Consider the following 70,145-nt stretch of genomic DNA (forward strand, 5'->3'; position numbering starts at 1 on the left):
GGGAAGATTGGCACGTCAGAGTGATGATGCCAGGGGGTCTGCCTTAAACAGCCAATAACATTTTGATGATGGTGATGCAATAATCATTTGATCATTTAATAAGTCACAAGACAAGACTGGTGGGGGCAGCATATTGCATAAGAATGATATGGTCCATCAGAGTCTGGGAAGAAACACAATAACCAAGAAAAGATGGGAAGACGGTGAGTATTAATAGGTGGGGAGAATGTATTAGGTGGGAGGGAGGAGGGTAAGAAAATACCCCTCCACTGACCCCTGAAACATTTTCCACAGTCCAACTTAGCCTTGACTAAGTGCTGGGTCTAACATTTGACAAATCCCTGTCCTGAAAGCGCCCCATGGTCCAAGATGTCTTAAAACACTAAATTGTTGTGCAAATGGGCCATAATTTACTATTTTTTGTATTTTGTCCTAAAGTCCATTTAAGTCACTGTAAATTATTAACCTGCATTTGTTGGTAACACTTTACCCAAAGCCTACAGGTATAATGCATGATGATGTGGTTGTAATGCATTTGTAAGACTTGTCATAAGCAAATATGATGCCCCTATAATGTCTTAAAGGTATAGTTTCTTTAATGTTTTTAAGTTTAGCTCATTTTCGACCTAGGGTGTTGTTGTTTCTGGATGTTACTAAATAACCAGCGAGCTCATTTAAAAACGGTTTGGTGGAAACAACAACACCCTAGGGAAGTTGAAAATATGCCAAACTTTCTAAAAACTATCCCTTTAATGTATTCATTTTTTTGTTCTGTCCAGCTTTCTGGTGCCTGACACTCTCATTCAAATCAGAATAATGGGTTTTATAAGAGGAACATCAAAACAACTAATATTTTTGCCACACGTAGGGACTATTTATTGGGGACAAAGTTGTTAAAGTTTAGTGGCATTTAGCTGAACGTGCATTCTGGTTGCTGAAGCTATTATTATAGTAACCCAATAGTTTGGGTAGTGGGAGTTAGCCCACAAGGATCAAATCCTGCACTGGGAATAGATTTAAACACTAAATAGATGTACTGTCACAGCTTACCTTGCAGTCCACCACTGCTTCAGCTATTGGGTACACTTTGTGATCCTTATGGTCAACTGACCAATGATAATCACAGATAGGCTGCAGGTCCGTGACACAGAAGATCTTCAGTTTGTCCCTGTGTTCCTCACACGTTCTCTGAGGACCTCTAGGGTAGTCGATGATGCACAAAGGACATATTTCAGAACCCTGCTGCTCCCAGAACTCATCCAGACAGGGATTGCAGAAGCTACAGCCACAGGTATGGCAGCTGAGAACCACAGGAACAGAGAAGACCTCTCTACATACAGCACAGGAGAGATCATCATCCTCCAGGATAGAGGAAGCTTTGGCCTCCATTCTCCCACAGAGCTAGAGCTGGACTCCTGTATGCATCTATAACAGGCCGCAGTGGCTCAGATATGGTTACGCTGGCCTGTGAGCCTTCGCCCCTCTGACATTTATTTTACTCCAAGCTTTGTAAATCAAGAGTGAACTTTATAGTGACATTGAATAGCGGCACAAGTCAATATCTAATTTGTGCCAAATGAGAACCTGAACGGGAAAATTATTATCATTTGTGATTATAATTAACTACCTTTTGAGAAGAATATGATCACCTCACAGAAGAATTAGAAATCAACTGAGAATAATTTCCCTGACCGACCCTTCTGAAGAGCAACATGAAGTATGTACAAAGATCGACTCCAGCTACTATGCAAATGTACACCAGCGCTGACACCGACCAGGACGCTTCTGATTCCGAGGTACTACTGACACACACACACACACACAGCCATCCAATGACAGAGACATTCAACTGAGCCCACATATGGTGGTTCACCCCACCCTACAATATAGCTGACTGAAGAGACTGACATGAGTGACCGACTTCACACTGACCCAAGGAGGAATGGGGGCAGGGGTTAAAAAGAATATGTTAAAAACGGGGTGTTATTGCCCAACCTTTTAAGGTACTCAAAATGTAGGATAAATCATGCATGAGACATAAATAGCCTTATCTTTATTACCAAGAGGTTCAGTAGTTTACAACTTAATGTTAGATGGTTCCTAACCCTGAAAGTAGTCTATTAGCCAGGAGAAACTTTAGTCCATGGTTCGGATGTCATTAAACAGGCACTACAAACGTCAGCTAAGATTAGCCACCACTAACTAAAATTCAATGGGAGTACAATGTTCAACGTTTTTGGCCAAATCACCTTAAAGTAGCATCAAATTAAGTCATGGAGTAATGAATATGAATTTGGAGGACATAAATTATTAAATATTAAAGCATTAGACCTATCACTAAAAGCTTCAGTCATACAAAAGTTATACTTAAATCCAAACTGGTTCTCTAGCAAATTAGTAAGATTGTCTCACCCCATCTTCAAGAATGGCCTTTTTCCCTTTATTCAGATTACAACCTCTCAATTTCAGTTATTTGAAAAGGAAATAATCTCCCAAATATCACTATTTCTAAAACAAGCCATAGAAAGTTGGTTGCAATTTCAATGTAATCCTCCAGAAACGACAGAACAAATAATGCAACAAAAATTGTGGTTAAACTCAAATATACTGATTGATAAAACGGTATAATCTTCTTAAATGATATCATAGGTAGGACTGGATGAGTTATGTCGCACATGCAGCTAACAAAAACATATGGAAATGTCTGCTCAAAATTACAACCAAATAATTGCAGCATTACCGCAAAAATGGAAGAGGAAAGTGGAAGGGGGAAAAAATAAGGAACTTGTCTGTCGGCCCTGCATTAAAGAACATAATTGGTTAAAGAAAATTGTGATAAATAAAAAAGTATACCAGTTTCATTTAAGGACCAAAGGATTGACAGCCGTCCCATATACAGTTGAAGTCGGAAGTTTACATACACCTTAGCCAAATACATTTAAACTCAGTTTTTCACAATTCCTGACATTTAATCCTAGTAAAAATTCCCTGTCTTAGGTCAGTTAAGATCCACACTTTATTTTAAGAATGTGAAATGTCAGAATAATAGTAGAGAGAATGATTTATTTCAGCTTTTATTTCTATCATCACATTCCCAGTGGGTCAGAAGTTTACATACACTCAATTAGTATTTGGTAGCATTGCCTTTAAATTGTTTAACTTGGGTCAAACGTTTCGGGTAGCCTTCCACAAGCTTCCCACAATAAGTTGGGTGAATTTTGGCCCATTCCTCCTGACAGAGCTGGTGTAACTGAGTCAGGTTTGTAGGCCTCCTTGCTCGCACACGCTTTTTCAGTTCTGCCCACACATTTTCTATAGGATTGAGGTCAGGGCTTTGTGATGGCCACTCCAATACCTTGACTTTGTTGTCCTTAAGCTATTTTGCCACAACTTTGGAAGTATGCTTGGGATCATTGTCCTTTTGGAAGACCCTGCTGCTCCCAGAACTCCTCCAGACAGGGTTTGCAGAAACTACAGCCACTGTTATTGCAGCTGTATATAACTGGCACACCGAAGACCCCTCTACATACAGGACAGGTGGAATTGTTCTCCAGGAGAGTTTTGGCCTCCATTCTACCTCAGGGCTGGAGCTGTATGTGGAGCTGTATCCTGTATACTGTATATGTATCTATAACAGGCTGCAATGGCTCAGATATGGTTACAGTGATCCTCTAAATGGCGTATGAGTCTTGGCCCCTATGACATTTATTTTACTGCAAGCTTTGTAAATCAAGTGTGAACTTTATAGTGACATTGATCAACCGAGATGCTGCTGTGCAAATGAACACTTATTTTACACACACTGCGCCATTCTCTCAGGCACACACACACATACACACACATGCGTGCGTGCACACGCACAGAGTCATACAGAGACAGTAATCTGACCACACTTACAATTCTCCCCACCCAACAATATACAGATGTAGGATCTTAATTTGTGCCAGTTTGCTACAGCAGGAAAATAATCCTGCAGCAACAGGAAATGTGAATTATTATGTGGATTATAATACATTGAAATGTTTTGTAGGGGTTGATATATTTTTCATTAGGGCAAATCAAGTCTGACATATTAAAGTGGAAATTACAAAATTTAGAAGCCTTTTTAAACCTTGAATACACTACAAGTTTGCGTTTCCGACATTGCAGGAAAATTCTCAGCAACAAAAGAGTGATCAAATTAAGATCCTACATCTGTATCTGACTCACTGCAGAGACAAACTTTAAAGCCACTGTACCTAATATGTGCATATCATCAAATACTGGGCCACCAACAAAAAAAATAGAAAAAGTAAAAGCAAACCTGTGACATTTTAACATGCAAATAGCACTTTACAATGTAGTAAAACAGCCTACGTTTTTTGGTTATGAAGTTAGACAGTTAAACTTATAGTGAGTCACATGACACTTGGCAGTGAATCATGTTGATGATAGTTACATTTCCCTTCCACTAGAGGGGAGTAACATCTAGCTGCTGACTGGATGTAAGATCTGAGCACGATCAATTTCCATAGAGATGTACTAGATAGCTCATCTCCTATCTTTGCAATGGCCGCTTCGTTGACAGCATGGGCAGCGTCATTGAGGGCTATCGCCATTTAAAAGTAGTCAATTTCTACTTCTATGAGAGTATTGGCAGTTTGTAAATAAACTAAAAAGGTGCTAAACACCACCTACTGTGCTGGAGTCTGAACAGATATGAAGCCAAGGTTGGTGATTTACTGCCACCTGCAGTTATAGAATGTTTGCTCAGGGGTATAATTATTTGGCTTACCCCTCCTGCTGACCTGGATGGAATTCTGTGATCATTCCTTAACGGCTTAACCCATAGCAAGTCCCACCTAGTTTACTACTTAAAAATTGTGAAAGCCCTCAATGGCGCTGGCCATGTTAAAACAGGCTTTGGTCCTAGTGTGCCTTCTAGCCGACTCTATGCGAGTGACTGACTTCATACTGACCCAGGGAGGAATGGTGGCAGGGGCTCTTTTTTAGTGTGAGAGTATGATAAAGTGTATGTTCTGGCCCAACCTTTTAAGTAACTCAACATTGAGTATAAATCATGCATGAGATACAAACAACCCATAACTTAAAGTGATGCTAGAGAGGTTTTGTATAATTTCAGCCACTAGTTTAGAAATTAACGCTAATGAGCCGAAATGGGTCCCCTGACAATTGTGCACAATTGTGTACAACGCCATCCATTTCGTATGATGTTAAGTCCTGCATTTAAAAACATTTGATTCTTATATGTTACGAATTCCAATCCGTACAATATGTTACAAAGTTGTAAGTGCTTAAGATCCCGTTCAATCTCTTTAAGGTCGGCCATATAAAATAAAATAAATATAAAATACCTTGCAGTCCTCCAGAGCCTCGATAATAGGGTACACCCTGTGGTCGACATGCTAACCTGTGAGACGACACTCAGTACATATAGGCTGCAGGTCCGTGACACAGAAGAGGGAGAATTTGTTACCATGTTCCTCACATGTTCTCTGAGCAGGTCCAGGATCGTTTAGGATGCACACAGGACAAGTTTGAGAACCCTGCTGCTCCCAGAACTCCCCCAGACATTGTTTGCAGAAGCTACATCCACAGGCATGGCAGCTGAGAACCACAGGGAAAGTGAATATCTCTCCACACACAGTGCAGGACTCGGACTCTGTCTCCTCCATTCTCTCTGGGACACAAACAGCACAGGACTCGGTCTCCTCTATTCTCTCTGGGACACAAACAGCACAGGACTCGGTCTCCTCTATTCTCTCTTGGAGCTGCTGCAGCTAAACTCCTATATCTATAACTGGCATTTGTTCTACATGCACACTACCGGTCAAAACTTTTAGAACACCTACTCATTCAAGGGTTTTCTTTATTTTTACTATTTTGTACATTGTAGAATAATAGTGAAGACATCAAAACTATGAAATAACACATGTGGAATAATGTAGTAACCAAAAAAGTAATAAACAAATAAAAATATATTTTATATTTGAGATTCTTCAAATAGCTACACTTTGCCTTGATGACAGCTTTACACACTCATGGCATTCTCTCAACCAGCTTCACCTGGAATGCTTTTCCAACAGTCTTGAAGGAGTTCCCACATATGCTGAGCACTTGTTGGCTGCTTTTCCTTCACTCTGCGGTCCAACTCATCCCAATCCATCTCAATTTGGTTGAGGTCGGGGGATTGTGGAGGCCAGGTCATCTGATGCAGCACTCCATCACTCTCCTTCATGGTAAAATAGCCCTTACACAGCCTGGAGATGTGTTGGGTCATTGTCCTGTTGAAAAACAAATGACAGTCCCACTAAGCCCAAACCAGATGGGATGGCGTATCGCTGCAGAATGCAGTGGTAGCCATGCTGGTTAAGTGTGCCTTGAATTCTAAATAAATCACAGACAGTGTCACCAGCAAAGCACCCCCACACATAACACCTCCTCCTCCATGCTTTACGGTGGGAAATACAAATGCGGAGATCATCCGTTCACCCACACTGCGTCTCACAAAGACATGGCGGTTGGAACCAAAAATCTCAAATTTGGACTCCAGACCAAAGGACAAATTTCCACCGTTCTAATGTCCATTTCTCGTGTTTCTTAGCCCAAGCAAGTCTCTTATTATTATTGGTGTCCTTTAGTAGTGGTTTCTTTGCAGCAATTCGACCATGAAGAACTGATTCACACAGTCTCCTCTGAACAGTTGATGTTGAGATGTGTCTGTTACTTGAACTCCATGAAGCATTTATTTGGGCTGCAATTTCTGAGGCTGGTAACTCTAATGAACTTATCCTCTGCAACAGAGGTAACTCTGGGTCTTCCATTCCTGTGGCGGTCCTCATTACATTTACATTTACGTCATTTAGCAGACGCTCTTATCCAGAGCGACTTACAAATTGGTGCATTCACCCTATAGCCAGTGGGATAACCACTTTACAATTTTTTTTTTTTTTTTTTTTTTTTTGGGGGGGTGGTAGAAGGACTACTTTATCCTATCCCAGGTATTCCTTAAAGAGGTGGGGTTTCAAATGTCTCCGGAAGGTGGTGAGTGACTCCGCTGTCCTGGCGTCGTGAGGGAGCTTGTTCCACCATTGGGGTGCCAGAGCAGCGAACAGTTTTGACTGGGCTGAGCGGGAACTATGCTTCCGCAGAGGAAGGGGAGCCAGCAGGCCAGAGGTGGATGAACGCAATGCCTTCGTTTGGGTGTAGGGACTGATCAGAGCCTGAAGGTACGGAGGTGCCGTTCCCCTCACAGCTCCATAGGCAAGCACCATGGTCTTGTAACAGATGCGAGCTTCAACTGGAAGCCAGTGGAGTGTGCGGAGGAGCGGGGTGACGTGAGAGAACTTGGGAAGGTTGAACACCAGACGGGCTGCGGCATTCTGGATAAGTTGTAGGGGTTTAATGGCACAGGCAGGGAGTCCAGCCAACAGCGAGTTGCAGTAATCCAGACGGGAGATGACAAGTGCCTGGATTAGGACCTGTGCCGCTTCCTGTGTAAGGCAGGGTCGTACTCTCCGAATGTTGTAGAGCATGAACCTGCAGGATCGGGTCACCGCCTTGATGTTAGCGGAGAACGACAGGGTGTTGTCCAGGGTCACGCCAAGGCTCTTCGCACTCTGGGAGGAGGACACAACGGAGTTGTCAACCGTGATGGCGAGATCATGGAACAGGCAGTCCTTCCCCGGGAGGAAGAGCAGCTCCGTCTTGCCAGGGTTCAGCTTGAGGTGGTGGTCCGTCATCCATACTGATATGTCTGCCAGACATGCAGAGATGCGATTCGCCACCTGGTTATCAGAAGGGGGAAAGAGAGCCAGTTTCATCATAGTGCTTCAGGGTTTTTGCGACTGCACTTGAAGAAACGTTCAAAGTTCTTGACATTTTCCGTATTGACTGACCTTCATGTCTTAAAGTAATGATGGACTGTCATTTCTCTTTGCTTATTTGAGCTGTTCTTGCCATAATATGGACTTGGTCTTTTACCAAATAGGGCCATCTTCTGTATACCCCCTCTGCCTTGTCACAACACAACTGATTGGCTCAAATGCATTAAGAAGGAAAGAAATTCCACAAATGAACTTTTAAGAAGTCACACCTGTTAATTGAAATGCATTCCAGGTGACTACCTCATGAAGCTGGTTGATAGAATGCCAAAGCTGTCATCAAGGCAAAGGGTGGCTATTTGAAGATTCTCAAATATAACATATATTTTGATTTGTTTAACACTTTTTTGGTTACTACATGATTCCATATGTGTTATTTCATAGTTTTGATGTCTTCACTGTTATTCTACAATGTAGAAAATAGTAAAAATAAAGAAAAACCCTTGAATGAGTAGGTGTTTTAAACTTTTGACCGGTAGTGTATATACAGTATGTACATGGCTCGCAGGCCAGATATAGTTACAGGAATGGGAATTCCATACCAAAGCTTAGCCTAATTGCCTCTTGTTGAACCACACTGCAGTATATATTGAAGGTTGTGATAAGTCAAGAACAAAAACTAGTTTAGGGGGCAAATAAATGTTATGAGAAGAACTACAGTCCTTCCATTATCCACGGTATAGAGAGGATTAACTTTGTCATCAATTGATCTACTTCAACGTTCATGGAAAAGAGCCTAAAATATAGACACTCAGGAACAACTCCACTATCTTTGCTTTCATTTGGGAGAGACTAAAGGCACTTTGGTTGCATCTCAAGTCAACAGCGACTTCCTCTCATCTCCTTCATCTGCTCTGAGGTAAAGGAACTGGACAGGTGAAAGCAAATGCCTGGTGGAGGGCAGCCGCAATGTTGTCACCTGTTCAGTGTTTTCAGAACTAGACAAGGGGAGGAAGCCACAGTAGACTATTGAGATGCAGCCTTGGTTGACCAACTTACAATAGTGCTTCGAAAAAAAGATACCTGGGAGCTGTGGAGATGCAGACTATTTCTGGTGTCACAACATAAAGCTAATAACAACAGTGAATGCCAATTCTTCTTCAATTAGTGGCCAGATTATAACTACAGGCCTTGGGTTTATTACTGCTACCTAACGCAAAGGTGTGCACACTGCACATGTACAGTGAGGGAAAAAAGTATTTGATCCCCTGCTGATTTTGTACGTTTGCCCATTGACAAAGACATGATCAGTCTATAATTTTAGTGGTAGGTTTATTTGAACAGTGAGAGACAGAATAACAACAACAAAAAACAACAGAAAAACGCATGTCAAAAATGTTATAAATTGATTTGCATTTTAATGAGTGAAATAAGTATTTGACCCCTCTGCAAAACATGACTTAGTACTTGGTGGCAAAACCCTTGTTGGCAATCACAGAGGTCAGACGTTTCTTGTAGTTGGCCACCAGGTTTGCACACATCTCAGGAGGGATTTTGTCTCACTCCTCTTTGCAGATCTTCTCCAAGTCATTAAGGTTTCGAGCCTGACGTTTGGCAACTCGAACCTTCAACTCCCTCCACAGATTTTCTATGGGATTATGGTCTGGAGACTGGCTAGGCCACTCCAGGACCTTAATGTGCTTCTTCTTGAGCCACTCCTTTGTTGCCTTGGCCGTGTGTTTTGGGTCATTGTCATGCTGGAATACCCATCCACGACCCATTTTCAATGCCCTGGCTGAGGGAAGGAGGTTCTCACCCAAGATTTGACGGTGCATGGCCCCGTCCATCGTCCCTTTGATGCGGTGAAGTTGTCCTGTCCCCTTCGCAGAAAAACACCCCCAAAGCATAATGTTTCCACCTCCATGTTTGACGGTGGGGATGGTGTTCTTGGGGTCATAGGCAGCATTCCTCCTCCTCCAAACACGTCGAGTTGAGTTGAGTTGATGCCAAAGAGCTCGATTTTGGTCTCATCTGACCACAACACTTTCACCCAGTTCTCCTCTGAATCATTCAGATGTTCATTAGCAAACTTCAGACGGGCCTGTATATGTGCTTTCTTGAGCAGGGGGACCTTGCGGGCGCTGCAGGATTTCAGTCCTTCACAGCGTAGTGTGTTACCAATTGTTTTCTTGGTGACTATGGTCCCAGCTGCCTTGAGATCATTGACAAGATCCTCCCGTGTAGTTCTGGGCTGATTCCTCACCGTTCTCATGATCATTACAACTCCACGAGGTGAGATCTTGCATGGAGCCCCAGGCCAAGGGAGATTGACAGTTATTTTGTGTTTCTTCCATTTGCAATAATCGAACTGTTGTCACCTTCTCACCAAGCTGCTTGGCGATGGTCTTGTAGCCCATTCCAGCCTTGTGTAGGTCTACAATCTTGTCCCTGACATCCTTGGAGAGCTCTTTGGTCTTGGCCATGGTGGAGAGTTTGGAATCTGATTGATTGATTGATTGCTTCTGTGGACAGGTGTCTTTTATACAGGTAACAAACTGAGATTAGGAACACTCCCTTTAAGAGTGTGCTCCTAATCTCAGCTCGTTACCTGTATAAAATATACCTGGGAGCCAGAAATCTTTCTGATTGAGAGGGGATCAAATACTTATTTTCCTCATTAAAATACAAATCAATTTATAACATTTTTGACATGCATTTCTCTGGATTTTTTTGTTGTTATTCTGTCTCTCACTGTTCAAATAAACCTACCATTAAAGTTATAGTCTGATCATTTCTTTGTCAGTGGTCAAATTTACAAAATCAGCAGGGGATCAAATACTTTTTTCCCTCACTGTAGATGCTTGCTGACTGACAAAGCATTTGTTTATGATTGATAATTTGTTTGGTGAGTAATGATTGGATATCTGTGTGGTTATTTCTTCACTTAAAAGTCCATCATGTACAGTACGAGTCAAAAGTTTGGACACACCTACTCATTTAAGGGTTTTTCTTAATTTTCTCTATTTTTTACATTGTAGAATAATAATGAAGACATCAAAACTATGAAATAACACATATGGAATCATGTAGTAACCAAAAAAGTGTTAAACAAATCAAAATATATTTTATATTTGAGATTCTTCAAATAGCCACCCTTTGCCTTGATGACAGCTTTGCGCACTCTTGGCATTCTCTCAACCAGCTTCATGAGGTAGTCACCTGGAATGCATTTCAATTAACAGGTGTGACTTCTTAAACGTTAAACGTGGGTGGGATGTAGAATACAGGTGCCAGGTCAAGTTTACAACATGCACCTTCTCAGTTGCACTTAGGCCTAAAAATGAAAGTCTGACATATTTGGTAGAAAAAATCTCTGTATTATTATTATAGTATTGCATCGCTTATCCACAAAGTATTCACAAATTATTCACAAAATTGGCATTAAAACAAACAGAAAGTCCTCACTGAGGAGCATAATTTGAATTTAAAAACGAAATGTTACAAAGAAAAAAGCCCATATGGACAATATTAAAAACGAAATGTACTTGTAAACATTGTGAGATGGACAAGTGAAATGTCCTTATGGGGTTCAGTGCTGCCAAGCCTCCAATTTCTGTTGGACAAAAGATATGGTCATCTCATGATGTCATAGTTGCAACATACAGTCATACTGTAGCTTACATCAGTTTAGATAGATGTCAAAAATGTATCCTAACTCCTAAGATAGACATTTTCTGGTCAACCTAAGCTACTTTGTTTCATGTAGCAGCATATATATTTCTCCCTCTCAGAAACAGTTTTATTGTTTGAACAGGGCTTGTCTTTAGGCCTGCACTGCCATTCAGTGACGTTAATGGTTAACTGAAAGATAAAGTAAGTCTGTTTCCATTAGATCACACAGTTTCTTTCCTCGTTCACTGAAACTCTGTCATTTAATTTGATTATAAGGAACATTATTGCCTACTGAATTGTGGATCAAAGTTGTGGGCTATTATCAAGCAAAAACAATAGCCTACAATGAAGTTGGCCTATAAAAGCTATAATCTATGCACATATTTAATGCAAATTAGGCCTATCCAATAACAAAATGTATCCCTAGGCTATAGCCTAAATGGCTTACTGATCGATTGGAAATAATAGGCTAACCTTGTGCGCATTGCGCATCATATGGCCGAAGTCTTTGTAGCTGTGTGCGGGACAGGTATGTCAGTGTCGACGGATGCAGACACCGTGTGCACGTCCTCATCACGCGGGCCCATCGCCAATACGACAGGCGGGGGCTCCGGTTGCTGTTGGGCATCCCTCATGTGCGTCGTAGACAGCGCGGTCCCTGCCCTTCTCGCGACCCCTCGGGGGGGGGCCTCCATTCCGCCGCAGAGAGTTCCTGATACTGTTGGAGAGACGGCTGGATAACCACCTCACCGCACCTGCGATGTCCCGCTCCTTCTTCAAGAGCCCGACGTCATCCTCCAGCTCCTCTGAGGGGACCTCGATATTGCCCGTGTACCAGAACACCCACCAAATGAGGCTGAGGAAGATGATGATGGCCCCGGCGTAGATTAAAAAGTCATAGAAGAATATGTCCGCAAAAACACCGATCAAAAGAACGAGCAGCCCGAATATGTCGAAGGACACTGCCAACCAAAAAGCGCAGGAACAGCGCCCCAGACCGCGGTACGTCGGCTCCATGTCTCTAAATTGGCTTCGAGATAGGCCTCACAAATACTTTGTTTAGACCACCTTTTCTTTTCTAACTATCATTTGCGGTTGGTTTCCTGGTGGAATTCGGTTGGGGTAGAGTTTCAAACGGAGCCGTTTGTTTGAAGAGGTAAGGTGAGACAGGTGAGGAAGCTCGTCCCTATTCAGGTTTACCTGTGTCACAGCACAGGGCACAGCACAGAGAGGAGTGGCGTGGTAGCCGTAGACAGGTGAGAGAACTGAGGGCGGGGTAGACGGTATACTGGCATGACAACAGCCATATTAATACTGTAAATGCGGTAGGAAATGTGTGACATGCATTGTAGAAAGGAGCCATGATGGTTCTGATTTTCTAGATATCTGTCATCAGTTCAATATGCAGAAGGACGCCAAACATGGCACACTAATGTCTGTTCACAAGCATCATGATATTCCTTTCACCTGTGGAATGACATTCTGGAAAACATCTGACTCATTATGTGTCCCTCTCCCTCATTTTTACAAGAACATGATGGCAGAAATCTATTCACATCAGGATTTTTTCAATCAATTAAAACAGTAATGACACACACACAAAAGGCCTCCAAGGCTGTGTTTACAGAGGCAGACATATTCTGATATTTTTTCCACTAATTGGTCTTTTGACCAATCACATCAGATCTTTTCACATCAGATCTTTTTCAGAGCTGATCTGATTGGCCAATTAGGGGAAAAAATATCAGATTTGGGCTGCCTGTCTTTGCAGCCTTAGTATAATGTGATACACCCCACCATGACATTTCACCTGCCCTCTCACCTGACTGCCAAGTAAAGGCATGTAGGTCTATTGCCACCCTGTGGTCTTTTGTACAGAAACATATGGGTCCCCATACAATTCATTACTGTAAATGAAAGACTAGTATATCAAATCTAATTTATTATTCATCACACAATTATTGCATAATGTTCATAAATAATATTCACATTTAGAAAGAAGATAAAGGGTACATGAAGACTTTCTTCTCTCACAATGTTGAGAATTACATGGAATGAGAGTAGCCTACATGAATGATTGAAGAAATGCACAATGCAATGTAAAACCTCAAGTTTATGTAAACATTTTGGCTAATTTAGACCGAATTCAAATCCCACTGGCCCCCACCTTCCTTAAACATTAGTTTTGCTTTTGATCACTGCCAGATGGACACAGCCTTTTTGACCCAGAAACATAAAAGGTTAGACAATACATCCAGCAGAAGTATTTGGATGAGGGACAGAGCCAGGGTGCACCCACTACCACTCAGTGTCCAACTGTCCATCGTGACTTCGACAATCAGCAATAATCATGTCCTGTAGCATTTTCTGCCGCCGTAATCCTGTTTCTAAAGGATTTAGCAATCCACTACAACAGCAGCTACAAGGAAAACAGCGGCTTATGGTGGAAAAACAACAACTAATACAGATCACAATCAGACAGACAGATGGGATAGCCTGGGCCACAGCAGCAGGGCTATGTTCTGATCATGTTAAAACCCTCCAACAGAGCAATCACGATGTTCCCTTTTACAGGACGAGGTCATTCAATCCCATATTTGTATTAGGGCCTAGATATAGAGGACAGCTACATACAGAAGACATACAGTACATTTCACAGAGGTCTCTCTTGCAAAAGACTATCTATATGAATAAGACTAACCTGTATAAATAAAGGTTAAATAAATACAAATCTTTCTATGTTATGTTACACCTGCCTCCTCACACATTTATACATCTTTTAGGAAGTGTGCTTTTCAGAATTCTGTTGGGAGAAAACCCCACTAACACTGTTGACCTACTCTACAGTACAAAACACAACATCGTTTTAGCTTTAATAGTCCATGGTGCTTCAGTGCTGTTCATGCACCTGAAGCGCCTTGTCATTGACCTTGGTCAGAGCCTTGTAATCCAGTCTCTGTTTCACCACGGGCACCCATACCAGCCCCGTGACCAGGAACATGAGCCCCACAGAGAGGAACACAGGACCCAACAGGTAGGGCACGTTCCCCACCTGGGTGAAGTAGAGCAAGGAGAGGGCCGTGCCCAAGCCAAACAGCACCCCGCCGATAAGGATGGCCAGGATGGGCCTGGTGAAGTAGTACCAGCAGGGGAGGTTAGTGCCCAGGGTGACCCCGTCAGGGACAGGGTTCAGTGGGGTAGATGCTTCAGTGTCCTGAGCCTCGTGGCTGGTGCGGCTGGTTCTACGATCCATGTCCGACATGGTGACCACTGTGGATTGCATCCTTGGGTTGTGCTGAGGAAGGGATACCAGACCAGACACCACTTAAAAGTATAGGACTTTATCAAGCACTGATACTTCACAGACATACTTTCAGAGATGTACAATTTACTATTTTGTCAACCAATCTGCCATTGCAGAACTCACTATTTCAGATCTTTTTATTTGACTTGTTAAAATTGCAATAAAACTACATGGAAAAGGGAATTCCATCCCATTTTTACATTCAATCAAATCCTGTAGTCTTAAATTTCATCCATGAATATAAACTTGGAAAAACAAAAAAGCAAACAATGTCCTTACCATTAGGCGTTTCGCCTGGGTTGTCGCTCACTCTTTGCCCAGTGTTGGTCAGAGGCTGGCTGGCTGCTCCTCCGATGACTTCTGTCAAAACCTCTACTCAGGCCAAAGCCACGCCCACAGAACAGTGACCCCACCCTGTCGTTCCTGCTCCTCATCCTCTCTCGCTCAGTGTCCCTCCACCATGTCATGACAATCTGCTTTGCTCCAGTTTGTGCCCTGTTGACATACAGTACATTCTCCCCACATGGCATTTTAGGCTATGTATTATGGGAATATGGAACAGTACATTATGATTATTTCTAAGATGTCAGTTGTAAGGGCTATGGCAGGGGCATGCCATCATGACCCTGTTTTTGATGGGGCCTGATGGCCAAATTCTACAAATAAAATAAATAGAATAGACATTGTACATTTGAATGATACAAATTGAGGTTTGAAAACGGCATGATACTTACAGAGAATGGGTAATTTATGGTATGGGAGAGGAATATTATATAGATTCTAATTGGGTCCAGATGTCAGCTGTGTATAGCTATTTAGGTTAGTGTATATACAGGTCATGTTTGATTTATTAAATTGATCTGCGATTAAAATGACAATATCCATTGGCGTTACACTTTAAAGGGAGAGAAGAGGCGCCACCTGCTGGTCATGTAATTTAGTTCAGTAGAAAGGTACACGCTGTCATTACACACAGACAAATATCCAGCTGCAAGCACATTTTCTGTATGGGTCGACATAAAAGTATTTTAGGCTTTGAAAAGGACTGCCTCAATACACCTGTGCCGTGAAACAGCTCTACTAAATTCCATCTTTCTCACAGGGTATGCATGATAAAGAGGAAAAAACATTACATGCTTCTGTGAAACAGCCCAAATAAAGAACCAGCACGTCTTCTCCAATTTTTTGATTTTATTGTCATAGTAGTTTGCTTTAATAACATGTGAAGGCGCTCAAGCACACTGCCAGAACGCCATATGAGAAGAGAAACCAAAAGTGGGTAAAAGCAATGGGAGACATGTACAACTAGGGTTACAAAAATCCAGTCACTTTCACAAAATTCCCAGGTTTTCCAGAAATCCTGGCTGGAGGACTCTGGATTCCCTGCATATTCCCTCCTGATTCCGCATTTTGGGATAGTTAGTGGATATTTGCAACCCTAAGTACAACCAAGATAACATTTTGGTTTCAACTTGTTAAATTCTCAAACATCTTTGTTTTTTTGTAAATAATATATTTTTCTGTATTACAAGCAAATCCTGGTCCTCGTCTGGTTACAGATATAACTGCTACCATTTTACATTTTCATTGATGGAAGAAAATTTAAAAAAACGTTTAAAAAATGCAAGAAAAGAAAAGGTTTTATGGTCATGAGTAGACCAGAGGGTTTGGGGGGAGGGGCCTAACCCAAAAATGGCATAGCTGAGCTCTCAATATGAGAAAGCTGACTTGTGTGTACTTGAATTCGTTTTTCATTTGCTTAAAAACAGGTTTCTTTTTCAGAGAAGTTTTTTTAAGCTGATCTTCGACAGGTCGAGGGGGAGAGAAGAGGGGCGCGAGCAGAGTGGCCGTCACTGCCTGCCGTGTTCCCATCGATGACCCCTGACCCCACTCTTCCCCCCCCACCCCACCATGGCGCCGGACTGTGATCGGTACTCCCATGCAACCGCTTCAGTCCCTCTCAGCAACGAGCTTCAACACCTTACCGATGGCAATGGTTTTACCTGGGGAGAGGACACAGAGACACAGGTTAACAGCAAGGCCCGTCTACTCATGTCCAATGGGCTAGTTTTAAATTAAAATCAAAACGTCATAAGTGGAGCCCCTCCACTCTCCGACATCCTCCTACAGACTTTCTCCCTCTTTAGGGTCCCAATGAATGACCCAACCAACAGTACTTTTTCACCACGAATGCAACTCAACCACTAACAGACTAACCTTGGTTTCAGTTTGGACTACATTTAAACCATTGTTCCTTCCAGCATGGCCATTTAGGGACTACTAACATTTTACATATACACTTTCGTCATTCAGCAGACGCTCTTATCCAGAGCGACTTACATAAGTAATTAGGGTAAAGTGCCTTGCTCAAGGGCACAGACAGATTTTTCAAGTAGTCAGCTTGGGGATTCAAACCAGCGACCTTCCGTTTACTGTCCCAACACTAGGCTACCTGCCGCGTACTAACAGTCCCAGTGATGGCAGAGCCCCGTACCTTCATCCCGTAGGGTGAACCGTCCCATCTGGGGGAAGTCTTTGAAGGTCTCAAGGCAGATGGTTCCGGCGGTGCGCAGACGGGCGATGCACACCTGGTCCTGTTTCACGAAGCGCGGTCGCGTCTTACTTTTCTCTCCAGACTTCTTGTCTACCAGACAGATTAAGGCCTAGAGGTTGAGAGGAACCATCACTAACTATACTGGCATGTCTTTAAAACACTATTTGTCAGGTGCAGTTCAAAGGGAATACATTGCAGATTCAAAATGAAGATGGTTCCTTCTGTAGGTTTATGTTATGGCATTATGACAGTATCTTTACCGTAATTTGCACTTCTTCGATGCAGGTGTGGATGTGGAGGACTGCATTGTAACCAGGGCAGATAATGGACTTGTGTTCAATGATGACAATCTGAGCGAAACACACGACACAATACTGAGTAAAAACAAACACCAACAAATCCAATATGTTTGCCATTAGGGCAACATTCAAACAGGACTAGGGTCCAACTCCAACCGTCTTAGTATCCGTGGTGACTGGCGTACCTGGGCGTCAAAGGTGCGTCCAGAGTGGCAGAGGTTCTCAGCGTTACAGAGGATGAAGCCCGGCAGGATCTCCTCCTCCTCAATGCCCTTCAGTCTCAGCTTCAAGTTCTCTCCAGGAGCAGCATCATCTGTCTCCACGTCATCACTCAGCAGGCTCAACACCTCCACCGTGTGCTGCAGGGAGGGATGGAGGGAGGGGTTAGAGGAGGAAGGGGGGCGGGATGGAAGAGATAAGAAGCCATTAACAAACGTTCATAAGAGATGGAGGGAACACCTTTACAGTATAAAAACAACAAAGAGGGAGATGCTGTGTGGCACAGAGTAAAATGAAAAATACGAGGAAAAAAAAAAGACCTACGACTAAACAACTCTGGCTTAAGATACTTGCCTGCCCATTGGCTATGATTAGCTATAGCTCTGATGGGCGTTGGATGTTCCATGGCAGGCAGCTGGGGAACGTCTTACCCTGTTTGGCATCATGACAAGCTGCTGTGCTTTACTGATGGACCCCGACTCCAGTTTCCCCAGGATAACAGTACCCATGTCCTATAGGGTGGGGATCAACAGTAGAAAGAGGCGAGATTGAGTAACCCAGGTCAGAAAAGCTGTGCTACAGTGGTGTGAGAGTCATTAAAACTAGTGTGGTTTAATAGGCTTTTTATTATCAGGAAATAGGATGTTACATGTAGTGTAAACAGTGTTGCTGCTGATGTGGGCAGTACGAATGACATGGCTCAGTACAGTTGTTGACCATCAAAATACTGTCATGTAAAGGACAACCATATATAAATAAACACTTAAATATAATGAGTTGGTTGCCATATTTATCGCAATAGAATAAAAATAGAAAGGTTTCATAATGTGGTCATCTTCACCTTGTATTTGTCTACGATGGGTAATCTGACTGGTCCGTCGCTCGCTCTGTTTAAGTTTGGCAAACTGTCCAGATGTGGAATGAATGGTAACCCTCTGGAAGACAGACAGGGAAGAGAAACAGGTCAGGACAGTAGTGTCAGGAGAATATTCAATCCATTTACACCGGAAAGTTATAGTACCTTTGGTGTCGCTTCGTTAACAGAGAAGGAGCGTTTCTTAAATGGACAAGAACAGATAGTACCTCCCTATTTTGGACTGTTTTCTTCAGTTTCGTACCTAGTGAACACAGCCCAGGAACTGCAGTGTAAAAGCTGGTGATACTCACGTATACCAAGTGCACGACTCAACAGGCTCCTTGAGGTTGGCTCCTGTGAGGCCGGAGCAGGGCATGAAGTGAATGTCTTTCTTGGGGTTGAAGCCAACCTTCTTTAAAAATGGCACTAGTTTCTCCTTGCATTCTTCGTACCTGAGGTTTCAGGTTAGACATGAAATAAATTGTGGGTTGAGCTGGATTTCAGATTCATGAGAATAAAATGTTCAACTCTCGAGCAAATCTTGTAATGACGTCAATGTATGTATGATTTCTGTTAAGGTTCTACAAATACCCTACATCAACATAGGATTTCACCCTTGGCTATGACTATCATATCATCTTGACAGTAATGGGTGTCTTCATGTTTATCTACAAACTGAAGCAAGCACTCATGACTACCAGTTTCCTGTAGCCTGATGTGATTTCTGTGCTCTAAGTGGTAATTGCGCACCTCTCTAGGCTCCAGTTCACTGTGGGGTCGTCCATTTTGTTGACGAGGATGATCAGATGCTTCACCCCCGCCGTTTTGGCCAACATGGCGTGCTCCCGTGTCTGTCCACCCTTCTCAAAGCCCGTCTCAAACTCTCCCTTCCTGGCCGAGATCACCTAGGGAGGAGAAATACACATTGAAAATCATTCAAGGAACCATGACATTGCTGTGTGGATTTCAAAACCATGTGTTTTACGATCAAGTAAACAAATATTTATCATTGTTCATTCTTAAATGTAAAATCATTATTTTTATAATCTTTATATTTACCATTTAAAGAGATCTTTGTCTCTCAATAACTGGATATTTTGGTATTTGCAGCAACAAGTTATTCAGGGACCTTTTCCTCCTACCAAGAAAAACAAAAGCGTGACCTAATGGACTTACCAGTACAGCCAGGTCAGCTTGCGAAGCTCCTCCGATCATGTTGGGCACAAAGCTTTTGTGGCCTGGCGCATCCAGGATGGTAAAGTGCTTTTTCTCAGTTTCAAAGTACGCTCGGCCCACCTCCACAGTCTTCCCCTTGTCTCGCTCCTCCTGGTTAGTGTCCAGAGCCCAGGAGAGGTACCTGGCAGACAGAGGGAGAGAGAGAGTTAAACCTTTTTTATACTGACAGGCTTTAGTCATGCCATTTAATGTATTTTTTGCAGTAGACCCTGGTAAAAGCAGAGCGTGTAACTCACCAGGTTTCCCTGTTCTTCTCCTTGGCTTCTCTTTCATACTTCTCCAGAGTTCTCTTCTCCACCATACCCGTTAAATACCTACCAGTGAAGAAGGGGATAACCAGAGGGAGCGAGGAAGAGAGAGGGGGAAGGAGGGAAGAAGAGTGGAGGGGTGGTGAGAAATGCAACAGGTGTTAAAAGCCCCCATTGGACTGAACGAATCACGAGTGAAAAGGAAAAATATAAGCACAACAGAAAGATCCTCACATGATCTGTCCTCCGATGGTAGATTTGCCAGCATCTAGGGAGAGATGAGGGACAACAGGGAGGGGTGAGAGCAGATAGAAATGGCATGTTGCTCGTCTAGCCTTGTAACGGGGCTGATTAAATGAAAAAGAAATACAAAACATTGCCAGTTTTTTTTCTATTTCCTATTAATGCAAAAGCATAATTTCCCCTGGATATGTTTCTTTGTCAGAGACCACCATCAGCATCCAGGTGTGACAGTGGCACAACTATACACCATCGATGTTATATAGGGCTGCCAACAAACATTTTCTATTGAATCAAATGAAACCCCAAGAAATAGCAACAGAGCAATGCAGAGATGACCCACACACCTAAATGATAGTAGGTGAAACCACTGCAATAGTCATGAAAAAGAGGGACAAGAAAGAAGCAGATGTGCCCCCACTCACCAACATGACCGATGAACACCACGTTCACATGTTCCTTCTTGGGCGCGTCTGGTGGGAGGGCAACCACTTTAGGCATGATTGGCACTTCTTCCTCCTCCTCCTCCTCCTCCTCCATGACTTCCTCCTCCAGAATCTCCTCGACAACTATTGGTCCCCCGTCGCCACCAGGCCCTCCTCCTGGTTCTTCCTCATTGGGCTCCGCCCCTTTCAGGTCCCACGACTCCTCTGTGGTCATTTCAGAGTCGCCATTCTCCACCGGGGCTGGTCAGGGACAAACCGAACAGAGCATTAGTGGCGTGGAATAAGTAATCATGACTTGAGTTTGAAACTAGATCCCTCTAGTCTCAGGTGTCTGATGTGAAAAAGCCTACCACCGTAGCTAAGAATTTGGTAAATTATAAAAAGTTTCTCTACAAATGTTTTGGTAGATAAAAGAGATGTAATTAGATTGACATAAGATTTCATAATCAAAGGGGAAAACCTAACTAGGGCTACACTACAGGCTGCCAATGATGCAGAGTACTCATACAGTACAGTTAGAGCCAATTAATTAGGCCTGAGGGTATTGTTCTACGAGACAGCTTGTTAATGTTTACTACAGCAAAACTTTTGGCATCAGTTATGACAACAGGTTTTACTGCCAAAACTACCAAATGCCAAATCTATAGAAAGTTAGAGCTTAAGGTCATCGAGTTCATTCCAATAACAGTGTTAACAAATGTCCCTTCTTTGATTTCCAGAAATAGCAGTTTGACACCTGAAATAAAGTGTAACCATTCAGCACCCTATAGGCTTTAAAGACCGTGGTAGTGATGACAGACCATGTTGACAGTTGGAGAGCATGGCTCATCATTCCAACTATGAGAGTGAAATCAGTAGCTTTTCTTAATCCTGGTCCTGGGGACCCAAATGGGTCCAATTTGTTTTGCCCTTGTCCTACAAACCTGATTCCACTTATCAAAGGTAAAATTAGTACATTAGTGGAATCAGGTGTGTAGTGCTAAGGGAAAAAAACGAATGTGTACCCCTTTGGGTCCCCAGGACCAGGAAACACAGGTGTAGTAGAATATGGGTTAGTGGGGACAGTGAGTGCTCCAAGGCTGCCTGGGCCCGGAAATATTTGGCTGGACTTCAAGCCCTTCTTCAATCCTGCACATTCACAACTTTTAGCCTAATGTAAATTATGTAAGACCTCAACCGTAAGGAAGGCTGAAGTCATTTTGCCAGTCACAGGAAAAGTCAGACTAATTGAATGGAGTGGCTGTGGATCATTCTGGACCCCTCTTCCCAAAAGCGAAAGGTCCCGAAGCTTCTGCGCATATGCCGGATTCTCTACTTTACCCTGCACAGTCTCTGCTCTACTCATAGAGAACAAGCTACTCTGACGAATGGTGCTTGTTCAATAAAATTAGATCAAAGCTGAATAAGTCTCTGCTAGATCACAATATTATTCTACATAACAGAATAATAGCTAGTATAACATTACTTTAAGACAAAAAACACCACTTTATTTTTAAAATGAGATTTTAGGATGATTGTGCAAATGGTCTTATTTCTCGCTCTCGTCCAAAACCCAACAGTGCACACCACTAGGCAAAATATGTGCTTTGATTGAAACTAAAAACACAGGTAGGCTATGCTACAGCTTAACGCCATCTGCTCTAAAATTCGCTCACTAGCTAGATTACCATCCAATTGGCGACAGATTTTCATGGTAATATTCAAAAATCTGTATAAAAAGAACATGCGAATTTTCCCACCACATGTGTTTCCATCAAATGTACATGTTGCAGATAAAAGGCTGTGTGATGACGTAGTGCACATAAAAATACCTTTTGCGGTTAAATTCCCCATGTCCAAATACAAGTTAAATGGGTTTCAGTCACATTTTCAACAGATGTTTTCTCACACAAGAAATTGCGTTATAGTGTGTGTACCAACTCTGGAATTGGCACGTGCGGGCTGATGGCCAGAGTGTACGTATAGCCTACATGATATTATTATTATTATTATGGACAAAAGAGCAAGATCATTTACATTTGTCAAACAGCAGCCAAGCAGCGATTATCATGTCACCAGAATAAGACCCTCAATATTTATTGGAAAGGAGCATCAAGCTCAACACCTGGCAGCGGAGTCACGGAGTGAGCGAGCACTGAGCAGCAGCTCGATGGACTCGGAGGGGGAAGCACGCAGCGGATCCTGCACACGCGCAGAAATCTCTAGTCAAAAACTTCCGGGTTCGAGAAAATTAGGAACTTCAGCCACTTCGATTGGAATAAGGCAGCAAGTTTCCACACCAGACATCAAGTTTGGTCTTTGTCTGCACCAAAGCTATGGGCGCAGACAGAGCTAGCCAGCTCACCAATCTGTTTATTATGACACAGTACAGCACCCTCACAGGATTCACAACACACCTTAGTTTGTACTTATTATAGAGAGGGTGGGGTCTTGTCTAAATATAATGTAACAAGACATTAGCTAGTTAAATGGCGGTCACTTACGCATGAGACGAGAAGGGACACACAGCGGTCAAAAATAGCTGACATACACAACCCTTCCACGTCAACAATGAATGTGCACAAAAAATGTTCTAGAAGCTGTACTATAATATAATAATAATAATAAGCCATTTATCAGACGCTTTTATCCAAAGCAACTTACAGTCATGTGCGCATACATTTTTACATATGGGTGGTCCCGGGGATCGAACCCACTACCCTGGCGTTACAAGCGCCATGCTCTACCAATTGAGCTACAGAGGACCACACTAGAAACATGTCAGAACATTGACTACAATTGAGAAAATGTAGGGCCACAATCATCAATTAGTGATTCTTACCAGTGACACAGTCGTTTTGGTTGACACTGAACAGTGGGTTGACAGGACTTATGGAGGACTTTGTTAGAGGCCATGCCCATAGATTGTGAGGCCAGCTAGGCTATTCAAGGACAATGCTGGACAACAGGGCAAAATGACCACAGGTGTAAAACACACACGTATACATACCTGCAGTTTCTGCAGCTTCCATGGTGGCAACAACTGGTTGAACGTCCGCTGAAAGAAGTAGAGCTTATTCACATTAAAGCTCCTTTCATCACACGTTTTTCATCAAATAAAATGTAAGGTGGGATTGGTGTGAAATCTACTGACCAGTGCTCTTCCAGTCTACCACAACTGTCACAACTAATACAGTTCTTATGAGGCCAATCAAGGTCATTACAAACTGCAACACCAGTTCCCCCAGTTATCTGGTTCTCAATATGTACTATAGACAGGTTGGTTGTTTAGCAACAACCAAAGCCTGCGCAACTATGGGGCAAAACATACGGGGTTGACTTAGATTGTTGACAACATGCAAACTATATTTCTCCAATGTTTATTGAAAACAAATTTGCACAATGAGCACTTGTGGTTTCAAATACATTGTTACGGTTGTTAGTTAGCTAATTTTAGCATTAACATTAAATCAATTAAAACACCTGAAAACAAGACATGGTATCAAGAACAAGATGCAACTAGCAAACACTAGTCATGATTCCCCACATGGCAATTTCTTGTCATTGTTGGTAGCTATCTGGCCATCCAGAATCACAACATCTGACTTCTGCCCCATTGAAGCATCAACCGTTTGTGACATTGTCAGCTAACCTATCTATACCCAACAACACTCCACTGGAAGAGCTTAACCCACCAACAGCTTGATGTTTACTATACTTTTACTGGACTGCCATTTTCCTCAAGAGCTGTTGAACACCTTTAGTATAAACACACATTGGTGATGGCCATCAACAGCAGAAAGCCTGCACAGATGTGTTCAGCAGGTTAACGGTAAGCTAAGGTTAAAGGATAAGAAAACTCTGCCTTAGGTCAAAAATATCAGACTGCGAAAATAGCTAGATTTGAATCCCCTCATGAATTACAAGTTAGTATTGCCTAATAGATCATCCATAACCACCACAACCTAAGGGCTTTTCTAGAGAGTATGGTCATTTAGGTTTCAAGGCACCTTACATATTCCCCTCCATATTGGATTTGGCAAAAGACAGAACTGACCAAAATATGCCACAGCTCATTTTCATTACATCAAAAGTAAAACAAATCAGTTGAGATGGCTTTTGATCTGGGCAAGACTGTAGATACATAACATATATATGTAAATAGCTAGCTAGACTTACATGTATGAATGGCTCTGACTATAGTTATTTCTGCTTTCTTGGTCTGCTCAAATGGGACACATTGTTCACAAGTTTGTCTTCCACTTATGGACTGTACATACTTAAGATCATCCACGTCACACCAATAATGACAACACTAGTTACCAGTTCCTCAACAAGTTGTAATGTATTGCGATTTATGCGGGGCAAGGTTGTACCCGTTCAAATAATGACTAGTTAACTATCTACAGTAGCTAGGTACATGGCTTGAAATCCTAACTTACATTGTGGTAAGGGTATAGACAAAAAAAAGCAGAATTGACCAAGAATGTCTTAGTTAGCCATTTCTGACTACAAAGCCCAAGTAGATGGAAAGACAAAAAACGGCCCCCAAAAAACAGACTATCGTTACGTACACGTACAATTGTCACACGACTGACATAGGACTGGCTAACTAACGTTAACTTAGTTATGCCAGTAACTAACAGTTGGTAAAATGATAACTAGGTAGAGACTAACTAACGTTAACTAAAACCTCGAATGTCCAAAATCTCATATGGTTAACATTAGCTAACTAGCCATCTAATTAGTGCAGACACTGTCGTCGACAGTTGGCTAAAATCAAGCTAAATTAGCTAACCGGCAAATAGCTTCTAAGTAGTGCTTAGAAAGTTAACGCTGGCTAAAACCTACCGAAAATATTAGCTACAAACAAGCCATTAATAATCCAACCATTAACTACCGAATATAGCTTAGCTACAGTAGCTAACTAAAAAAAAACTCGGTTACTAGTTAACTAGTCTAGATAAATAACGTTAATTTGGTAACTAATGCTTGCCTTTAACGTTAACTAGCTACTTTACGCGGTCTCTAAAGTGTATAAGCATGTGTGTTGCGGAGCTAGTTAGCTAACTAAGTTATCTTGCTAGCAAGCTAGCCAAACGCAAACGTGAGTGACCGCGAACTTACCACCGGAATCAGGATCTTCCGAGGGGCCTTTCTGAAAGAAGGACGGGACAAATTCGACAGCATTTATGTTGGGGACAAACGGTTTGGCATTCACGTTGAGGGCAGCGAATTCGGAATCGAGTTTCCCGTCGACCGGGGCCTCAACATCATCCTCTTGTTCCCAGGAATCAGGGGCAGCGTCTCTCGGGTCCATCGTGGGTCTTTGCTAAATGTTCACTACTGTGGATAAAGACTTGCGTTACGCAGTTGCTGAACTGGCTTGTGTCCGCACCTATTATTAACCCGTTGTTGAAGTCACCCGATAAAATTGATAAAACTCCCTCGCTAATGTCTAATATGTGCTTGATTTACTTAAAATAAAACAGCCGGTTTCTCTCGGTAAAGGGATACACTAAAGCAAGATTAGACTCAGCACTCCCAGCAAGTCCTCGTGTGCTGCTGACTCTCCCCAACCGATGGGAGCGACAACCAGCTGCATACTGGGAGATGTTGTGCAATGCAGGTGTCGCCATTATTCGGAAGAACGTAATGGTGGAAGCGAGAAAACTACATTTCCAACACACGAAAAGCACACTTTTAACGTCAACGTTCCTGACCGATCCGCACGTTCAAATAATGTTTAGTTCCGATTCGGCAAACGGTTGAACGGGACCGTCAAAGGCCAAGGTCTGTGCTAGTATGAACACTGAATGATTAAACCTCGATTTTATTACCTCATATGAACATCTCGTACAAAAATCTAGGAAGTGCATCTGCAACTAACTTTATCATTGGATATTTTTGCATAGGCCTGTCTGTGTGAGTGCATTAGTTTTTCCACAGTGTAGACCTTCTCTATTGACAGACATACAGTGGGTACCGCAACAAGTTCAAAGATTTTACTAAGTTATAGTTTATAGAAGGAAATCAGTCAATTGAAATAAATAAATTAAGCCCTAATCGATGGATTTCACATGACTGGGCAGGGGCCCACTGGCCCAGCCAATCAGAATAGGGTTTTCCCTACAAAAGGGCTTTATTACAGACAGCTCTGTTGGACATTCCTGCAGTCAGCATGCCACTCGCAGGCTCCCTCAAAACTTGAGACATCTGTTGCATTGTGCTGTGTTACAAAATTGCACATTTTAGAGTGGCCTTTTGTCCCCAGCATAAGGTGTACCTGTGTAATGATCATGCCGTTTAATCAGCTTCCTGATATGCCATACCTGTCAGGTGGATGGATTATCTTGCCAAAGGAGAAATGCCCACTAACAGGGATGTAAAGAAATTAGTGCTTATTTTCTTTTTAGAGATTAGCTTTTTGTGCGTATGGAACATTTTAGGGATTTTTTATTTCAGCTCATGAAACATGGGACTAACACTTTACATGTTGCGTTTATATTTTTGTTCAGTATAAAAGGACACTGCTGAGGTTCAGCTGAGGCCTTGGTGCGAAGTACTCATTTTGCCACTAGGGGGAGGCAATGTCTGAGAAAAAGGTTTGAGAATTGTATTTGGGTTATTTTATTCATTCCCCATTCTGATTCCATTGGTAATTTCTGACAGGGAGAAACACATCATCAAGCTGACATTGATACTAAATCAGGATTTCAATAAGGTTGACTGGAATTACTGATTAATTGGTAACTAACAATATGATTAACACCTTTTACCTGTAAATGCAAGTCCCTGCAAATGATTGGTTACACAAAACTGTTTTATATCATGTTTTAATAAAGGTGATTGGATTTTTCAATACATCCCTCTTTCCATCCCATTAAATTACATTTCAAACAGTGTTTTTCCAAAAATCTTTAAACAGGCATTGAACTTCAGTGAGACTAGTGCAGTACTTCAACCACCTATAGTGCATTCGGAAAGTATTCAGACTCCTTCCCTTTTTCTACATTTTGTTACAGCCTTATTCTAAAATGGCTTAAATAAATTCCCCCCCCCATCAATCTATACACAATACCCCATAATGACAAAGCGAAAACAAGTTTAGAAATATTGGCAAATTTACATAAAAAAAACCCAATGTATTTACATAATTATTCAGACCCTTTGCTAGAAGACTCGAAATTGAGCTCAGGTGCATCCTGTTGTTTCCATTGATCATCGTTGAGGTGTTTCTACAACTTGATTGGAGTCCACCTGTGGTAAATTCAATTGATTGGGAAAGGTTAGGAAATGATTAGGAAAGGTACACACCTGTCTATATAAGGTTCCACAGTTGACAGTGTATATCAGAGCAAAAACCAAGCCATGAGGTCGAAGGAATTGTCCGTAGCGCTCCGAGACAGGATTGTGTCGAGGCACAGATCTGGGGAAAACATTTCTACAGCATTGAAGTTCCCCACAGTGGCCTCAATCATTCTTAAAATGGAAGAAGTTTGGAACCAACAAGACTCTTCCTAGAGCTGGCCGTCCAGCCAAACTGAACAATCGGGGGAGAAGGGCCTTGGTCAGGGAGGTGACCAAGAACCTGATGGTCACTCTGACAGAGCTCCAGAGTTCCTCTGTGGAGATGGCAGAACCTTCCAGAAGGACAACCAACTCTGCAGTACTCCACCAATCAGGCCTTTATGTTAGACTGACCAGACGGAAGCCATTCCTCAGTAAAAGGCACATGACAGCCCGCTTGGAGTTCGCCAAAAGGCATCTAAAGGACTCTCAGACCATGAAAAACAAGATTCTCTGGTCTGATGAAACCAAGATTTAACTCTTTGGCCTGAATGCCAAGCGTCACGTCTGGAGGAAACTTGACACTATCCCTACGGTGAAGCATGGTGGTAGCATCATGCTGTGGGGGTGTTTTTCAGCGGCAGGGACTTGGAGACTAGTCAGGATCAAGGGAAAGATGAACGGAGTAAAGTACAGAGAGAGATCCTTGATGAAAACATGCTCCAGAGCTCTCAGGACCTCCGACTGGGGCGAAGGGTCACCTTCCAACAGGACAACGACCCTAAGCACATAGAAAGACAACGCAGGAGTGGCTTCGGGACAAGTCTCTGAATGTCCTTGAGTGGCCCAGCCAGAGCCCGGACTTGAACATCTCTGGAGAGACCTGAAAATAGTTGTGCAGTGATGCTCCCCATCCAACCTGACAAAGCTTAAGAGGATCTGCAGAGAACAATGGGAGAAACTCCCCAAATACAGGTGTGCCAAGCTTGTAGCGTCATACCCAAGAAGACTCGAGGCTGTAATCACTGCCAAAGGTGCTTCAACAAAGTACTGAAAGGGTCTGAATACTTATGTACTTTTTATTTTTATAACAAATTTGCTAAAATTTATAAAAACCTGTTTTTGCTTTGTCATAATGGGTTATTGTGTGTAGATTGAGGAAAAAAAACATTCAGCATAAGGCTGTAAGGTAACAAAATGTGGAAAAAGTCAAGGGGTCTGAATACTTTCCGAATGCACTGTATGTCCTTAAAACATTGTTAAAGCATTCATCTATTAAATATTTTCACTTCAGAAAACTAAATTAATGGTGTATCAAAAATAACGCTCCCAGTTCAACAACATTAAATATCAGTTATTTTCTCCTTTGCTATGAGTGGATTATTGCACCAGAATTGCTGATTAGGAGCAGAATCAAAAGTAACATGTACGTAACCTGTTTAAAGAATATGATAACAGAATGTCCTCGAAGGAGATGGACCTTACGACATAAAACAGATCTACAACAGATGGAAATTATATCAGAGTACAGTGAACCAACATCTTTATAGTATCAAATTCAGAAGAGAATTACAGTTGTATTTTGAAGTTAAGTGCACATCCTAAATTAAGAAAAACAAAATTAAAACGTAAAAGTATAAGCTCATTCTGTCTGCTTTGGATATAAAAAAAAAAATCAAAAAGGCAAAGTGCTGTACAGTGGATGCAAAAGCAGTTTTAAGCAAATTATTGATTTCATTTGAAAGTCATGATGCCAGTAGTCTCAGGACACCCTAGGGCATTAAAGTTCTCCCAAATTTGTATTACTACATAGCAGAAACATGATTGGTCAATGAGAATGTAACACCTATCATTTCCATAATTACAACTGTGTACAAAACATTTCTTAAACCATCTTAGAGCTGTAGGTCGATAATAGTTACAGTTGAAGTCGGAAGTTTACATACACTTAGGTTGGAGTCATTATAACTCGTTTTTCAACCACCACTAATTTCTTGTTAACGAACTATAGTTTTGGCAAGTCGGTTAGGACATCTACTTTGTGCATGACACAAGTAATTTTTCCAACAATTGTTTTCAGACAGATTATTTCACTTATAATTCACTGTATCACAATTCCAGTGGGGCAGAAGTTGACTGTGCCTTTAAACAGCTTGGAAAATTCCAGAAAATGATGTCATGGCTTGAAAAGCTTCTGATAGGCTAATTGACATAATTTAAGTCAATTGGAGTTGTACCTGTGGATGTATTTCAAGGCCTACCTTCAAACTCAGTGCCTCTTTGCTTGACATCATGGGAAAATCAAAAGAAATCAGCCAAGACCTCAGAAAAAAAATAGTAGACCTCCACAAGTCTGGTTCATCCTTGGGAGGAATTTCCAAACGCCTGAAGGTACCACGTTCATCTGTACAAACAATAGTACGCAAGTATAAACACCATGGGACCACGCAACAGTCATACCGCTCAGGATGGAGACGCGTTCTGTCTCCTAGAGATGAACGTACTTTGGTGCAAAAAGTGCAAATCAATCCCAGAACAACAGCAAAGGACCTTGTGAAGATTCTGGAATGAGTCCTATATCGACATAACCTGAAAGGCCGCTCAGCAAGGAAGAAGCCACTGCTCCAAAACCGCCATAAAAAAGCCAGACTACGGTTTGCAACTGCACATGGGGACAAAGATCGTACTTTTTGGAGAAATGTCCTCTGGTCTGATGAAACAAAAATAGAACTGTTTGGCCATAATGACCATCGTTATGTTTGGAGGAAAAAGGTGGTTGCTTGCAAGCCGAAGAACACCATCCCAACCGTGAAGCACAGGGATGGCAGCATCATGCTGTGGGGGTGCTTTGTTGCAGGACGGACTGGTGCACTTCACAAAATAGATGGCATCATGAGGAAGGAAAATTAGGTGGATATATTGAAGCAACATCTCAAGACATCAGTCAGGAAGTTAAAGCTTGGTCGCAAATGGGTCTTCCAAATGGACAATGACCCCAAGCATGCTTCCAAAGTTGTGGCAAAATAGCTTAAGGACAACAAAGTCAAGGTATTGGAGTGGCCATCACAAAGTCTTGACCTCAATCCTATAGAAAATGTGTGGGCAGAACTGAAAAAGCGTGTGCGAGCAAGGAGGCCTACAAACCTGACTCAGTTAAACCAGCTCTGTCAGGAGGAATGGGCCAAAATTCACCCAACCTATTGTGGGAAGCTTGTGGAAGGCTACCCGAAACGTTTGACCCAAGTTAAACAATTTAAAGGCAATGCTACCAAATACTAATTGAGTGTATGTAAACTTCTGACCCACTGGGAATGTGATGAAAGAAATAAAAGCTGAAATAAATCATTATCTCTACTATTATTCTGACATTTCACATTCTTAAAATAAAGTGTGGATCCTAACTGACCTAAGACAGGGAATTTTTACAGGGAATTGTGAAAAACATAGTTTAAATGTATTTGGCTATGGTGTATGTAAACTTCCGACTTCAACTGTAACATCTCCCTTCTGAAGACAATGGTATGGAAGGAACATACATTTTCTCTAAGCTCTTTGTCAAGGATCGTTGTATGTGAAATCAAATAGAGATTGTAATGGAAGCAGGACGGAAATATCGTTGTGTCATTTCAAGTCAGGAATCATAATTCTTCATCAAAGTAGTTATTGCGACAAATTATAGATTTTGTTCTTATTTTGAGAATAAAAATACAAAATAAATGAATTTTGGTTTTGATTAAATTAAGACATACTATGTGCAACATTAAATAAGGTAGTGACAAATGGAATACAACTTCTTTTTTTTCTTTAACAACCCTGCATTGAAACCAAATCCTTTAACCTGCAAATATGCTATCTTCATTCTAGGTATTATAATAACTACTAGGCTACTGCATGTCTGTCTCACAGGAAACATCAACATACAGTATAGCCACTATAAGTATTTCCTCAGAATGCATGTTAAGCAAGACTTTGCTTATGGACGTAAGGAAACGTTAGCCCCATTGGTAATATTATTAAAAACATACATTTATATTGTAAAAAAAAAAAAAAAAAAAACATTGTACACCAATCAGACCCAAGTATGTGCAAATGTTAACAGGAGGGTGTTTGACAAACCGTGGAGGGTCTATCGGGGTAGTGCACATATACTGTGGGAGTGTTTAAAGATCAGAAGCAGGTGGATGCGTGTATTCTTTCTTGTTCAAGTCATATCACAGTATGCTTAAATTGTTCTACTACATTTCCCTCTATACAGAGCTGGTTTTACTGATCATCATGGTGATTGAGTGGATAGAAATAGAAGGTGTGTATACAATCTAAAATGGTTTCATTTCCAGTGTTAGTCACACGTTACTTGGCTTGCATATAAGCTGCTTTACCTCCGGGCCATGACGAGACCGACTGAAGTAGAGTGGAGGCCATGAACCAGGAAGTCCTCAGACAACCCTTCACCTTTGACTCCCAGCGCCAGGTGTAGTTCCTGCTTGACCAGAGTTCTTAGGTCCTATAGGGTGTCTGAATTCTACTCCTACATAATTATTTATTAACCCATTGAGAGATCGAGTCCTCAGACAGTCAGACACAATCTCTGGACTGCTGTGGAAACAACCCTAGAGACTAAGGCTGGATTCCATTCTGAAATCCTGGTTCCTTCCCTCAGTCCTTGACCTCTCCCTCTCACAGTCATCATGGGACTGGAAAGAAAGAATAAAGAAGAGAAAATGACAATAGCACTCCCTACCCTTCTGGTAGTCTAAGTGAACCCTTTGCTATCTAATTATCTTTCATCCCAGTCTCCAGTCCCTTCAGATCTACAAGGAGACAGTTGTCAAGAAAAGAGGCAAGGGAGAATTATTTGAGAATAGAATGAATCCCTGCTCTACAACACCTGCTGGACTGGCCTGGAACCTGCCCTGGGGGCTGTCCTATCTGCCTGTCTCCTCCACTGGTGCCTCCCCAGTTGCCTCCTGGCCCTCAGGCTGTCTCTCCTCCTCTTCCATACTCTGTTCCCCTTCCGGTGTACCCACCTCGCTCTCCTCCTGCGTGGGCTCGGGTTCAACTGGCACCTGGGAGGTCTCTGGGCTCTCAGGGGCCCCGGAAACCACCTCGTCTGGGACAGGGGAAGGTGGGGTGGGTGTGGAGGGTTGTGGGACCCCCTCCCTGGAGAGATCCTCAGCATGGCCCACGGAGCTGGTCTCACTGTGGGAGTCAGAGCCCCCCGCACCCTCGCGCCGGAACAGCCTCTGTCCTGCAAGTGGAGGAGGAAAAGGAGGAATCAGAGAGAATAGTAGTCTAAGATTTCCAGTATTTTCAATAAATAAAATATTCCCCTTGATTTTAAAGCGAATGACTGCGAAAGAACAAGAATATCCCATTCTATAGATTCTGTGAGGCCATACCTGGTAGTCTCTTGGCAGAGGAGGTGGGGGTTTCTGGCGATGCCAGCCCACCTGTCTGGACCTTCATGGAGTAGGTGGGCTCTGTGGTGTCCAGGGAACCTATGGGAAACACACAGTCACTTATACCATCGGAATGCAGACATACAGGAGCAACCTAGGAGCAGGCACAGACACACACAGTTGTGTACCTGCAGCCAGGTTAAAGGTCCTGCCCTTCACAGTGCTCTGGAACGGAGAGAACCAGTTCAACACGGAGCCGACCAGAGGAATCTGTCTCAACACACCCTGAGAGAGAGAGAGAGAGAGAGAGAGAGAGAGAGAGATGGGGCAAAACAATAAATACAAATCAGTCCATAAAATGTGCATGTATACAAAAACGTGCACACGCACACACCTCCTCCATGAGTTTCTCCTGGTTGTCTTTCTGGAGCTGTAGCTCTGCCTCCTGGATGCCTTTCCTCACCACCTCCGTCATGTTCTCTAATAGCTAGTGACAAGATGGGACAGAAGAAAATAATCATTTACAACTGAATCAATGCAATGGGATTGTAGTTTTACATAGATATTTGATTGCATTTTATAATCAAAAATCAATATAATCCAGAAGTACCAGCCACGTTAGAGGCATTGACAGACTGTAGGTAAACAGAGTAGAAGGAGATTGCGTTACCCTGCCGTTCTCCTCTATGTCCCTCCCCAGGGCGGCTATCGTATCCACTAGCTCTGGCACGTCTAGGTCCTCCATTGCCATGCCAATAAATATGCAGTCCTTCTCGGGTCCGAACTCCGGGCCTGAAGGAGGGAGAGAGGTTAAGAGGTAAAGCAGGCTGAATCAGAACCAGGTCTGAATCATTCCTTGGTTTGAGGGGAAGATTGAAACCTTGAGGTCCAGATGTGATAAAAGGAGCTCTGTGCTGTGGACAGGCACAGTACTGACCAGTGGAGAAGATGAGGTCTGCGTCCAGATCCCCTAGTTTCACCAGCAGCTCACCGTTGATCTTCTCCACCTCCAGCTGTCTCTTACTGTCCTTCATCTCCCCAATCCTCGGCTCATACCTGAGTGGACACAATCATTTTGTGGACAAGTCACATTGCTTTACATAAAACATTTTGGTTGCAGTTGCACATTATTTTACTCTAAAGAAATTACCAGGTAATTTACTATGAAATGGCATGGTAAAATGGTAATTACAGTGAGGGAAAAAAGTATTTGATCCCCTGCCGATTTTGTACGTTCGCCCACTGACAAAGAAATGATCAGTCTATAATTTTAAATGGTAGGTTTATTTGAACAGTGAGAGACAGAATAACAACAAAAAAATCCAGAAAAACGCATGTCAAAAATGTTATAAATTAATTTGCATTTTAATGAGGGAAATAAGTATTTGACCCCCTCTCAATCAGAAAGATTTCTGGCTCCCAGGTGTCTTTTATACAGGTAACGAGCTGAGATTAGGAGCACACTCTTAAAGGGAGTGCTCCTAATCTCAGCTTGTTACCTGTATAAAAGACACCTGTCCACAGAAGCAATCAATAAATCAATTCCAAACACTCCACCATGGCCAAGACCAAAGAGCTCTCCAAGGATGTCAGGGACAAGATTGTAGACCTACACAAGGCTGGAATGGGCTACAAGACCATCGCCAAGCAGCTTGGTGAGAAGGTGACAACAGTTGGTGCGATTATTTGCAAATGGAAGAAACACAAAATAACTGTCAATCTCCCTCGGCCTGGGGCTCCATGCAAGATCTCACCTCATGGAGTTGCAATGATCATGAGAACGGTGAGGAATCAGCCCAGAACTACACGGGAGGATCTTGTCAATGATCTCAAGGCAGCTGGGACCATAGTCACCAAGAAAACTATTGGTAACACACTACGCCGTGATGGACTGAAATCCTGCAGCGCCCGCAAGGTCCCCCTGCTCAAGAAAGCACATATACAGGCCTGTCTGAAGTTTGCTAATGAACATCTGAATGATTCAGAGGAGAACTGGGTGAAAGTGTTGTGGTCAGATGAGACCAAAATTTAGCTCTTTGGCATCAACTCAACTCGCCGTGTTTGGAGGAGGAGGAGGAATGCTGCCTATGACCCCAAGAACACCATCCCCACCGTCAAACATGGAGGTGGAAACATTATGCTTTGGGGGGGGTTTTCTGCTAAGGGGACAGGACAACTTCACCGCATCAAAGGGACGATGGACGGGGCTATGTACCGTCAAATCTTGGGTGAGAACCTCCTTCCCTCAGCCAGGGCATTGAAAATAGGTCGTGGATGGGTATTCCAGCATGACAATGACCCAAAACACACGGCCAAGGCAACAAAGGAGTGGCTCAAGAAGAAGCACATTAAGGTCCTGGAGTGGCCTAGCCAGTCTCCAGACCTTAATCCCATAGAAAATCTGTGGAGGGAGCTGAAGGTTCGAGTTGCCAAACGTCAGCCTCGAAACCTTAATGACTTGGAGAAAATCTGCAAAGAGGAGTGGGACAAAATCCCTCCTGAGATGTGTGCAAACATGGTGGCCAACTACAAGAAACATCTGACCTCTGTGGTTTTGCCACCAAGTACTAATTCATGTTTTGCAGAGGGGTCAAATACTTATTTCCCTCATTAAAATGCAAATCAATTTATAACATTTTTGACATGCGTTTTTCTGGATTTTTTTGTTGTTATTCTGTCTCTCACTGTTCAAATAAACCTACCATTCAAATTATAGACTGATCATGTCTTTGTCAGTGGGCAAACGTACAAAATCAGCAGGGGATCAAATACTTTTCTCTCTCACTGTACATAGCTATTAATAATACTAATACTGAATAAATAACAGTGTATTCCTACCTGACGGCTCCCAGGCCGGGCCAGCTGAGGTCCTCTATGTAACTGAGGGCAGAGTGGCGGTACACCTCCTCTCTGAAGTCCAGTCTGAGACGCAGCGTACAGTTCAGCACAGGAACCAGCTCAGTCAACCGCTCCACCAGGAGATCCACGTCACACCGCTGGGTCCCCAGGGCTGGGAGGGAACAGGTCAGAGGTCAGGGATCAGAGGTCAACAGTTACAAGGTCAACATAAGGAGAGTTGTGCCTGACTAACATCCACTGTGGTGGGTGGATTGACTGACGATGATCAGGTGTTCTTCATTAACTGTACAGGTGAGTGTGTGTAATACAAATGATGGTGTGTCTAACAGGTGAGTGTGTGTCTTTCTTTATGATGCGTGTGTCCCACAGGTGAGTATGAGTGTGTGTGTGTGTGTGTTACCTGCGGCGGTCAAAAGAGGGGTGAAGCGGACACAGGTGCCCTCGTCCTCCAACTCCACTATGTCTACCCCGCTGGCAGGCACAAGCTGTGCCAACCGCTCACACAGCTACAGGCAGACAAAATCAATCAACCAATCGATCTTTATTGTCTCACCCATTACAAATGTATACAAATGCTCACCCATCTGTTGAGGGTATCTAGCACTTCTCTCTCTCCAGCAAAGTAGCCCTCCACAGAACCACCACTGGATTCTGAGTCGCGGGGAAGAGGGGGAGAGCATAGCATTACGACCTATTACATATAACTTGCCAAATTCAAATATATAGTACATTTACATGATACTCATTTGAATGCATTAAATACATCATTTGAATGCACAAATTGCAACTCAAGTAAGTTGGATATAGCTGAATAAGATTTCCTGCTTAGTTGTGGGGAAAATGTGTAGGAACAGGAAGAGTAGTGTTAACCACTCACCTGCACTGGTCTCCTGGGAGAACCTGAACACTACTACTGGAGAGTTCAGCTCATCCTCCACCTGCAGCACAGGAAAGGTGAGACAGACACACAGGTGAGGTTCCACACATCCAGGGTCATAAACCTTGACCTTTAAAACTATCATTAACATGCAAACAGGTGAACTATGTGAGAATGGTCCTGAGAAGCTGTGTGATGTGATGCTATGGAGATGCCTGGGTTTGTGACACACATCCTCTGTTTGAGCAGTCAAACTGGTCTGCATGGGGATTGTTAAATAGTTAAAATGTTTGTGCGTAAATGTCAATGCCTATGACTTCCATTCACAATGGACATTTCTGTGTTTTCCATGGATGTTATGTATATGACTCTTAACCATACAACCGACGACAAATCCACAACTCACCATTATATTGTATGTACTGTGTATACTTTGTACATAAACCATTGGGTCGGGCAAATTTGAGTTTTGGAGAAAATCTCAGCACAGGAAAGACACTACTCTTTCCTTCTGGTAATTTCTCTCCATCTCTAACAATTCACAGTAAGGGTATGTACTACCCAGTTACCCATAGCAGGATTGATTGGTTGAAGTGACATGTTGGATTGTTACTTTTGTACCTTAACAGGGTAGTTATGTAAACACAGTGAGGTCCATCTTTGATGACGCCTGGGTCAAAGTTCAACTTTAGTCATCAGGATTCTGTGAAGAAGAGGTGGTGGGGGGACAGGACATTCCCTGATGTGCTTAAAACATGCCTGTAGTGGTGATTGGACAGGAACCAGGAAGTGGACTGATGGCGGTTTTAGCCAATGGGTGCTCTCAATTTGAGCGGTGTCTCAAATACAGTGCCTCTCAGGGCATTCAGGTGGACAAACATGGTCAGGTACAGAGTGAAACAGAGCAAGAAGGAGAGAAGGAGGAGGAGAGGAAGGGTGAGCAGGCAGGGGGAAGAGGGTTGGTCCCACCTACAATAGACAGAATGAGAGAGCCCAGCAAGTCCCGTAGAGAGCCCCCCGAGATCGGCGGGATCCGAGAGAGAGACACCACACCCTGTAACCAAGGCAACCCAACAGCTCACTATCTACAGTATACACACACTTACTACACACAAACAGCACACGACACTCACTATGACAAAAAGGTACTCAAAGCCACCATCAACCCAACACGGTAACCAGACCCACACACTCTGCTTGTTCACCGGATCAGCTTCAGCAGTTACTGCACTGCACCGTTCCAATGATCTCTATATCATCTACATGTGTCAATCTTATTCACACTGTTTCAGATTATCTAAAGATCAGTATCTGCTCAGTGCTGATGCCTGTGAACAAGGTATTTGTTTAGTGACAGTATGATGGCGGTCACTGTTAGCGAGGCTCAGTACTGTTTCTTTACCATAGTCAAAGCATCGAAGAGAGAGATCTCAGAGTCAAGCTCATCCTGATGATGGCATAAAACACAGACGTCAGACGCCCTCATCTTCATAGCTGTGTGTTATGTGTTTGAGATGAGTGTGGGTGTGATCTTATCTCATTGTTTTCTTAAGTTATCGTATCTTAAAACTCAAACAAAAGCACATATGGGGGGCCTTCGTCCTTTGACCCACCTATGTGTAATGGCTTTATAGTGCCTTTGTTTACACCCATAGTGCATTATTAAATTATGCAATTAACAGCTTATGGCTGCTTAGAACAGCCTCAATGCTTTACAATGCATTACATATACATTAATAGTAGTAGATAGTTAATAGTTGAACAACAAGTTGTGGACCTACTGAAGTCTTTATGGAAGCCAGAGTCTTCAGTTTCTCAAGAAGCTGTTGGCTCTACAGACAAAAAGAGATACGACACGGGTCAGTTTGTTAGCAGTAAGGTGATAGAAATTAACATAGATCGCTAACCCACATGCTTATTACTAACCTAAAGTACTTACAAGCTCTGCAGCGTGTCTGATCTTCTCCACTATCCCATCATGGCCCAGGTACTGCAGGGAGAGCCAGAGAGGCAGGGCACGCAGCTTCTCTACTGGCTGACTGGAAGTCAACCCGGCTGCCAGAGACTGAGACAGGGGAGAGAACTCAAATGGATAGGTGAAACCAAGGATTCCACCACATACTGTAGCTTTCACCAATCCAGTCATATCAGATCTGTAATAACTCCAAGGGAGGCAGGAAGGAAGGATGCATGTATGTTTAAAGTACTAAACAGAGACCAGATAGGACCTACAGCTAGAGTTGAAAGAGGACACCAAAGAAGAGAGCCCAGAAAGGAGAAAGAGGACACCAAAGAAGAGAGCCCAGGAAGGAGAAAGAGGATACCAAAGAAGAGAGCCCAGAAAGGAGAAAGAGGACACCAAAGAAAAGAGCCCAGGAAGGAGAAAGAGGACACCAAAGAAGAGAGCCCAGGAAGGAGAAAGAGGATACCAAAGAAAAGAGCCCAGGAAGGAGAAAGAGGATACCAAAGAAGAGAGCCCAGGAAGGAGAAAGCGTACCAGGGCTGGGTCCTCATGTCTGTAGAGGGTGACAGCAGGAACAGCAGGCAGGCCCAGCCACGGACCCAGGGTCAGGGTCATACTGTCACTCCTGGTGGCCGCCTGGGGACGGAGGAGGGGGCAAAGACACATACTGTAGTAGACATATTACATTACATTACAATACAATACAGGCATCTTACAGTGCATTCATTTCAAGTTCGGAGGGTCACAGAATGGGAGAGCATATCCTATACGTACCGTCACGGGGGACGAGACCTGCCCCAGAGCCAGGGTGGCCAAGTTGACACTGAGAGAGACAGAAAAGACAAAGTAGTTATAAAGCATTTACAAACCCCTCCAATATGGTTGGTTAAAGACATATTACAATTTTACAAGTATGTGTAATGTTGTTACCCACCCTTCTATGTGGAGCCACATGCCATACTGTTCACACAGCTCCTTTAGACGGCCCAGCTTGTCTGTGTGGCCCGCCCCAGGGGTGCCTGGGAAGACAAGGCAGTGAGTACGCTCTGAGTCACTCTGCAGTACGTCTTGGTCAATACGTCAGTGATAGAGGGACTGACATGTTCATTTAACCTTTAGTTGACCAGGTAAGTCATACAATAACATCCTGGTTGGTCAAGGGTTAAACATTGTTTCACTTTAGAGTGTAATACTATGTGTCACCATGCAAAGTTTTGCAATAAGCATGGAGTTATGATTATTTTCAGATTATAAGCACTCACGAGTTGAAGTGTTGGATTGCATGTTAAAATAGTTTTGGGCCAGCCAGGCTTTATTCATTCAGTCTGCTTTTGAATGTTGAGAAGTAATAGGCCTTGAAATAAACCTGTGCATCAGATTGTTTATGTCCTTATTTTGTCTCTCTAAAACTAGATTGCACACTGTCCTTGGAGAAAATAAAACACTTTTAAAAGAGAAGATGTGTGCCCTTAGCTACTAATTTGATTATCATTGTATTAATGGTGATAGAATTCCCCACTGACCGGCGTTGGCTACCAACAGCAATGGAAGCTTCCCAGTCTCCACGTCCTCTTTGATCAGCTTGTCTAGCAAGGCAACGTCCTGCAACAGGAAAACACCAAGGGAGACAGATCATATTATGTTTTCCATTTAAAATCAGGGTAGTATGATAGGTAGTACGCATACAGGCACCCCAGTATGACCTAAATCAAATCACATTTTATTTGCCACATGTGCCAAATACAACAGGTTATTAGAGTGAAATGCTTACTTACAAGCCCTTAACCAACAATGCATCTTTTAAAATAAAATTTAAATAAATAAATAAAAGCAAATAACTAAAGAGCAGCAGTAGTCGAGTCGAGGTAATTGAGGTAATATGTACATGTGGGTAGAGTTAAAGTGACTATGCATAAATAATAAACAGACTAGCAGCAGCGTAAAAGAGGTGGGTGGGGGTGGGGGGGCAGTGCAAATAGTCCGGGTAGCAAAGATTAGCTGTTCAGGAGTCTTATGGCTTGGGGGTAGAAGCTGTTGAGAAGCCTTTTGGACCTAGACTTGTCGCTCCGGTACCACTTGCCGCGCGGTAGCAGAGAAAACAGTCTATGACTAGGGTGGCTGGAGTCTTTGACAATTTTGAGGGCCTTCCTCTGACACCGCCTGGTATAGAGGTCCTGGATGGCAGGAAGCTTGGCCCCAGTGATGTACTGGGCCGTACACACTACCCTCTGTAGTGCCTTGCGGTCAGAGGCCGAGCAGTTGCCATACCTGGCGGTGATGCAACCAGTCAGGATGCTCTCGATGATGCAGCTGTAGAACTTTTTGAGGATCTGAGGACCCATGCCAAATCTTTTCAGTCTCCTGAGGGGGAATAGGCTTTGTCGTGCCCTCTTCACGACTGTCTTGGTGTGTTTGGACCATGATAGTTTGTTGGAACTTGAAGCTCTCAACCTGTTCCACTACAGCCCCGTCAATGAGAATGGGGGCGTGCTCAGTCCTCTTTTTTGTCCTGTAGTCCACAATCATCTCCTTTGTCTTGATCACGTTGAGGGAGAGGTTGTTATCCTGGCACCACACGGCCAGGTCTCGGCCCTCCTCCCTATAGGCTGTCTCATCGTTGTCGGTGATCAGGCCTACCACTGTTGTGTCGTCAGCAAACTTAATTATGGTGTTGGAGTCGTGCCTGGCCATGCAGTCATGGGTGAACAGGGAGTACAGGAGGGGACTGAGCATGCACCCCTGAGGGGCCCCCGTGTTGAGGATCAGCGTGGCAGATGTGTTGTTACCTACCCTTAACACCTGGGGGCAGCCCGTCAGGAAGTCCAGGATCCAGTTGCAGATGGAGGTGTTTAGTCCCAGGATCCTTAGCTTAGTGATGAGCTTTGAGGGCACTATGGTGTTGAACACTGAGCTGTAGTCAATGAACAGCATTCTCACATAGGTGTTCCTCTTGTCCAGGTGGGAAAATGCAGTGTGGAGTGTAATAGAGATTGCATCATCTGTGGATCTGTTGGGGCGGTATGCAAATTGGAGTGGGTCTACGGTTTCTGGGATAATGGTGTTGATGTGAGCCATGACCAGCCTTTCAAAGCACTTCATGGCTACAGACGTGAGTGCTACGGGTCGGTAGTCATTTAGGCAGGTTCTTAGTGTCCTTGGGCACAGGGACTATGGTGGTCTGCTTGAAACATGTTGGTAGTACAGACTCAGTCAGGGACATGTTGAAACTGTCAGTGAAGACACTTGCCAGTTGGTCAGCACATGCTCGGAGTACACGTCCTGGTAATCCGTCTGGCCCTGCGGCCTTGTGAATGTTGACCTGCTTAAAAAAGTCTTACTCACATCGGCTACGGAGAGTGTGATCACATAGTCACCGGAACAGCTGGTGCTCTCATGCATGCATCAGTGTTGCTTGCCTTGAAGCGAGCATAGAAGTGATTCAGCTCGTCTGTTAGGCTTGTGTCACTGGGCAGCTCGCGGCTGTGCTTCCTTTTGTAGTCTGTAATAGTTTTCAAGCCCTGCCACATCCGACGAGTGTCAGAGCCGGTGTAGTACGATTCAATCTTAGTCCGGTATTGACTCTTTGCCTGTTTGATGGTTCGTCGGAGGGCACAGCGGGATTTCTTATAAGCGTCCGGGTTAGAGTCCCGCTCCTTGAAAGCGGCAGCTCTACCCTTTAGCTCAGTGCGGATGTTGCCTGTAATCCATGGCTTCTGGTTGGGGTATGTACGTACGGTCACTGTGGGAACGATGTCATCAATGCACTTATTGATGAAGCCAGTGACTGATGTGGTGTACTCCTCAATGCTATCTGAAGAATCCCGGAACATATTCCAGTCTGTGCTAGCAAAACAGTCCTGTAGCTTAGCATCTGCATCATCTGACCACTTTTTTTATTAACCGAGTCACTGGTGTTTCCTGCTTTAATTTTTGCTTATAAGCAGGAATCAGGAGGATAGAATTATGGTCAGATTTGCCAAATGGAGGGCGAGGGAGAGCATTGTATGCGTCTTTGTGTGTGGAGTAAAGGTGGTCTAGAGTTTTTTTTCCCTCTGGTTGCACATTTAACATGCTGGTAGAAATTAGGTAGAACGGATTTAAGTTTCCCTGCATTAAAGTCCCCGGCCACTAGGAGCGCAGCCTCTGGATGAGCGTTTTCCTGTTTACTTATGGCCTTATACAGCTCATTGAGTGCAATCTTAATGCCAGCATCGGTTTGTGGTGGTAGATAGACAGCTACGAAAAATATAGATGAAAAGTATCTTGGTAAATAGTGTGGTCTACAGCTTATCATGAGATACTCTACCTCAGGCGAGAAAACCTTGAGACTTCCTTAGTATTAGATTTTGTGCACCAGCTGTTGTTTACAAATAAATACACTATATATACACAAAAGTATGTGGACAACCCTTCAAATTAGTGGATTTGGCTATTTCAGCCACACCCGTTGCTGACAGGTGTATAAAATCGAGCACACAGCCATGCAATCTCCATAGACAATCATTGGCAGTAGAATGGCCTTACTGAAGAGCTCAGTGACTTTCAACGTGGCACCATCATAGGATGCTACCTTTCCAACAAGTCAGTTCATCAAATTTCTGCCGCGCTAGAGCTACCCCGGTCAACTGTAAGTGCTGTTATTGTGAAGTGGAAAGGTCTAGGAGCAACAATGGCTCAGCCGTGATGTGGTAGACCACACAAGCTCACAAAACGGGACTGCAGAGTGCTGAAGCGCGTAGCACGTAAAAATAGTCTGTCCTCGGTTGCAACACTCACTACAGAGTTCCAAACTGCCTCTGGAAACAACGTCAGCACAATAATTATTTGTTGAGAGCTTCATCAAATGGGTTTCCATGGCCGAGCAGCCGCACACAAGCCTAAAATCACCATGCTCAATGCCAAGCGTCGGCTGGAGTGGTGTAAAGCTCGCCGCCATTGGACTCTGGAGCAGTGGAAACGCGTTCTCTGGAGTGATGAATCACGCTTCACCATCTGGCAGTCCGACGGATGAATCTGGGTTTGGCGGATGCTACCTGCCCCAATGCATAGTGCCAACTGTAAAGTTTGGTGGAGGAGGAATAATGGTCTGGGGCTGTTTTTCATTTTTCGGGCTAGGCCCCTTAGTTCCAGTGAAGGCAAATCTTAAAGCTATAGCATTCAATTACATTCTAGATGTTTCTGTGCTTCCAACTTTGTGGCAACAGTTTGGGGAAGGCCCTTTCCTGTTTCAGCATGACAATGCCCCCATGCACAAAGCGAGGTCCATACAGAAATGGTTTGTCAAGATCAGTGTGGAAGAACTTGACTGGCCTGCACAGAGCCCTGCCCTCAACCCCATCGACACCTTTGGGATGAATTGGAACTCCGACTACGAGCCAGGCCCAACATCAGTGGCCGACCTCACTAATGCTCTTGTGGCTGAATGGAAGCAAGTCCCCACAGCAATGTTTCAACATCTAGTGGAAAGCTTTCCCAGAAGAGTGGAGGCTGTTATAGCAGCAAAGGGGGAGGACCAACTCCATATTAATGCCCATGATTTTGGAATGAGATGTTCAACGAGCAGGAGTCCACATACTTTTGGTTATGTAGTGTATATTGTATGAGCCTATCTAAATGAGGCTGATCTTCCTACCATTTGGTGCTGGGATCCAAACATGGTGTTACAGGGGACGGTGCACAGGCTGGACAGAGGCAGACCCAGCTGAGGAAGAGAGGATTTCTGTTAAAGTCAATCTACATTGAATAACTTCTGAAATATCTGCTCTTACAACACCAAAATAACATCAGAAAGGTCTGTCTGTGTGTCTTCATGTAAGTACATGCAATGCGTTTCTATGCCTGCTTCTACTCCTACTTGGCTGCAGAGGTGCTGTCCCAGGCCAGGCCTGCAGGTGGTGCTCTGATAAATGACAGGCTGTCTGGAGTTGAGCACCATGTAGCCCTCTGTGGAGTAGTCCTCATAGCGGGCATTGATGACCAGGCGACACACCTTCAGCAGGCCCTCTCGGTCATCCTCATGGTAGTATGCTGAGCCACTCTCATACCTGGCAGGACATCAAAATCAAATGAGCAATGCACCAGGAACAAACACACACATGCACTCGACAGACAGACCCAGACACACCTGAAGAGTCTGCAGAGCCATAGTGTTGTGTCAGATGCGATGCGTGTGATCAGCTTCCTGAGTCTCTCCCTGTCCAGCACTGAGATGTAGGCTGCTAGGCTGTGTCCTAGCAACGCCATGTGACCCTGCTCCCCGACGTTCTGCATCCTGCTGGGGGACAAGACACACACAGGAAGTGAGGTCACAAAGATGTGATGTTGATAAACTGTATTACACTGATACGGATTGTAATGGGAATATTTAAGGTTAATAAAGTTCATATACAATGAAGAGTGATTAACACAATCCTTAGCATATTTATATGTTTTCATGTTCTGTTTGTGCAAGGTTCTGTTGATAGTGATTGACGCCAGACTGGAGGTACAAGGACACTGATTATTACTGTATTCTGTAGCAGCTGACAATGTCAATGCAATTTGTTTTGACTTCCTACAAGCCTTCTTGGGCTGGTTTTTACAGAACACTTGGTACTGTCTGATTAGAATATAAAGGGCCTGTCTCCAAGAGGCCAGACAGACATTTTCTCTGCCTCTGTTCTCCCTGTTGCAACTTGTAATATACCGGCTAGATTTTTTATTGATATTATCAACGACTTCTCTTCTTTTTGTTCACCTGGAAATTCCTATTACCCTGATTTTAAAAAATGATAAGATGGACTTCTAACTGACATATGCTCTCAGTAGTGGTGTTCTAATGTTAAACCTACCGATGGCTTGGCTTGTCTTCCTCCTCATCTTCATGCATGAGATTCTGGACCAGCTGGAGTATACTGGCCACATCCTGCCCACTGGAAGTTAGGAAGAAAACACACAATGTGTTGTTTGAGGGGACTCATTGGTTCTGTGAAATGCCATCCACATTTGTTTGTGTGAGAGAGAGAGGGAGGAAGAGAGACAGACAGAGAAAGACACTAGATCGAGAGTGAGTAACAGGGGTATCTGCTGTACTCACTCTCCCTGTAGGGGTCCGGGGATACTACTCCTGCTGAACTGGCGTCTATCTGCATCCGGTTCTGATGCCCTGGAGAGAAAGAAACGGCAAAACAAACAAGTCAGATAGTCATTCAGGTGTGTGCATTTGACTTGTGTAAACATGCATGCATACAGTATGTGCAATGGTATGTGCGTCATTAACAGCCAGTGTAATACTCGTCAATATATCTTTACGAACAAATACCAATTCATAAAAGCTTACTTTCGGCCATTCTCCAGGATCTTCATGGCCTCGTTGAGGTTCTTGCCCATTTCAGCAAGTGTGGGGTCGACCATCATCTAGGGTCAGAGGTCAGAGACTGAGGAAAAAGACACTAAACCAGCTGGACACCTCATTCCATCTCAGGGTTACAGACAGAGCCATAGGCTAGGTAAAAACACAGCTTATCCTTCAGTTCTCTTGCCCCCTAATGCCTTATATTTAACACTCTAATCCTCCCTTTACCCTCCTCTGTCATCTATTGGACTGCACATTGAGGCGGAGCAGAGGTAGAGTAGACAGAGGTCAATCTAATTGTTAACATTTGTCAAATATTGACATTGGCAAGACGTAACAGACTCTACCCTGGTCTAGCTCATGTTATTGCCAATTCCAGGCGACTGGAGAAGCAGTTGAAAGTAAATACAGTCTGACTATAACTTCTATTCATTACCAGTGGTGCCTCAATGCCCTCATTTCTGTCTGAAATGATAATGGTGTAGTTATGGATCCACCCGTTATGTGATAGAGTTGGATTACCTGTGTAATTTAATCAAACCGGATTTTCTGCTACTACAACATGCCACTCAATAGATTTATAATGCATGATCTGCCTAAATATTTGTCTTAAAGTAAATGTCAGTTAACCAATAAATAACATCCTTGATCATAATGACTCTCTCTGGCTGTCTCTTACCCCATTCATAGACGTTAACTGCTTTAGCGCCTACTGAAGTATATTCTGACAGGGGTAGTTTTGTTAAGAGCCCCGACGCTTGCTCTATAACACGCATCGCTTGCGGTACGGTTTTGGAAACATAAGGAACGTATCTTTCATATCAAAGAAAAATACTACACTTTTATAGGGTTATTGTTCCCACACAGTCATATCTCCAAGTTATATCACTTGTTTATGGAAGACAGACGGAAGACATAGGTGGCCACCTGTGCTAAATAGCCATCTAGCATGCTCCGAACAGCTGCGTGTAATCGTAACTGTGGAGAAAGTAGAGTTCACTTAGGCACACACATATTGTGGATCTGTGCAAAACTGCTAAAGTTAGTGTATATTTTTTATTTGAAAGATCATTTCTTGCTGATATGAAAGATAAGGGGAACATCAGCATGTTTCGAAAACCGGTTTGAAAGCGATGATTATTGTCTCTATGGTGCTTTCAAGACAACTGGGAACTCATGACGGCAGTGATCTTCAAATCGGAACTCTTGAATGATGCCCGATTTTCCGACTTGGAATTCCGAGTTGGATGACCGTTCAAAACGATTTTTCCCAGTCGGAGCTAGTTTTTCCCCCGCGTTCCCATGTCTTGATGGCGCTGAAGTCAGAGATGTCAGAGTTCCAAGTTGTTGTGAACGCGGCAACTGTGCTAGTCAGTCAACCAGCCGTGACCATCCATAACAAATTAGCAGCATCGTCATCACGATGATAAACTGTTTCATAAATGGAAGGTGGCAGCTTCATAATTGACGACATTAGGCCAAGAAAAAACAAGGACATGCTCTGGTTAAATGCCACATTGCATTGCGTTTATCAAGGAAATAAATCTAGTTCCGCGTAATTCTTAGCAATGACAGCAGATTTACCGCTGTTGGTGCTGCTAGCCTAACTAGCATTACTAGCCATAGTTTGCCTAGCGTTACCGCTTGGACCACACCAAGATTGACTGCTCGTCCGTGCTTACCTTGTGATGCGGTGGCTCCAGACAGTTGGAAAGCTTGAGAAAAGGATACGCCGTCTATCCCCTCTGTACGGGCGTGGGGATTATTATAATATTGACGGCTAAAGAGCTTCGTTATCCCGCTAACTCCTGTAAATGTTCACTTCCTGGACTGGCGCTCCGTATTCCACGCTGGCAGAGCTGACGTATCGCTACACGGCCAATGTGGTGCTGTGTGTATCTTGATTGGCTGATAGGTGCTTAGCTAACTAGCAGGCAGTGGAGTGGAGGGTTTTTGAATTGGGCCCCAGTAATACTTTGAAAAGCCTAATAATTAATTCCGCCATTCATTGAAGTAATGATCTATTTGGATGAAAGCAAGGCATCTAGTGCATAATGCACCTATCCATCATACAGATAAGTGATTATTTCAGTGAAGGGAGGATGCATCCATCAGAGGGAGAATCTCAAGTGCGTTTCTTTGATTCCTCACGTCCTCTCTCCGGTTTCCACTAGATAAAACAGCCACAAAGTAAAAATTGGCTCTATTTTACAATGTATCTTCTTAAAATCTGATTTTAAACCTAACCTTAACCGTAACCACACTGATAACCGTATGCTTAACCCTAACCTTAAATTAAGACCAAAAAGCTGATTTTTGTTTTTAATGAATTTTTACGATATAGCCAATTTTTACTTTGTGGCTGTGTTATCTAGTGGAAACCACTCCCAATTGGATTAGGTCAGAGAGGAGGGGACGTGAAGAATCAAGGAAATGCAAATGAGATTCTCCCAGAGTGTGCAGTACACGTTCTTATTATTATACCTCAGTGGGAGTACCCTAGAATAGATGATGATGACTAATAATAAATATGGATGTACACTCCCCTATGTAATTATTTGGACAGTGAAGCTAAAACTTTTAATTTGGCTCTATACCGCTGCATTATGGATTTGAGATAAAATGTTTTACATGAGGCGACAGTACAGAATGTCATTTTTTTTATTTTTTTTCATACATATCTGTTTTACCGTTTAGAAATGAAAGCACCGTGTATCAAGTTCCCCCATTTGAAGGTGCCAGAAGTACACTACATGACCAAAAGTATATGGACACCTGATCGTCGAACATCTCATTCAAAAATCATGGGCATTATTATGGAGTTGGTCCCCCCCTTTGCTGCTATAACAGCCTCCATTCTTCTGGGAAGGCTTTCCACTAGATGTTGGAACATTGCTGTGGGGACTTGCTTCTATTCAGCCACAAGAGCATTAGTGAGGTCGGGCACTGATGTTGGGCGATTAGGCCTGACTCGCAGTCGGCGTTCCAATTCATCCCAAAGGTGTTCGATGGGGTTGAGGTCAGGGCTCTGTGCAGGCCAGTCAAGTTCTTCCACACCGATCTTGACAAACCATTTCTGTATGGACCTCGCTTTGTGCATGGGGTCATTGTCATGCTGAAACAGGAAAGGGCCTTCCCCAAACTGTTGCCACAAAGTTGGAAGCACAGAATCGTTTAGAATGTTATTGTATGCTGTAGTGTTAACATTTCCCTTCACTGGAACTAAGGGGCCTAGCCCGAACCATGAAAAATAGCCCCAGACCATTATTCCCCGGGACCACACATACAGTGGGGCAAAAAAGTATTTAGTCAGCCACCAATTGTGCAAGTTCTCCCACTTAAAAAGATGAGAGAGGCCTGTAATTTTCATCATAGGTACACGTCAACTATGACAGACAAATTGAGAAAAAAAAATCCAGAAAATCCCATTGTAGGATTTTTAATGAATTTATTTGCAAATTATGGTGGAAAATAAGTATTTGGTCACCTACAAACAAGCAAGATTTCTGGCTCTCACAGACCTGTAACTTCTTCTTTAAGAGGCTCCTCTGTCCTCCACTCGTTACCTGTATTAATGGCACCTGTTTGAACTTGTTATCAGTATAAAAGACACCTGTCCACAACCTCAAACAGTCACACTCCAAACTTCACAATGGCCAAGACCAAAGAGCTGTCAAAGGACACCAAAAACAAAATTGTAGACCTGCACCAGGCTGGGAAGACTGAATCTGCAACAGGTAAGCAGCTTGGTTTGAAGAAATCAACTGTGGGAGCAATTATTAGGAAATGGAAGACATACAAGACCACTGATAATCTCCCTCGATCTGGGGCTCCATGCAAGATCTCACCCCGTGGGGTCAAAATGATCACAAGAACGGTGAGCAAAAATCCCAGAACCACACGGGGGGACCTAGTGAATGACCTGCTGAGAGCTGGGACCAAAGTAACAAAGCCAACCATCAGTAACACACTACGCCGCCAGGGACTCAAATCCTGCAGTGCGAGATGTGTCCCCCTGCTTAAGCCAGTACATGTCCAGGCCCGTCTGAAGTGCATTTGGATGATCCAGAAGAGGATTGGGAGAATGTCATATGGTCAGATGAAACCAAAATATAACTTTTTGGTAAAAACTCAACTCGTCATGTTTGGAGGACAAAGAATGCTGAGTTGCATCCAAAGAACACCATACCTACTGTGAAGCATGGGGTTGGAAACATCATGCTTTGGGGCTGTTTTTCTGCAAAGGGACCAGGATGACTGATCCGTGTAAAGGAAAGAATGAATGGGGCCATGTATCGTGAGATTTTGAGTGAAACCCTCCTTCCATCAGCAAGGGCATTGAAGATGAAACGTGGCTGGGTCTTTCAGCATGACAATGATCCCAAACACACCGCCCGGGCAACGAAGGAGTGGCTTCGTAAGAAGCATTTCAAGGTCCTGGAGTGGCCTAGCCAGTCTCCAGATCTCAACCCCATAGAAAATATTTGGAGGGAGTTGAAAGTCTGTGTTGCCCAGCGACAGCCCCAAAACATCACTGCTCTAGAGGAGATCTGCATGGAGGAATGGGCCAAAATACCAGCAACAGTGTGTGAAAACCTTGTGAAGACGTACAGAAAACGTTTGACCTGTGTCATTGCCAACAAAGGGTATATAACAAAGTATTGAGAAACTTTTGTTATTGACCAAATACTTATTTTCCACCATCATATGCCAATAAATTCATTAAAAATCCTACAATGTGATTTTCTGGATTTATTTTTCTAATTTTGTCTGTCATAGTTGACGTGTACCTATGATGAAAATTACAGGCCTCTCTCATCTTTTTAAGTGGGAGAACTTGCACAATTGGTGGCTGACTAAATACTTTTTTTCCCCACTGTACGTAAAAATGTATGCACACATGACTGTAAGTCGATTTGGATAAAAGCGTCTGCTAAATGGCATATTATATTATATTATATTATTCCTCCTCCACCAAACTTTACAGTTGGCACTATGCATTCAGGCAGGTAGCATTCTCCTGGCATCCGCCAAACCCAGATTCATCCGTTGGACTGCCAGATGGTGAAGCGTGATTCATCACTCCAGAGAACGCGTTTCCACTGCTCCAGAGTCCAATGGCGGCGAGCTTTACACCACTCCAGCCGACACTTGGCATTGCGCATGGAAACCTTAGGCTTGTGTGCAGTTGCTCGGCCATGGAAACCCATTTCATGAAGTTCCAGACGAACAGTTATTGTGCTGACGTTGCTTCCAGAGGCAGTTTGGAACTTGGTAGTGAGTGTTGCAACCGAGGACAGACGATTTTTATGCGCTACACGCTTCAGAACTCGCCGGTCCCGTTCTGTGAGCTTGTGTGGCCTACCACTTCACGGCTGAGCCGTTATTGCTCCTAGATGTTTCCACTTCACAATAACAGCACTTACAGTTGACCGGGGCAGCTCTAGCAGGGCAGAAATGTGACAAACTTACTTGTTGGAAAGGTGGCATCCTATGACGGTGCCACGTTGAAAGTCACTGACCTCTTCAGTAAGGCCATTCTACTGCCAGTGATTGTCTATGGAGATTGCACGGCTCTGTGCTCGATTTTATACACCTGTCAGCAACAGGTGTGGCTGAAAAAGCCAAATCAACTAATTTGATGGGGTGTCCACATACTTTTGTATATACAGGGCATTCGGAAAGTATTCAGACCCCTTCTGTTTTTCCACATTTGCTACGTTACAGCCTTATTCTAAAATGGATAAAATAAAATAAAATTCTCATCAATCTACACACAATAGCCCCTAATGACAAAGTGAAAACAGGTTTTTACAAATTTAGCACATTTATTATTATTTACAGAAGTATTCAGACCTTTTGCTATGAGACTCAATTGAGCTCAGGTGCATCCCATTTCCATTGATCATCATTGAGATGTTTCTACAACTTGATTGGAGTCCACCTGTGGTAAATTCAAGTGATTGGACATGATTTGGAAAACTACACACCTGTCTATATAAGTTCCCACAGTTGACAGTGCATGTCAGAGAAAAAACCAAGCCATGAGGTCGAAGGAATTGTCTGTAGAGCTCCGAGACAGGATTGTGTCGAGGCACAGATCTGAGGAAGGGTACCAAAAAATATATGCAGCATTGAAGGTCCCCAAAAACACAGTGGCCTCCATCATTCTTAAAATGGAAGAAGTTTGGAACCACCAAGACTCTTACTACAGCTTACCGCCCGGCCAAACTGAGCAATCGGGGGAGAAGGGCCTTGGTCAGGGAGGTGACCAAGAACCTGATGGTCACTCTGACAGAGTGTATAGTTCACGATTATCTGTAATCATGGCAGCATCCACATTAATTTAGAAGTGTTCAGAAACATATTCTGTTCTTATTTACAATAAAATTGACTCCTATATGACACTATACATTATTTACCATTCATTTCTATTGGGCACAACATAATCCGAAACACAACCAAAACAAATTACAAATGCATCTAACAAGTTGGTAGAGTCACAAGCTTGATGTAGTCATTGCGTCCTAGTAATATGGAACCAAATATTAAACTTGAGACTAAATTGAATACACTATGAGTGAATTTGTCCAAATACTTATGAACCCTTCAAATGGAGGGGACTAGATTGTATCCATTCACTAACTGTAAGTCGCTCTGGATAAGAGCGTCTGCTAAATGACTCAAATGTAAATGTAAACTAGATCCATAAAGTGCATTCATTTCTAAATAGTAAAACAGATATGTATGAAAATACCCTAAAATAAAAGGATATTTGATCTCCTGAGTGGCGCAGTGGTCTAAGGCATTGCATCGCAGTGCTAACTGTGCCACTAGAGATCCTGGTTCGACTCCAGGCTCTGTCGCCGCCGGCCGTGACCGGGAGACTCATGGGCGGCGCACAATTGGCCCAGGGTAGGGGAGGGAATGGCCGGCAGGGATGTAGCTCAGTTGATAGAGCATGGCGTTTGCAACGCCAGGGTTGTGGGTTCGATTCCCACGGGGGGCCAGTATAAAAAAAAAATATATATGTATTCACTAACTGTAAGTCGCTCTGGATAAGAGCGTCTGCTAAATGACTAAAAATGTAAATGTAAAATGTAAATCTCTAATCCAAAATGTAGAGTATAGAGCTAAATTTAAACATTTTAGCTTCACTGTCCAAATAAATATCTAGGGGAGTATTCATTTCCCTTGGCATTTTTCCTATTTTGTTACATTACAACCTGTAATTTAAATAGATTTTTATTTGGATTTCATGTAATTGACATACACAAAATAGTAAAAATTGGTGAAGTGAAATGAAAAAAAATAACTTAAATAAAAAAAATTACGGAAAAGTGGTGCGTGCATATGTATTCACCCCCTTTGCTATAAAGCCCCTAAATAAGATCTGGTGCAACCAATTACCTTCAGAAGTCACATAATTAGTTAGATTGCACACAGGTGGACTTTATTTAAGTGTCACATGATCTCAGTATATATACACCTGTTCTGAAAGGCTCCAGAGTCTGCAACACCACTAAGCAAGGGGCACCACCAAGCAAGCAGCACCATGAAGACCAAGGAGCTCTCCAAACAGGTCAGGGACAAAGTTGTGGAAAAGTACAGATCAGGGTTGGGTTATAACAAAAATATCCGAAACTTTGAACATTCCACAGAGCACCATTAAATCCATTATTAAAAAATTGAAAGAATATGGCACCACAACAAACCTGCCAAGAGAGAGCCGCCCACCAAAACTCACGGACCAGGCAAGGAGGGCATTAATCAGAGAGGCAACAAAGAGACCAAAGATAACCCTGAAGGAGCTGTAAAGCTCCACAGCGGAGATTGGAGTATCTGTCCATAGGACCACTTTAAGCCGTACACTCCACAGAGCTGGGCTTTTACGGAAGAGTGACCAGAAAAAAGCCATCGCTTAAAGAAACAAATAAGCAAACATGTTTGGTGTTCGCCAAAAGGCATGTGGGAGACTCCCCAAACATATGGAAGAAGGTACTCTGGTCAGATGAGACTAAAATTGAGCTTTTTGGCCATCAAGGAAAACGCTATGTCTGGCGCAAACCCAACACCTCTCATCACCCCGAGAACACCATCCCCACAGTGAGGCATGGTGGTGGCAGCATCATGCTGTGTGGATGTTTTTCATCGGCAGGGACTGGGAAACTGGTCAGAATTGAAGGAATGATGGAAGGCACTAAATACAGGGAAATTCTTGAGGGAAACCTGTTTCAGTCTTCCAGAGATTTAAGACTGGGACGGAGGTTCACCTTCCAGCAGGACAATGACCCTAAGCATACTGCTAAAGCAACACTTGAGTGGTTTAAGGGTAAACATTTAAATGTCTTGGAATGGCCTAGTCAAAGCCCAGACCTCAATCCAATTGATCCAAAAAAAAAATCCATTTTAATTCCAGGTTGTAAGGCAACAAAATGCCAAGGGGGGTGAATACTTTCTCAAGCCACTGTAGCTGCACCGTTGAAACATGCAGATGCAGATGAGACAATGTTCATTCAATGGTTGTAGGTAGCCCAGTGGGAGTTGGACCTGTAGCCGAAAAGTGTCCAGGGCGGAATTGATCTGGCAACTGGAGGGCTGCTGGGTTCACATCCTCAAGCTATTCCCCTACCGTTGAGTCCTTGAGCAAGGTCCTTAACCCCACAACATGCTCGCCATCCAGGGATGCTGCACTGCAGCCTGACCCTGTGCTCATCTCAATTGTATGTGTGGTGATGTACACATACGTGTACGGAGCAGAAGACACATTTCCGTTGTTTGCTGTAACATGTGGGCAATAAAGCTGTATTGTATAACATTTTCTCAACCTCACATGTATCAGGTATTGATTCTGCCCAATGGACACAAACTGGTTGAATCAACATTGTTTCAATGTAATTTGTCAACATATTGTGATGTGGAATCTATGTGGAAAATATATTGGATTTGCAAAAAGTCAACAACGTGAACTGTTGTTTTGAGGGTGAAATTTCAACCACAGAATTGTCCTCATGGTAACACATTTTCAACATAGACAAACCTTGTATAAATTATGTTGAATTTGTACCTTTGAAACATGGCAGATCTTCAATGTTATATCCACTATCAGAAAAAATAGGCTGGGCAGCACCTCATACTGGAGAGTTGATCTATCTACAGCTATCAAGTTGATCTCCCATCCAGGGCTTTAACCAAGCCGAGCACTGCTTAACTTTGTCACTGACTACTACCAATGTGCTATCATGAAAATGATTACTGAGAGATATGTTAATAACTAAATAGATTCACAGTTGCCATTGAAGTCAATCCAAAGGGTAGGTTTCATAGAGCAAATGAAATGTAACCATACTCTAGAAGTCATATATCATAAATGATACTATATCGAATTTTAGAAGTGTTCAACAGCTATTGTTTCAATTCAACCCAGGATGCAACAAAAAATAGACAATACATGTGTTTCATGCTTTGGTTAATGTCAAATGTAATCTTCAAGTTAATAATGAATATGTTGGATTCAGGTCTCCATTTCAACCAAAAACCTAATTTAAAGAATAGGACATTTAAAGTTTGATTTGATTTAGTCCTATTCTTTAACTTAGATTTTTGGTTGAGATGCAGACGTGAATCCAACATATCAATTACTAAGTTTTAGACAAACTGGAATTAAAGTCAGACTAAGTCAGTGGCACAAAATATACATCTCCTTCAAATGTTGATATTTGGTTGCGTTGACAACCAAACACAATTCAATATAACATTTGCAATACAGTAAATAGCCTATTAACTTGTCGACAAGTTAACAAATGACTTGTTGGATTCACCTCTCCAACTAAACAAAAAATGTAAGTTAAAGAATAGGATTAAGGCAGTGGCTCAGATGTAACTGTCCACTCTCCTTTAAATGTTGATATTTGGTTGCGTTGTCAACCTAACACAATTCGATATGACTTTTGTAATACAAACTAATGTAACAGTTTTAAGGTTGAATTAAAATTAGTAACTCATCCATGGCCACATTTTGAGGGTACTTTAACTATAAAAGTCTTATTATGTAATCATATAATTTCAAAATGGCATGCAAAGGTCTCAGGTGGAGATCTTCACAATATAAATATCTGCGCAGAATCTCGAACAGCATTGATCACTTGCACTGTACTTTTAATGTAATTTGCTGTATAAATACTAAATGTATTTCCATTTGAACTTTGTTGTCCCTTTAAATGGTTGAAAGTGCAGTGATAACACATTTAGATGACAACTAAACCAAAAATCTGACATTGTTTTTCCATTGGAATTTGGTTGTGCTTTTAGATGGTTGGAAGCATAGTGATAACACATTGGGAATTCAACAAACTTCTGGCTATCTTTTTGAGTGGGTGAATAAAGGTTGAAATCTCATTGATCAACATCTCATCCAAAAATGACCCCCAGTTTCCACGATGAAATGACGTGGTGTGTATTTCAAAAATGTTATAAATTGATTTGCATTTTAATGAGGGAAATAAGTATTTGACCCCCTCTCAATCAGAAAGATTTCTGGCTCCCAGGTGTCTTTTATACAGGTAACGAGCTGAGATTAGGAGCACACTCTTAAAGGGAGTGCTCCTAATCTCAGCTTGTTACCTGTATAAAAGACACCTGTCCACAGAAGCAATCAATCAGATTCCAAACTCTCCAACATTTTAGCTTCACTGTCCAAATAAATATCTAGGGGAGTATTCATTTCCCTTGGCATTTTTCCTATTTTGTTGCATTACAACCTGTAATTTAAATAGATTTTTATTTGGATTTCATGTAATTGACATACACAAAATAGTAAAAATTGGTGAAGTGAAATGAAAAAAAATAACTTAAATAAAAAAAATTACGGAAAAGTGGTGCGTGCATATGTATTCACCCCCTTTGCTATAAAGCCCCTAAATAAGATCTGGTGCAACCAATTACCTTCAGAAGTCACATAATTAGTTAGATTGCACACAGGTGGACTTTATTTAAGTGTCACATGATCTCAGTATATATACACCTGTTCTGAAAGGCTCCAGAGTCTGCAACACCACTAAGCAAGGGGCACCACCAAGCAAGCAGCACCATGAAGACCAAGGAGCTCTCCAAACAGGTCAGGGACAAAGTTGTGGAAAAGTACAGATCAGGGTTGGGTTATAACAAAAATATCCGAAACTTTGAACATTCCACAGAGCACCATTAAATCCATTATTAAAAAATTGAAAGAATATGGCACCACAACAAACCTGCCAAGAGAGAGCCGCCCACCAAAACTCACGGACCAGGCAAGGAGGGCATTAATCAGAGAGGCAACAAAGAGACCAAAGATAACCCTGAAGGAGCTGTAAAGCTCCACAGCGGAGATTGGAGTATCTGTCCATAGGACCACTTTAAGCCGTACACTCCACAGAGCTGGGCTTTTACGGAAGAGTGACCAGAAAAAAGCCATCGCTTAAAGAAACAAATAAGCAAACATGTTTGGTGTTCGCCAAAAGGCATGTGGGAGACTCCCCAAACATATGGAAGAAGGTACTCTGGTCAGATGAGACTAAAATTGAGCTTTTTGGCCATCAAGGAAAACGCTATGTCTGGCGCAAACCCAACACCTCTCATCACCCCGAGAACACCATCCCCACAGTGAGGCATGGTGGTGGCAGCATCATGCTGTGTGGATGTTTTTCATCGGCAGGGACTGGGAAACTGGTCAGAATTGAAGGAATGATGGAAGGCACTAAATACAGGGAAATTCTTGAGGGAAACCTGTTTCAGTCTTCCAGAGATTTAAGACTGGGACGGAGGTTCACCTTCCAGCAGGACAATGACCCTAAGCATACTGCTAAAGCAACACTTGAGTGGTTTAAGGGTAAACATTTAAATGTCTTGGAATGGCCTAGTCAAAGCCCAGACCTCAATCCAATTGATCCAAAAAAAAAATCCATTTTAATTCCAGGTTGTAAGGCAACAAAATGCCAAGGGGGGTGAATACTTTCTCAAATCAAATCAAATCAAATTTTATTGGTCACATGCGCCGAATACAACAGGTGCAGACATTACAGTGAAATGCTTACTTACAGCCCTTAACCAACAGTGCATTTATTTTAAACAAAAAAGTAAGAATAAAACAACAACAAAAAAGTGTTGAGAAAAAAAGAGCAGAAGTAAAATAAAGTGACAGTAGGGAGGCTATATATACAGTAAAATAAAGTGACAGTAGGGAGGCTATATATACAGGGGGGTACCGTTGCATAGTCAATGTGCGGGGGCACCGGCTAGTTGAGGTAGTTGAGGTAATATGTACATGTGGGTAGAGTTAAAGTGACTATGCATAAATACTTAACAGAGTAGCAGCAGCGTAAAAAGGATGGGGTGGGGGGGCAGTGCAAATAGTCCGGGTAGCCATGATTAGCTGTTCAGGAGTCTTATGGCTTGGGGGTAGAAGCTGTTGAGAAGTCTTTTGGACCTAGACTTGGCACTCCGGTACCGCTTGCCGTGCGGTAGCAGAGAGAACAGTCTATGACTAGGGTGGCTGGAGTCTTTGACAATTTTGAGGGCCTTCCTCTGACACCGCCTGGTATAGAGGTCCTGGATGGCAGGGAGCTTTGCCCCAGTGATGTACTGGGCCGTACGCACTACCCTCTGTAGTGCCTTGCGGTCAGAGGCCAAGCAGTTGCCATACCAGGCGGTGATGCAACCAGTCAGGATGCTCTCGATGGTGCAGCTGTAGAATTTTTTGAGGATCTGAGGACCCATGCCAAATCCTTTTAGTCTCCTGAGGGGGAATAGGCTTTGTCGTGCCCTCTTCACGACTGTCTTGGTGTGTTTGGACCATGATAGTTCGTTGGTGATGTGGACACCAAGGAACTTGAAGCTCTCAACCTGTTCCACTACAGCCCCGTCGATGAGAATGGGGGCGTGCTCAGTCCTCTTTTTTTTCCTGTAGTCCACAATCATCTCCTTTGTCTTGGTCACGTTGAGGGAGAGGTTGTTGTCCTGGCACCACACGGCCAGATCTCTGACCTCCTCCCTATAGGCTGTCTCATCGTTGTCGGTGATCAGGCCTACCACTGTTGTGTCGTCGGCAAACTTAATGATGGTGTTGGAGTCGTGCCTGGCCATGCAGTCATGGGTGAACAGAGAGTACAGGAGGGGACTGAGCACGCACCCCTGAGGGGCCCCTGTGTTGAGGATCAGTGTGGCAGATGTGTTGTTACCTACCCTTACCACCTGGGGGCGGCCCGTCAGGAAGTCCAGGATCCAGTTGCAGAGGGAGGTGTTTAGTCCCAGGATCCTTAGCTTAGTGATGAGCTTAGAGGGCACTATGGTGTTGAATGCTGAGCTGTAGTCAATGAATAGCATTCTCACATAGGTGTTCCTCTTGTCCAGGTGGGAAAGGGAAGTGTGGAGTGCGATAGAGATTGCATCATCTGTGGATCTGTCGATCTGTGTCCACTGTAGCTGCACCGTTGAAACATGCAGATGCAGATGAGACAATGTTCATTCAATGGTTGTAGGTAGCCCAGTGGGAGTTGGACCTGTAGCCGAAAAGTGTCCAGGGCGGAATTGATCTGGCAACTGGAGGGCTGCTGGGTTCACATCCTCAAGCTATTCCCCTACCGTTGAGTCCTTGAGCAAGGTCCTTAACCCCACAACATGCTCGCCATCCAGGGATGCTGCACTGCAGCCTGACCCTGTGCTCATCTCAATTGTATGTGTGGTGATGTACACATACGTGTACGGAGCAGAAGACACATTTCCGTTGTTTGCTGTAACATGTGGGCAATAAAGCTGTATTGTATAACATTTTCTCAACCTCACATGTATCAGGTATTGATTCTGCCCAATGGACACAAACTGGTTGAATCAACATTGTTTCAATGTAATTTGTCAACATATTGTGATGTGGAATCTATGTGGAAAATATATTGGATTTGCAAAAAGTCAACAACGTGAACTGTTGTTTTGAGGGTGAAATTTCAACCACAGAATTGTCCTCATGGTAACACATTTTCAACATAGACAAACCTTGTATAAATTATGTTGAATTTGTACCTTTGAAACATGGCAGATCTTCAATGTTATATCCACTATCAGAAAAAATAGGCTGGGCAGCACCTCATACTGGAGAGTTGATCTATCTACAGCTATCAAGTTGATCTCCCATCCAGGGCTTTAACCAAGCCGAGCACTGCTTAACTTTGTCACTGACTACTACCAATGTGCTATCATGAAAATGATTACTGAGAGATATGTTAATAACTAAATAGATTCACAGTTGCCATTGAAGTCAATCCAAAGGGTAGGTTTCATAGAGCAAATGAAATGTAACCATACTCTAGAAGTCATATATCATAAATGATACTATATCGAATTTTAGAAGTGTTCAACAGCTATTGTTTCAATTCAACCCAGGATGCAACAAAAAATAGGCAATACATGTGTTTCATGCTTTGGTTAATGTCAAATGTAATCTTCAAGTTAATAATGAATATGTTGGATTCAGGTCTCCATTTCAACCAAAAACCTAATTTAAAGAATAGGACATTTAAAGTTTGATTTGATTTAGTCCTATTCTTTAACTTAGATTTTTGGTTGAGATGCAGACGTGAATCCAACATATCAATTACTAAGTTTTAGACAAACTGGAATTAAAGTCAGACTAAGTCAGTGGCACAAAATATACATCTCCTTCAAATGTTGATATTTGGTTGCGTTGACAACCAAACACAATTCAATATAACATTTGCAATACAGTAAATAGCCTATTAACTTGTCGACAAGTTAACAAATGACTTGTTGGATTCACCTCTCCAACTAAACAAAAAATGTAAGTTAAAGAATAGGATTAAGGCAGTGGCTCAGATGTAACTGTCCACTCTCCTTTAAATGTTGATATTTGGTTGCGTTGTCAACCTAACACAATTCGATATGACTTTTGTAATACAAACTAATGTAACAGTTTTAAGGTTGAATTAAAATTAGTAACTCATCCATGGCCACATTTTGAGGGTACTTTAACTATAAAAGTCTTATTATGTAATCATATAATTTCAAAATGGCATGCAAAGGTCTCAGGTGGAGATCTTCACAATATAAATATCTGCGCAGAATCTCGAACAGCATTGATCACTTGCACTGTACTTTTAATGTAATTTGCTGTATAAATACTAAATGTATTTCCATTTGAACTTTGTTGTCCCTTTAAATGGTTGAAAGTGCAGTGATAACACATTTAGATGACAACTAAACCAAAAATCTGACATTGTTTTTCCATTGGAATTTGGTTGTGCTTTTAGATGGTTGGAAGCATAGTGATAACACATTGGGAATTCAACAAACTTCTGGCTATCTTTTTGAGTGGGTGAATAAAGGTTGAAATCTCATTGATCAACATCTCATCCAAAAATGACCCCCAGTTTCCACGATGAAATGACGTGGTGTGTATTTCAAAAATGTTATAAATTGATTTGCATTTTAATGAGGGAAATAAGTATTTGACCCCCTCTCAATCAGAAAGATTTCTGGCTCCCAGGTGTCTTTTATACAGGTAACGAGCTGAGATTAGGAGCACACTCTTAAAGGGAGTGCTCCTAATCTCAGCTTGTTACCTGTATAAAAGACACCTGTCCACAGAAGCAATCAATCAGATTCCAAACTCTCCAACATTTTAGCTTCACTGTCCAAATAAATATCTAGGGGAGTATTCATTTCCCTTGGCATTTTTCCTATTTTGTTGCATTACAACCTGTAATTTAAATAGATTTTTATTTGGATTTCATGTAATTGACATACACAAAATAGTAAAAATTGGTGAAGTGAAATGAAAAAAAATAACTTAAATAAAAAAAATTACGGAAAAGTGGTGCGTGCATATGTATTCACCCCCTTTGCTATAAAGCCCCTAAATAAGATCTGGTGCAACCAATTACCTTCAGAAGTCACATAATTAGTTAGATTGCACACAGGTGGACTTTATTTAAGTGTCACATGATCTCAGTATATATACACCTGTTCTGAAAGGCTCCAGAGTCTGCAACACCACTAAGCAAGGGGCACCACCAAGCAAGCAGCACCATGAAGACCAAGGAGCTCTCCAAACAGGTCAGGGACAAAGTTGTGGAAAAGTACAGATCAGGGTTGGGTTATAACAAAAATATCCGAAACTTTGAACATTCCACAGAGCACCATTAAATCCATTATTAAAAAATTGAAAGAATATGGCACCACAACAAACCTGCCAAGAGAGAGCCGCCCACCAAAACTCACGGACCAGGCAAGGAGGGCATTAATCAGAGAGGCAACAAAGAGACCAAAGATAACCCTGAAGGAGCTGTAAAGCTCCACAGCGGAGATTGGAGTATCTGTCCATAGGACCACTTTAAGCCGTACACTCCACAGAGCTGGGCTTTTACGGAAGAGTGACCAGAAAAAAGCCATCGCTTAAAGAAACAAATAAGCAAACATGTTTGGTGTTCGCCAAAAGGCATGTGGGAGACTCCCCAAACATATGGAAGAAGGTACTCTGGTCAGATGAGACTAAAATTGAGCTTTTTGGCCATCAAGGAAAACGCTATGTCTGGCGCAAACCCAACACCTCTCATCACCCCGAGAACACCATCCCCACAGTGAGGCATGGTGGTGGCAGCATCATGCTGTGTGGATGTTTTTCATCGGCAGGGACTGGGAAACTGGTCAGAATTGAAGGAATGATGGAAGGCACTAAATACAGGGAAATTCTTGAGGGAAACCTGTTTCAGTCTTCCAGAGATTTAAGACTGGGACGGAGGTTCACCTTCCAGCAGGACAATGACCCTAAGCATACTGCTAAAGCAACACTTGAGTGGTTTAAGGGTAAACATTTAAATGTCTTGGAATGGCCTAGTCAAAGCCCAGACCTCAATCCAATTGATCCAAAAAAAAAATCCATTTTAATTCCAGGTTGTAAGGCAACAAAATGCCAAGGGGGGTGAATACTTTCTCAAGCCACTGTAGCTGCACCGTTGAAACATGCAGATGCAGATGAGACAATGTTCATTCAATGGTTGTAGGTAGCCCAGTGGGAGTTGGACCTGTAGCCGAAAAGTGTCCAGGGCGGAATTGATCTGGCAACTGGAGGGCTGCTGGGTTCACATCCTCAAGCTATTCCCCTACCGTTGAGTCCTTGAGCAAGGTCCTTAACCCCACAACATGCTCGCCATCCAGGGATGCTGCACTGCAGCCTGACCCTGTGCTCATCTCAATTGTATGTGTGGTGATGTACACATACGTGTACGGAGCAGAAGACACATTTCCGTTGTTTGCTGTAACATGTGGGCAATAAAGCTGTATTGTATAACATTTTCTCAACCTCACATGTATCAGGTATTGATTCTGCCCAATGGACACAAACTGGTTGAATCAACATTGTTTCAATGTAATTTGTCAACATATTGTGATGTGGAATCTATGTGGAAAATATATTGGATTTGCAAAAAGTCAACAACGTGAACTGTTGTTTTGAGGGTGAAATTTCAACCACAGAATTGTCCTCATGGTAACACATTTTCAACATAGACAAACCTTGTATAAATTATGTTGAATTTGTACCTTTGAAACATGGCAGATCTTCAATGTTATATCCACTATCAGAAAAAATAGGCTGGGCAGCACCTCATACTGGAGAGTTGATCTATCTACAGCTATCAAGTTGATCTCCCATCCAGGGCTTTAACCAAGCCGAGCACTGCTTAACTTTGTCACTGACTACTACCAATGTGCTATCATGAAAATGATTACTGAGAGATATGTTAATAACTAAATAGATTCACAGTTGCCATTGAAGTCAATCCAAAGGGTAGGTTTCATAGAGCAAATGAAATGTAACCATACTCTAGAAGTCATATATCATAAATGATACTATATCGAATTTTAGAAGTGTTCAACAGCTATTGTTTCAATTCAACCCAGGATGCAACAAAAAATAGACAATACATGTGTTTCATGCTTTGGTTAATGTCAAATGTAATCTTCAAGTTAATAATGAATATGTTGGATTCAGGTCTCCATTTCAACCAAAAACCTAATTTAAAGAATAGGACATTTAAAGTTTGATTTGATTTAGTCCTATTCTTTAACTTAGATTTTTGGTTGAGATGCAGACGTGAATCCAACATATCAATTACTAAGTTTTAGACAAACTGGAATTAAAGTCAGACTAAGTCAGTGGCACAAAATATACATCTCCTTCAAATGTTGATATTTGGTTGCGTTGACAACCAAACACAATTCAATATAACATTTGCAATACAGTAAATAGCCTATTAACTTGTCGACAAGTTAACAAATGACTTGTTGGATTCACCTCTCCAACTAAACAAAAAATGTAAGTTAAAGAATAGGATTAAGGCAGTGGCTCAGATGTAACTGTCCACTCTCCTTTAAATGTTGATATTTGGTTGCGTTGTCAACCTAACACAATTCGATATGACTTTTGTAATACAAACTAATGTAACAGTTTTAAGGTTGAATTAAAATTAGTAACTCATCCATGGCCACATTTTGAGGGTACTTTAACTATAAAAGTCTTATTATGTAATCATATAATTTCAAAATGGCATGCAAAGGTCTCAGGTGGAGATCTTCACAATATAAATATCTGCGCAGAATCTCGAACAGCATTGATCACTTGCACTGTACTTTTAATGTAATTTGCTGTATAAATACTAAATGTATTTCCATTTGAACTTTGTTGTCCCTTTAAATGGTTGAAAGTGCAGTGATAACACATTTAGATGACAACTAAACCAAAAATCTGACATTGTTTTTCCATTGGAATTTGGTTGTGCTTTTAGATGGTTGGAAGCATAGTGATAACACATTGGGAATTCAACAAACTTCTGGCTATCTTTTTGAGTGGGTGAATAAAGGTTGAAATCTCATTGATCAACATCTCATCCAAAAATGACCCCCAGTTTCCACGATGAAATGACGTGGTGTGCCCAGTGGGTGAGCACATACAGCAGGTTTCGACATCCTCATTATGTAAATAGAATACGGGCCTATAAGTGGGAAAGGTTTGACAGACAGTGAATGGAAAATGAAAAGAACTGCAAAGAAAGATGACTTGAAAATAGCTTTATTTGTAGCAATTTCAGAATTACAGTATCTGTACCTATAAGAGTATGTACATCTTATTGACATATTATGCAGATATACAGTATACAGTTAGAGATGCACAGGTATCACCTCATGCAATAAAATCCTATAAATCAAAAATTATGTATTTATTTGTAGATATACCATTTTGGGCCAACCCAATCCACCACATTCACCAGACAAGGTAAATAGCAATTTCCTTGAAAATAAAAGTGCCATACGAGCAACCATGCCAATGCATTTCTATTGACAATAACTACAGTTCTGCATCATTTTCTACACATACACAATAGATCATTTTAGAAATAATACTGATCATAATAACTGCAGAGTATATGTAATGCAGAGTTCAGTAAACATATTGTAGCAACCCTGTGATACATATACTACGGCCACTGCCAAGAGGGCTAGTCCTATTGGCACTGCAGCTACAGTAGTGTACATGCCCAGCATGGGAGTTGGTGGTTTCATACCAGACAGAACCAACAACCCCCCGAATTCTCTACAATACAGTAGCCCTCAAAATATCAAGCATTGAAAAAAATAAAAATAATGTGCATTTGCTAGTCTCCCATTTTTTTACTTCATTAACAATGACAGACTATCTATCATTAAGCAATTACAACTCCTAAAATAAAACAAATTCATCACAGAGTGAAGGCTAATTTTACTTAACGGCTGTTCATAAAGTGCAGAGAGAGAACAAATGGATGTTATTGAACAGGAATGACTGTTGACAAGTCATTGAACGGAAATGACGAGTGCATATTTGAAATAGGGGAGAACTTGAGGGTTTTCCACCAGTAGCCTTGATAAATGGCATATATTATCATATTATAAAGAAGAGGTTTAGACTGTACAGCTTTCTAAAGGGTGTCAATACAGTGAGGGAAAAAGGTATTTGATCCCCTGCTGATTTTGTACGTTTGCCCACTGACAAAGAAATGATCAGTCTATAATTTTAATGGTAGGTTTATTTGAACAGTGAGAGACAGAATAACAACAACAAAATCCAGAAAAACGCATTTCAAAAATGTTATAAATTGATTTGCATTTTAATGAGGGAAATAAGTATTTGACCCCCTCTCAATCAGAAAGATTTCTGGCTCCCAGGTGTCTTTTATACAGGTAACGAGCTGAGATTAGGAGCACACTCTTAAAGGGAGTGCTCCTAATCTCAGCTTGTTACCTGTATAAAAGACACCTGTCCACAGAAGCAATCAATCAGATTCCAAACTCTCCACCATGGCCACGACAGAAGAGCTCTCCAAGGATGTCAGGGACAAGATTGTAGACCTAAACAAGGCTGGAATGGGCTACAAGACCATCGCCAAGCAGCTTGGTGAGAAGGTGACAACAGTTGGTACGATTATTCGCAAATGGAAGAAACACAAAATAACTGTCAATCTCCCTCGGCCTGGGGCTCCAAGCAAGATCTCACCTCGTGGAGTTGCAATGATCATGAGAACGGTGAGGAATCAGCCCAGAACTACACGGGAGGATCTTGTCAATGATCTCAAGGCAGCTGGGACCATAGTCACCAACAAAACAATTGGTAACACACTACGCCGTGAAGGACTGAAATCCTGCAGCGCCCGCAAGGTCCCCCTGCTCAAGGAAGCACATATACAGGGCCGTCTGAAGTTTGTCAATGAACATCTGAATGATTCAGAGGAGAACTGGGTGAAAGTGTTGTGGTCAGATGAGACCAAAATCGAGCTCTTTGGCATCAACTCAACTCGCCGTGTTTGGAGGAGGAGGAATGCTGCCTATGACCCCAAGAACACCATCCCCACTGTCAAACATGGAGGTGGAAACATTATGCTTTGGGGGTGTTTTTCTGCTAAGGGGACAGGACAACTTCACCGCATCAAAGGGACGATGGATGGGGCCATGTACCGTCAAATCTTGGGTGAGAACCTCCTTCCCTCAGCCAGGGCATTGAAAATGGGTCGTGCATGGGTATTCCAGCATGACAATGACCCAAAACACACGGCCAAGGCAACAAAGGAGTGGCTCAAGAAGAAGCACATTAAAGTCCTGGAGTGGCCTAGCCAGTCTCCAGACCTTAATCCCATAGAAAATCTGTGGAGGGAGCTGAAGGTTCGAGTTGCCAAACGTCAGCCTCAAAACCTTAATGACTTGGAAAAGATATGCAAAGAGGAGTGGGACAAAATCCCTCCTGAGATGTGTGCAAACCTGGTGGCCATCTACAAGAAACGTCTGACCTCTGTGATTGCCAACAAGGGTTTTGCCACCAAGTACTAAGTCATGTTTTGCAGAGCGGTCAAATACTTATTTCCCTCATTAAAATGAAAATCAATTTATAAAAAAATTTACATGCGTTTTTCTGGATTTTGTTGTTGTTATTCTGTCTCTCACTGTTCAAATAAACCTACCATTAATAAATAATAAATAAATAATATGCCATTTAGCAGACAATTATAGACTGATCATTTCTTTGTCAGTGGGCAAACGTACAAAATCAGCAGGGGATCAAATACTTTTTTCCCTCACTGTAAGTATAAATATTATGAAAGACGGAGCAGTCTAATGACATAAAAGCCAGTTTAAGTCTAATGTTTTTGTAAATATACTAGCATGCACTAATCATGCTCATGACATATTCTGCAAATTCAAGGCATCCCAAAACTAAGAAGCATTCAAGCAAGCATTCAAAGTATTTTGAAAGAAAATATTATTTTTCTATTTAATTTCAAGGAACTACTTCCTAAAACTCCTCCCTTTCACGTATTTCCCATTCTGTTAAAAAGTGATAAAAGTCTGGCCAAAGAGCCAGCAAAGATATAAAGGCTTAGGAAAGACATGAAAATGAATCACCAGTTAGTTAGGCAAATAGATGGCTTTCATGAAAATATAACTCTTTAGCCACACACACCAGTGCTGGATTTTGCATGGAAAGAAAGATGTATATGCAAAAAAGAACCCCATACCTACTGTAAAATATGGGGGTGGATATTTCATGTTATGGGGCTATGTTGCTACCACTGGTCCTGGGGCCCTTGTTAAGGTCAATGGCATCATGAATTTTACCCAGTAACAGGACAAAAACGTGGTTGCCTCTGCTAGGAGGCTGAAATTTAGCCGCAAGTGGATCTTCCAGCAAGACGATAACCCCAAGCACACATCAAAAGCCACAAAGAAATGGTTCAAAATCAACATATTGCAATGGCCATCTCAGTCTCTGGACTTGAACCCCATTGAAAACCTGTGGTATGGAGGAATGGTCTAAGATCCCTCCCAATGTGTCCTCCAATCTCATAAATCATTTTATAAAAAGGCTCAGTGCCGTTATCCTAGCAAGGTTTGGTATTGAAAGGTAATGAAAACGAGTGGCAATAATTTTTTTAACTTGTTAAAGCAAGAAACCTTAGTTGCTACATCAATTTTTGGACTTATAAATTAATGATATATACCTATAGACTTTTGAAGAATATAACTTCTAAATGCCTCATGAGCTTAGTTCAACTGTCATACCCCATCAGAACCCAAAATATAAGCTTGTTTTACTCAAATGTTTGTAAACAATGTAAATGTAAACAAACAATATATAACCTCAAAACATGGTTAAAACTATCATTTTAATCTCATGGATGGTCAGTCCTTGCATCCATAGCTCTGTCTATGAATTTCAGAGTGGTTACATTTCTCCAGGACCATCACTCTTTTTACCAAAAAAGTGTCTGGTTGACCGCTTTGTTATTTAAGGATTCTAGCTTTAAACAAAATATATTTCTCTGAGCAATTGTATTAGTATAAAATAATATAATGTTCAAACTTTTTGGAGCATACAATATAGCTCAGTATTTGTATTATTTAGTATTTTTTTGCTCATCTTTATCAAGGGTGCCAATCATTTTGGACCTGACTGTATGTATATATAAGTGCCATCTTTGGAGAAACATTCCCTTTTAAAAAACTGCAAAGCCATTCATGAGGAACAGATCTGTATAAGACCCTATTAAGACCCTGTATAAGTATCTCTTCCAAATGTATTCAGAATCTTTCCCTTACAAAAATACATATCAATACATCATGTAAACGTGAAAAATGTTTCCTCGTTTAAGAACTTTATAAACTCCCCATTAGAATGTACGTTTTTGAGAATAGCAACTGAAGACAAATATAATGCATGTAATCCATTTCTAATCTCTTTTGACATCTATATTGAAATAAAGAGTGGGGTACTTTGGCTTGGTAGTGATCTAGCAACAGCACACTGTGGAACAACCTCACGTATTCTGATGTGTCGTAAAGAGCGAATATACAGTACATGTCAAGGTCATTTGGAGGAAGATCACTGATCTTAGATAAGTGATTACATATAGGTCTACAGACTGTACTGTATGCTTCCCTGTGTTTGGTTGGAGGCAACACACAGACTTGACTATAA

General features: G+C 42.4%; 2 protein-coding genes and 1 pseudogene across 7 annotated transcripts; all 3 read right to left on the reverse strand.

Annotated features, from left to right (window-relative positions):
* Positions 1 to 11,986: 11,986 nt before the first annotated feature.
* On the reverse strand, positions 11,987 to 12,609 carry LOC311144174 (transmembrane protein 238-like; annotated as a pseudogene). The gene has a single exon. The product of its transcript is annotated as a transmembrane protein 238-like (transcript).
* Positions 12,610 to 15,970: 3,361 nt separating this feature from the next.
* Positions 15,971 to 26,453, reverse strand: LOC311102549 (eukaryotic peptide chain release factor GTP-binding subunit ERF3A-like). 2 transcript variants are annotated; one of them, XM_084143921.1, is made up of 14 exons: positions 26,004 to 26,452; positions 23,887 to 23,934; positions 20,877 to 21,137; positions 20,446 to 20,479; positions 20,200 to 20,277; positions 19,904 to 20,084; positions 19,478 to 19,632; positions 19,039 to 19,179; positions 18,713 to 18,806; positions 18,303 to 18,383; positions 17,838 to 18,011; positions 17,614 to 17,703; positions 17,294 to 17,462; positions 15,971 to 16,802 (listed from the first exon to the last, which is right to left on the reverse strand). In XM_084143921.1, the coding sequence occupies exons 1-14, from the start codon at positions 26,194 to 26,196 to the stop codon at positions 16,750 to 16,752; spliced, it is 1,752 nt and encodes a 583-aa protein (XP_084000047.1). In that variant the 5' UTR covers positions 26,197 to 26,452; the 3' UTR covers positions 15,971 to 16,749. The 2 variants fall into 2 exon arrangements, with proteins under 2 accessions (XP_084000047.1, XP_084000048.1); XM_084143922.1 differs by lacking the exon at positions 23,887 to 23,934 and having other exon boundaries at positions 26,004 to 26,453.
* A 1,242-nt stretch (positions 26,454 to 27,695) lies between these two features.
* On the reverse strand, positions 27,696 to 48,444 carry LOC311103756 (pyridoxal-dependent decarboxylase domain-containing protein 1-like). 4 transcript variants are annotated; one of them, XM_084145404.1, is made up of 24 exons: positions 48,280 to 48,444; positions 46,583 to 46,659; positions 46,340 to 46,408; positions 46,095 to 46,175; positions 45,389 to 45,538; positions 45,119 to 45,308; positions 44,897 to 44,965; positions 40,788 to 40,866; positions 40,199 to 40,283; positions 40,039 to 40,087; positions 39,799 to 39,900; positions 39,241 to 39,366; positions 39,083 to 39,133; positions 37,302 to 37,362; positions 37,005 to 37,075; positions 36,825 to 36,930; positions 36,404 to 36,575; positions 34,503 to 34,621; positions 34,236 to 34,357; positions 33,960 to 34,052; positions 33,754 to 33,850; positions 33,566 to 33,664; positions 33,194 to 33,414; positions 27,696 to 28,136 (listed from the first exon to the last, which is right to left on the reverse strand). In XM_084145404.1, exons 2-24 carry the CDS (start codon positions 46,657 to 46,659, stop codon positions 28,098 to 28,100), a joined length of 2,328 nt encoding a protein of 775 aa, XP_084001530.1. In that variant the 5' UTR covers positions 48,280 to 48,444; the 3' UTR covers positions 27,696 to 28,097. The 4 variants fall into 4 exon arrangements, with proteins under 4 accessions (XP_084001530.1, XP_084001529.1, XP_084001527.1 ...); XM_084145403.1 differs by lacking the exon at positions 27,696 to 28,136 and adding an exon at positions 31,973 to 32,860; XM_084145401.1 differs by lacking the exon at positions 27,696 to 28,136 and having other exon boundaries at positions 33,024 to 33,414.
* Positions 48,445 to 70,145: the final 21,701 nt, after the last annotated feature.

This window comes from Coregonus lavaretus (genome assembly GCF_964263955.1).
Source record: "Coregonus lavaretus genome assembly, chromosome: 2".
In the NCBI taxonomy this organism is placed as follows: Eukaryota; Metazoa; Chordata; class Actinopteri; order Salmoniformes; family Salmonidae; genus Coregonus; species Coregonus lavaretus.

Excerpts from the sequence above, each read along its gene's own strand:
- LOC311103756 (XM_084145401.1), bottom strand. The coding sequence starts at position 46,659 with ATGATGGTCGACCCCACACTTGCTGAAATGGGCAAGAACCTCAACGAG. Across the intron at positions 46,176-46,339 it reads CCCGGACCCCTACAGGGAGA|TGGGCAGGATGTGGCCAGTA; the intron begins GTGAGTACAGCA and ends CCTAACTTCCAG. Across the intron at positions 44,966-45,118 it reads GACAGCACCTCTGCAGCCAA|CTGGGTCTGCCTCTGTCCAG; the intron begins GTAGGAGTAGAA and ends TCTCTTCCTCAG.
- LOC311102549 (XM_084143921.1), bottom strand. The coding sequence starts at position 26,196 with ATGGACCCGAGAGACGCTGCCCCTGATTCCTGGGAACAAGAGGATGAT. Across the intron at positions 23,935-26,003 it reads GGAAGATCCTGATTCCGGTG|CGGACGTTCAACCAGTTGTT; the intron begins GTAAGTTCGCGG and ends TACTTCTTTCAG. Across the intron at positions 17,704-17,837 it reads GACGCACCTTTGACGCCCAG|ATTGTCATCATTGAACACAA; the intron begins GTACGCCAGTCA and ends TGTTTCGCTCAG.